At 52.9% G+C, this 60,948-nt stretch overlaps 4 protein-coding genes and 1 pseudogene across 4 annotated transcripts; 1 reads left to right on the top strand and 4 right to left on the bottom strand.

Moving 5' to 3' along the window:
* Positions 1-6,712: 6,712 nt before the first annotated feature.
* LOC114694386 lies at positions 6,713-10,253 on the bottom strand (annotated as a pseudogene).
* Ankrd54 (ankyrin repeat domain 54) lies at positions 10,146-21,357 on the top strand. The gene is made up of 9 exons (XM_028871118.2): positions 10,146-10,576; positions 12,294-12,341; positions 17,569-17,667; positions 18,899-18,970; positions 19,438-19,485; positions 19,562-19,686; positions 19,855-19,962; positions 20,339-20,409; positions 20,514-21,357. Exons 1-9 carry the CDS (start codon positions 10,252-10,254, stop codon positions 20,518-20,520), a joined length of 903 nt encoding a protein of 300 aa, XP_028726951.1. The 5' UTR covers positions 10,146-10,251; the 3' UTR covers positions 20,521-21,357.
* An 8,790-nt stretch (positions 21,358-30,147) lies between these two features.
* On the bottom strand, positions 30,148-33,453 carry Galr3 (galanin receptor 3). Its single transcript, XM_028871116.2, is given in 5 exon segments — positions 30,148-30,872; positions 30,875-31,082; positions 31,084-31,258; positions 32,127-32,489; positions 33,375-33,453. Coding segments are annotated over 4 exon segments (1,113 nt in total). The 5' UTR covers positions 32,486-32,489; positions 33,375-33,453; the 3' UTR covers positions 30,148-30,501.
* Positions 33,454-36,744: 3,291 nt separating this feature from the next.
* Gcat (glycine C-acetyltransferase) lies at positions 36,745-44,987 on the bottom strand. Its single transcript, XM_028871115.2, has 9 exons — positions 44,749-44,987; positions 42,784-42,914; positions 39,235-39,336; positions 38,868-39,014; positions 38,303-38,457; positions 38,132-38,214; positions 37,786-37,957; positions 37,339-37,460; positions 36,745-37,065 (listed from the first exon to the last, which is right to left on the bottom strand). Exons 1-9 carry the CDS (start codon positions 44,933-44,935, stop codon positions 36,914-36,916), a joined length of 1,251 nt encoding a protein of 416 aa, XP_028726948.1. The 5' UTR covers positions 44,936-44,987; the 3' UTR covers positions 36,745-36,913.
* A 407-nt stretch (positions 44,988-45,394) lies between these two features.
* On the bottom strand, positions 45,395-47,440 carry LOC114694248 (histone H1.0). Its single transcript, XM_028871117.2, has one exon. The coding sequence runs from the start codon at positions 47,144-47,146 to the stop codon at positions 46,562-46,564; it is 585 nt and encodes a 194-aa protein (XP_028726950.1). The 5' UTR covers positions 47,147-47,440; the 3' UTR covers positions 45,395-46,561.
* Between the last annotated feature and the right edge of the window lie 13,508 nt (positions 47,441-60,948).

Genomic DNA, 60,948 nt, shown 5'->3' with positions numbered 1-60,948 from the left:
TATAGGCTTCATCAAACAAAATCTAAACTGAGGCACACTATATAATAAAAAGGCCAGTGAAGGGGCAGGCTGTCTCCTTATTGCTTCCTACATTCTATCTTTTCCTTTCACCATAGACTTTGAAGACTATATTGTTCTTGGCCACAAATAAACAATCTACTTATTTGTCTGGTTGTTGTTTTGTTTTTCTTTGCTCCATTTCTTTTTTAGATTTATTCATCTTATTTTATGTGTATAAGGGTTTTGCCTGTGTGTGTGTGTGTGTGCACCACATGCCTGCAGTGCCATTGGAGGTCAGAAGAGGGCGTCAGATCCCCGGAACTGGAAGAGTAGCAAGTGCTCTTAAGTTTTAAGCCATCTCTCCAGCCCAGAGCTTTGCTTTAAAAAAAAAAAAAAAAATCCAGGTGATGGTGGCAGAAACCCTTAAGCTCAGCATTCAGGAGGCAGAGGCAGGCAGATCTTGAGTTTGGGGCCAGCCTTGTCTACAAAATGAGTTGCGGGATGGTTAGGGCTCTTACACAGAGAAACCCTGTCTCAAAAAACCAAAAAAGAAAAAAGAAAGGAAGGAAGGAAGGAAAAGAAAAGAAGAAAAAATGTAATATAGTTGAAGCACAAGATAAGGACTTCAAAGCAGTGAATATAAATGTGTTCAAGGACTTTAAAGATGATATCAATGAATCCCTTCGTGAAGACAATGAAAACACAAAGAAACAATTGAACAAAATAATGAAAACAACTAAAGACATGAAAGTAGAAATAGAATCACTAAAGAAAACCCAAACTGCAATGAAACTAGAAATGAGAATTTGAGGATGTCAAACAAAACCCTCAGAGATCAGTGCCTCATTCAGTCATCATCAGAGAAGCTTCTTCTTGCAGCAGATGGGGACTAACACAAAGGCCCACGAGAGGACAATGTGCGGAAAGTGAGAGACTTTGGAGCACTCACTGCTAAAGGAGATGTCTTCATCAGACCCCTCCCCTCAGGGCTTAGGGATCTAGTTAAAGAAGAGGCAGAAAGTAAGAGACAGAGAAAACTTGTCTAGAGAAACATGTGTGTGTGTGTGTGTGTGTGTGTGTGTGTGTGTGTGTGTGTGTGTGTGTTAAGATTTATTTTATTGAGACAGGATCTCACTTTCTAGCTCTGGTTGGCAGGGAGTTCGCAATATAGACCAGGCTGGCCTCAAACTCACAAAGATCTACCTTCTTCTGCCTCCTGAATGCTGGGATTAAAGGTGTGTGCCACCGTGTCCTGCCTCATTATGCCACTTTTGAGAAAGAAAAGCAATATTTTTCACTTCCTGCTAACTCATTTTAAGAATAGGCTTTCTGCCCGTCAAATGGTGGTGAAAGCCTTTAATCCCACCACTTGAGGGTGTAGAGGCAGGGGGATCTCTGAGTTCATGGCCAACCTAACCTGGTCTACAGAGCATGATCAAGGACAGCCAGGGTTTCACATAGAAACCCTGGGGGGGGGGGCGGAGTCTTCCCTACACATGACAGGAAGTGGCAATTCTCTTTCAACCTCCATTGGAAGGTAACGAGGGTGGTGAGACTATGGAATCCTACGTATAGAAGGGGAAAGAAGGGGCCTGGAGAGATGGCTCAGCAGTTAAGAGCACTGGCTGCTCTTCCAGAGGTCCTGAGTTCAATTCCCAGCAACCACATGGTGGCTCACAACCATCTGTCATGAGGTCTGGTGCCCTCTTATGACATGCAGGTATACATGAAGGCAGAACACTGTATAAGAAATAAATAAATAATTCTTTGAAGAGGAGGAGGAGGAGGAGGAGAAAAAGATGAAGGGGAAAGGAGAGCAGGAGCTGAGTTGTATGTAACTCAGCAGGCAGGGTGCTTGGCTACCGTGCACAAAGCACTGGGTTTGCTGCCCAGCAACACACAAACATGTCAGGGTGGATCTTTGTGAGTTCGAGGCCAGCCTGGTCTACAGAGCGAGATCCAGGACAGGCGCAAAGCTACACAGAGAAACCCTGTCTCGAAAAAAAAAAAACAAACAAAAAAATAAAAAAAAAAGTAAACAAAGAAAAACAAAACACATCAGGGGGATGTGTGCTTGTCATCTTAGTTCTAGTCAAGAAGCAAAGTTCAAGGTCATCCCAGGCTGCATAATAAGCCTGAAATAACGACGTATAATAGTAATAGTGGGGAAATCATGTCATGTATTGAAATATCTTCCCATTTTTAGGAGAAGGTGAATAAAACTGTTATTTGAAAGCTGCTAAGTGTTATTTTAAAAGTTTGTTAATATTTGTGTGTGAGCGAGAAGGGGTGAGGGAGGGGGGGAGAGGAGGAGGGAGGGGAAGAGAGAGAGGGAGACAGACCGTGGGTGCACCCATGCCGTGGAGTGAGTGTGGAAGCTAAGGGAGAAGAACTTCCCCCAAGATCTGGAATCAAACTCGGGTAGTCAGTCTATGGCAACAAGAGTTCTCACCTCCTCCACCGGTGGTCCTCAGCCTTCCTAAGGCTGTGACCCTTTAACCCAGTTCCTCATGTGTGGGGACCCCAGCCATGAAATGATTTTTGTTGCTGCTTCATAACTGTAATTCTGCTACTGTTATGAATCATAATGTAAATATCTGATATGCAGATGGTCTTAGGCTACTTCTGTGAAAGGGTTGTTCAAGATCCCCCCGGGTTGAGAACCACGGTCCATCTTGCTGGCTCAGCTGCCAATTTTTTTTTTATTTGTTTTTTTAAGGTTTCCTTGTTTTTATGTGCATTGGTGTTTTGCCTGCAAGTATGTCTGTGTGAAGGTACCAGATTCTCTGGAACTGGGGTTACAGACAGTTGTAAGCTGCAACATGGGTGCTGGGAATCAAATCCAGGTCCTCTGGAAGAGCAGCCAGTGCTCTTACCTGCTGAGCCATCTCTCCAGCCCCACCAGCTGTCAATTTTTAAAATTTTATTTATTTCCATTTTTTTGTACATTGGCGTTTTGACATGGGTGTCAGGTCCCCTGAAACTGGAGCTATAGACAGTTGTGAGCTGCCATGTGGGTGCTGGGAATTGAACCCATGTCCTCTGGAAGATTAGTCTGTCCTCGCTCTTAAACACTGAGACATCTCTCCAGCCCCCAGCTCTCAAAGTTTAAATGTTGACAACCAGTTCACATTTCTCTAATATCCTGTAAAGGCCAACCGGTCGAGGCAAAGAAAGATGGAAAAGAATGTCAACTTGTTGGATCTGGCCTGAGCTGGTATTCACATTCTACCTAGAAAAACTCCTGGCGGAAAGACCGGCTCCACGAAGTTGCCCCCAAATTACAAACCTAGGGTAGATTGGAACTAGAACCCAAGTCCTTGGAGTCCCACAAGGCAAGACTACAGGTAGTTATTTACTTGGTCTTACAAGTGTTTTTTATTTTATTTACGAATTGTCCAAATGCAAATGACGTGTGTGCATGCGTGTGAACGCGTGTGTACTAGCAGCTCCCTTGGGTCAGGTTCAGGCCAGTGTTAGATAGGATTTTCTTTTCCTTTTCTTTTCTTCCTTTTTTTTTTTTTTTAAATTAAGTATCAACATTTATTTGGCACCTGATGGCAATACAAAATCTTGGCAGTGGGAAGTGTGAAGATTCTACTACACAAATATATGCACCCTATACTGACCCAAAGGCAGAATTTGGCAGCAAGCCTTCAAACCACTTGGTTCATACAACAAATAATAATCGAGCACCTCAACTACCATAGGCCTCATATATGCTGGGCACCATGGAGATGTGAAGGAAGTTGTCTCACACGTGATATGTCTTCAAATGGTTTAAAAACAAACAATAAATCAGTGATAAAAATAGAACACCTGGGGCTGGAGAGATGGCTCAGAGATTAAGAGCACTGACTGTTCTTCCAGAGGTCCTGAGTTCAATTCCCTTCAACCACATGGTGACTCACAACCATCTAGAATGAGATCTGGTGCCCTCTTCTGGCCTATAATCATATGTGCAGGCAGAATACTGTATACATAATAAATAAATAAGTAAATAAATAAATAGATAGATAGATAGATAAATAAATAGATAAATAAATAGATAAATAAATAAATAAATAAAATAGAACACCTGAAAAAAACAGAAGAGTACAAATACTAATTAAACTGCATACTATAATAGCAATTTAGAAATTGTTAAAGGCAGGATTTAACTAGAGTTAGCTGCTTGCCTCCTTCCTTTATTCAAGAAACATTCATTGAAGACCTAGTAAGTTCCAGGTACTGGGTATACAGCAAGTAAGGAACATGGTTTCTTCTCTCTGGGAGCTTTCAGCTTAGTAGGGGAGGTATCTGTAAGGATTCTGTCCTTAATTACGTCATCAGCCTGCGACGGCATCCCAGCCTAAAAAGTGGGTGGGCCCTCTCACTCTCCTCTGCCAGCCATGAGCAGTGCGCTGTTTAACCAACATTGGTGCCGTGACTCGGATACACCACCGCACACCGAGGACCTGCTGTGACCGCTGTCACCTGCCGCCTCCTCCCCCACCCAGAGAGACTGCTAGATCGCAAGCAGGTGCTCATCCCTCGCTGCCTCCGCTGGACCCCCACACAGCTACCGCTGCCGTCACCACAGTGAGTCCGCCATTCTCGCGGCTGTAGTCTGAGCTATATTCTTTGCGATGGACACCCTGGGGGTTGTCCTCAGGCTGTACTGGCAATGTCAGGTGTCTAGGGTTCAAGGGTGGACCAGCTGCAGTGCAGCCGCAGCCCTCACCTTCCCTTGACGAGGAACGGTGACTTGAGCTGATTCATGGATCTCTCTCCACTCTCGGAGACGCCCGAGATTGTAGTCTGATCCCGGTTTGTTATTTTAATTTTTTATTTTTCTCTTGGCTACAGCCATGGGACAAAGGAGCGGATACCTTGGTGGATGGGAGGGTCACTGGTAAACCTGGCCGCATAACAGCGTCGTGGGAACTTCTGCCAGCCAATGAGCAAATAAGAGTTACTTTATCCCCAAGCTTTCTGCTAAAGTTCTAAACCCTTCTCCCTCCCCACTTCTGCATCTGCCATGTGCAACCTTTTCTGACTTCCACCAGCAGGGGGCGGGCTCAAATGGGCGGGCTTGGGCGGTTTCTAGGACTCACCCTAACTCACCTTAACTTAACGCCACCCACTCATTCTCGAACTGCCTTGAGAAACACAGACGGGTCTGGAAGTGGCTAAGATCCATACAAGTAAGTTTACAGTACTCAGGATGGCTCTTGAGCCAAAAATCAGCTTATAGCCTCAGACAAGTCTTCCAAAAAGGATCGGTTTATAGTCTGCCTCCTGGCAGATCTTCCAAAAGCTGTCCTTAAGCCACCAATCATCAGGGGAAAAAAAAAATTCAGGACACAGAGTAAAATCCATCTCTTGTTCCCCACACCTCCCTGACTAAAACTTAAGCATCTGGAGAGCAAGGCTCCCAACCCCACAGGCAAGGGAGTCATTTGTGGCATTTAAGGTGTGCCAGGGAAGAGATAAAAGCCCGAAAACGGGGCTGGAGAGATGGCTCAGAGGTTAAGAGCACTGACTGCTCTTCCAGAGGTCCTGAGTTCAATTCCCAGCACCCACATGGTGGCTCACAACCATATGTAATGAGATCTGGCACCCTCTCCTGTCTACATAATAAATAAATAAATCTTAAAAAAAAAAAAAGCCCGAAAACAAAATTGCCAAGTGCTGGCACTCGCTAACTCCCAAAAGCTGTTGGGTCCCTGTTTTAAGTGAAGAAAAGACCACGGGCTAGCGAATGCCCTGCCAGGCCATCAACAGCCTTGTTAAAAGTGCCACCTAGAAAGACAACCAGTCAGCTGACTGCCCCCAGGCGCTAAGATGCATGGGTACATCAAGCTAAGACTTCCAGCAGACCTAGGCTTGGCTACAGACATGGCAGGGAACCCAGAACGCAGCAGGGAAGCGATCTGTTTCTTTCCTTCTGGACACCAGAGCCACTGACTTGGTCCTGGGAGTTTTGGGATGTCACCTCTCCTTTATTGTCAGGTACAGAGGACAGCCTTACCACCTCACCAGATTTAATTGCACTTTCAGAGTTACTTAATGAAAAAAGATTTCCACCTAAAATAAGAGCTCATTGTTTCACTCCAGATCCACTGCCTGTGTTTCTCACGTGCATACAGACAGAGCCCTGATCTTTGCCTTGTCCCTAATTCCAAAAAAAAAAAAAAAAAAAAAAAAAAAAAAATCTCATGTACCACAAGCTTTTCTCTTCCCAGTTCCCTGTTCTAACTCACTGTTCAGCCAATGATACAGGACCACCACAGAACCAGAGTTCAGAGATCATCAAGTAAGAAACTGTAACAGCTAAAGGTATTTACACCCCCAGACCCAAAAGCGTCTGGGCACTACAAAAAGACTTTAATATAATATAAACCTCTATTACTGTGAGATGCTTTTAACAATTGATCACCTGTCTCCTGGATGCCAAACTAATAAAGAAAACAGGTGCTTTAAAATAATCTGTCTCTGATAAAGCTTAACATGTTTCAAAATCCATAGGGACAGGCTGGATCTAACTCAGATAAATGTCAACATAAAATAATAATGATTCTGTTCTCTAAGTTTTTTTTCTGTGTCACCAGCATCTTGTCAAACAGAAAGTTCCCAGCCACAGCCAAGAAGGATACATGTCTCCAGAGCAAACGGATGACAGACAGCATCCCACAATGCCTGTCTACCTCAGAAGACTCCCCCAAGAGCCAACTGACGTCCAGTTGTCAGCTGGAAGCAGTTTTTGAGAGGAACAATGCCCCTATTCCCATCTACCTGCTCTTTTATAATAAGTGAAAATCTGGGGTGTAAGGATTTTGTGCTTAATTATGCCATCAGCCTGTGACGGCATCCCAGTCTAAAAAGGGGTGGACCCTCTCACTCTCCTCTGTCAGCATGGCCGCCAGAGCACGGCCAGCCACGAGCAGTGTGCCATTTAACCAACAGTATCAGCAAGCAAAACACGCAAGTGTGCCTCTACAAACTGCAGCAAGCACAATGAAGGGCCACCAGGATGCAGTCAGAAGAGGTACAGAAGACTGATCGTGGACAGCACGGACCAGAAGCCTCCACTAGACTCGAGAATCAGACACGATCCTAAAGAAGCGCTCAAAAACACCTGAGGCAGTGAAGGAGGAACTGAGAGGGGCTGGAGCCTAGTGGGAAATCACCATTTACTGAGATCCAAAGGGAAGGTGAGAGCCAGATCCCGTAAAGTGGGGTAAGGATTTGAATTTTAGATGAGGTCTAACAGGAAGCTAGTGTTCTAAGCAGGGCAGTGACATCATCAGGTATTTTAAAAACAGAAACTACTGTTATGTGGAGAATAAACTGGGAGAGAAGCAAAAATGGAAATGCAAAAGGTTTTAAAGAATAAATAAGTTTCATAAAAGCAGAGACAAGTGCTTCTGGGTTAATGGTCTATCATGCATGTTGCTATCCTCACTAACACACGGACAGGGACAAGGGGGTAATGCCTCAGAACACTGAAGGAAGCGCATGCTCAAGCAGATGGCAGGAACAAGATACAGCACACCTTCAGTGGCCAGAAGAGCCTGCAAAGGAGGACTTCACAGACTTTGCATAGACAGTGAGTGGGAGGAAAATGAAGAGGGGAATCAGTGCAAAGCAAGAAATTTCCTGGAGGCCGGCCGTGAAGTTCAGTTTAACTACACATCAGAAATCACAGTAAGGAGGGAGACACCCTGGGGACAGGTGAGACACGGTACGTTTACCTGTCACCGCGTGCTTATGATGAAAGGCCTACAAGGTTCATTTCAGTGACAATTCAAAGAAAGCATGACCAGGGAGCTGTCTACAACTTCCAGGGTCACAGCATGCAGACCCGAGGCTCTGGCCAAAGGAGCCCAGGGGAAAGCTGAGGAGACAGTCCTTCACCTCAGGCCTACGCTCGAAAGTATGCAAAGGAACTTCTGCTCACAGTAGCAGGGTCTAAGTCTCTCTGCCTCATCAAGATAGATGAACACACCCACATTAACTTGGGACACCTTCCAAATCTTCACTGTGGGAAAAATGAGGTTGTAGATATGAAAAAAGGATAGGAGATGATCTCTGAGATACCTTAAATGATGTAAAAAAAAAAAAAAAAAAAAAAAAAAAAAAAAAAAAGCAATGACCAAAGTATCCCTAAGAGCCCTGGAACAGAAATATCAAACATAAAGAGAAATCCACATGCATTCTCCCCACAACAATACTGTGTTCATAATGTCATTTTCCAGGCTCTTTGGCTGTAGCCAAAAATGCTTCTGGCAACAAATCCATTCAGAGCTGGCTCTACAGGGGGAGAGCGCCACACTGGAAGAGCTGTCCTTACGTCTCATACCCAAAGATGGAGATGGCTGACCGGAAACAAGCCTCGTAGAGTCTCTCCACTCTGAGAGGGTAGACAGAACAAAAACCATCCTGAAGAGAAGGTTCCATTGTGCCCCCAGCGGTCCAGTGGCCTCCAACAGCATGAACAGCAGGTGGCATCATGTGGGTGGGTGACCTGGGAACAGGCAGAGCTGCCGACACAGAGTAGTCCAGTACTCAGTCATCTCTTTGCATCAGTGGAATTCTGTGCCAGGGGCGTAGCCTTCACGCTCCTGGATAAGGCCATTCACCTTAAGCAGCATGTCAGCCACGTGCATGTCATGAGCTCTTTCCGAGAAAACCCGAGTGAGTGCTTCAATGTACCAGGAACCCCGTTTGGTGTTCCGCATGGCAGCAGTGCCTTTTAGGCAAGCATAGCCACATATCATGTCCGAGAGAGTAGGTCGTCTCATCTTTATTCATTCCTCTTTGCCAGCATCACTCTCCTCACATCCAGGGGATTATTGTGGGTGGTTCTTTCCATATTGCTGGTCGACCCCTCCATCCGTCTCCTCTACACGGCATGCTTGGATGAAGAACATTTTTGGCTTGTTCTGTAGGCTTGGACATTTAGCATTGTCAAAAAGTCGAAAAACCTCTTGAAGCTGAAGCAGTTTGCCATCCACACCGTAGATGCCACCTTCCACACCTTGTGAGAGGAGAGTGTGACCTGGTGTGTCACTGTGCAAAATTCTGAAGTTTCTCTTGCATTTTCTGTGCAGTCTGATCATGCAGAACATGGACATTATAGCCCAAAAGCTTGAAGAGGGTGACTAGAGTATTGTGGTCCATGTCCCCTCCAGAGCGAAAGTCCAGGTCTTTCTCTCCAGTGAAGTGTACATTACTCAACACCAGTGCCAGGCCAAGAGGCTGAGACTGCAACTGTAGGCCAGTTGGTAATGTGCCCGATAAAACTCAGGAGTGCATGGCTTCACCTGAAGGCAGGGAGGACCATCACCATTATCTAGGGAGTGTTCCGTAGTACCTGTGGAGAGGCGTGGCTGCTTGTGAGGGCGGGCAGGTGTCACACACCGGGAAAGGGAGACTTGTGTCCTAGTCACAGCTCAGCGGTGGAAGTGCATGCCGAATATCAGAGAGGGTTGTGAGCAGTTAAGTCTTCCCAGTGACTTTGCCTGGTCTCTCGCAGGGCCTCACGAAAAGCATCAAAAGCCTGTAGATAGGATTTTTAAGACTGAGCAATAGCGCTGGGCTAATCTGCCTACTGAGGGGTTGCCCCGAATTAAAGGTAACATTGAATTAAAATTCTTTGAGAACCCTGACGAAGCGAAATCTATTACGTTAGAAGAGATTACTGCCTGCTTCGTGGTGATATCTACAAATCAGTGTGCGTTTTGTGGGCAATCTCTCTTTTCGTGTGTATGTTCATTGATTCAAAACACACCTACACCAGAGTAGTTTGGTTTCTTCACTTTCCTTTCCGATTGGCTGAAGAGCATTTGCCGTGATTGGCTAAAGCCTTTGCCAGTCGTCTTTCCGGAGCTACGACAGGAAGAACTGGAAGAAGAGGATGGGGGGGAAAGTGGCCTGAACTCTTCTGTTTTATTGGCTCCGGTAGCAACCGCTAAGCGCGTAGCCACTCTAATTTGTGATTGGCTTATGCGCCCGTCAGTCACACTACCGGAAACCAGTGTTCGTCTTGTACTCTGCTTTCCTTGCCTGATTGGCTGTGTTGCGCAGGGTCGGCGGTCTCTGATTGGTCCGACGCTCTACGCGACCCGGCCTACCCGCACTCTGTTGCCGTGGTTGCAGGCCCCGCCCTCCCGCTCGCTGACAGCGAGGCTCCTCCAGGAGGGAAGCGGGTCCGTTGGTCCGTCTGGAACGAGGCTGGCGCGGCTTGGCCCGCGCCTCGCCGTTGCCATGGCAGCCACCGGCGGGGGCGCGGATGACGAGTCCCGATCCGGCCGCTCGAGCTCCGACGGCGAGTGCGCTGTGGCGCCGGAGCCGCTGGCGGAAGCCGGAGGCCTGTTCTCCTTCGCAGACCTAGGCGCTGCGCTGGGCGGCGGCGCAGGCCTCCCGGGCCGGGCAGCCGGCCGGGCCCCGTCCCCGCTGCGCTACCTCCAGGTCCTGTGGCAGCAGGACGCCGAGCCCCGCGACGAACTGCGCTGCAAGATCCCCACCGGGCGGCTGAGGCGCGCCGCCAGGCCCCACCGCCGGCTCGGGCCCACCGGCAAGGAGGTGCACGGTGAGCTCAGCTGGGGATCCCTGGGGTCGCTTGTGAGTGATCGCAGAAGTTAGAGCTGCCGAGGACCGTGGCTTTGGCCACTTGGACATCACCGAATAAAAACTTTCCACTCTCGGGGGTGGTTGTTAGTAGACAATACTGTGGGACAGCCGGAGAATAATTTTCATTATTAGAGAAGGGAGCCCAGAGCCCGTGGCCACGCTATACCAACTTGTGTGGATGCACAGGTCTGAATCAGACTGCCCCACACGTGGCCCTTGCACAACCTACAGACACTTGTGGCCTCGGTTTTCTATTTGTAGAATGGGTACACTACCAACTTTACTGGGGTGTTATCAGTTAGGGAAGGTTCTGAACGTGTAGTCTACCTTTGTGATGGGCCAAACACTTGTTTGAAATACAACCTTTTATAATCCTTTCAGAGATAGATTGTGACCCATGGGAAATGACCTGTGCAGAATACACTGTAAACAAGAAAATCAGTCAGGTGCGGTAGTGCACACCTGTAATCCTCAGGAGGCAGAGGCAGGAAGATCTCTGTGAGTTCAAGGCTAGCTTGGTCGAAGTAGCAGGTTCTAGGTCCACAGTGTGAATCCTGGCGATTGCACTCTGGTCGGGTTTGGAAGCAAGCATCTTTTCCCACTAATCCATTTCAGCATCCCCAAATCCTACATATTATCGATATCAAGTCCAGTTATTACCACTTGGACATTCTGATTTCAAGTCACATAGAAAAAGACTGTACCAGTATTCGAACCCAGGTCAGCCAGACTGCCCTGGTATATCTGCTATATTGTTTTCTGCCGTTTATGGGTGAAAAGGAAAATGGGGTGCAGGAGGGTTAAGAATGAAAGTTTTAAGGTCCCTTTTCAGACTAGCACCATTTGACCTGGTGTGTTAGTGTTATAAAGGTCAAAAGAGGGCCGGGCAATGGTAGCGCACGCCTTTAGTCCCAGCACTCGGGAGGCAAAGGCAGGCAGATCTCTGAATTTGAGGCCAGCCTGGTCTACAGAGTGAGTTCGAGGACAGCCAGGGCTACATAGAGAAAAGTTGTCTCAGAGAAGATTAAAAGAGAATTTCAAAGTGCTATAGAAACAAAAAGTGGCATATGATGTATACAATTGATACAGCTAGTCTGCAGTTTTGTTTTGGTTTTGTTTTGTTTTTGACCATTCTCTGACAGCAAAGGTAATTCCTGTTAGTTCTAAAGCAGAGGCAATGTCCGTGGACGTTTCTGCTTAGGAATTAGCAAGGTTGGTAATCCATTTAGGGAGGACTAGAATAATGAAAGGTGGAGTGCAGTTAGCTCACAAAGGACTAAATGAACCCTCTGACTCTTTCTCTTTAAAAAAGGATTATCTCGGTTTTCTTTGTAACAACTTAAGGGCTGGCAGAACAGCTCAGCCTTGCTTTACAGATGATGGGCCAAGGCCCAGGGTAAGAAACTGGCGTGCTCAAGGTTGCCAGCTACCACAAGGGGCAGAAATTAGATCTGGCTCCAGGAGTCAGCTTTGTTACAGAAATTGGTCTCTCCTCCAGCTGTGGCCCGGTTCCAGGTTCTCCTTGTCCCCAGACTAGTGGTTTCTACCCCAAAACCTTTGCCTTTCTGTTCTGCTGTGACTGAAGGGCGGACTACCAGGGGGAGCCGGGAAGCGTGCGCCTTCTGGTCTGGTCTGGTCCTTTTTTTTTTAGTTAACTGTCTCTTCTCTCTTTGTAGCTCTGAAGAGGCTGAGGGACTCGGCCAATGCCAATGATGTAGAAACAGGTGAGTGTGCACCTAAGGACTCCATACCCGGGCAGTCTGCCAGCTCACCCTCATTCCTTGGAGCATGCTCGCTGTGTTCACTCCCTGACTCTGAAGTCACTGTGCAAAACAGAAGTAAGGTGTGGGTACTCCCTCACCAGGCTCCTCTGGTACCCAGCGTCTCTGGTGTCCCAGTGCTCATCACCCTGTGTGTGCTTCCTGATGCTAGGGACCATGCCTGTTTTGTTTGTTTTTACCCTCCCTGGATTCAGCAAAGAGCACGTGCTTACTTTGGAACTTTTGGTTCCCAGGAGTGAACACTCCGCCTTGACTGCCGGGTGATTGTCTGGCCCCCCTGGCTGTCCAGTACCTGGTCCTCAGACCTGTCACTGACAGGGCGTCTGACAAGCATGGGTGGGGCTCCATGTAGGACGCTGCAGCTGTCTTTCTGTTGCTGCTTCTGAGCATTCCCTAACTGAGGTAGAGCATCAGGGTACGAGCACAGCTTCTAGGACCAATAGTACTACTACTACCATTACCGCTACTGCTGCTGCTACCTGCCATGTGTCGGGGGAAGGGTGTGTCGGTTCATTACGGCTGCTGTATTGTCAGAGTGTCACGGTGACAAGGAAGGAGATTGCTTTTGGTTCGTAATTTCAGATCTTTAAGTTCTCAGATCATTTACTCCATTCACATCTCAGTGTGGTGGGGTATGCCCTTAATCCCAGCCCTCAGGAGGCAGAGGTAGGTGGATGACAAATTGAGGCCAGTCTGGTCTACACAGTAAGTTTTAAAACAGCCTGGGGTACAGAGCGAGAGGAAAATAATAGGCTTGGCTCCGTGGGAGAGAGCATTTGCTGTACAAACAAGAGGACCTGAGTTCAAATCCCTAGGACCCGTGTGAGAAAATCAGGTATGGCTCCATGTGCCTGTAACCCCAGCATCGGAGTTGGAGACAGGTGGATTCTAGGAGCTTGGTGGCCATCCATCCAAAGTGAAGCAGGAAGCTTCAGGTTCAGTAAGAGACCTTATGTCATAAAATAAGGTGGCGAGTGACAGAAGGTCCTTAATGCCCTCCTCCGGTCCCTGCATGCAGACACATAGGCACATGCACTTACACATACTTTGAACATATACCATACATACACAACAAACAAAAAAGATAAATAAATGGAAAAAGAAAAGAAAAGCACGTCTGCATTGGCCATTGCTGTAGGGTGGGCGTGACAGAAGGGAGGTCATTGTCACTGCGTCAGGAAGCAGAGAGAGAGCATGCATGTGCTCTCAGGCTCCCTCCTTTTCCCTGTCCTGTCCTTCTAGGCCCGCAGCATATGGGATGGTGCTGCCCACGCTCAGGGCGGGAATTCCCTCCTTCCTGAATCTTCTCTGAGAATGCCCTCGTAGGTTCACACTGACATGTGATCTCCTGGTTACTTCTCTGATCAAGTTAGGATTCACCATCCGAGCGGCCTCAACAAATGACCCACGGTCAGTGCTCAACAACACATGTAGCATGGGCAGTTCTGTAGGTCACACGTCCAACCCAGGCTGTGTTCCTGGCCAGGCTAACTGCAGGAGTCTTCCAGGCTGCATTTCTTTCTGGAGGGTCCTGGGAAGAATCTGTTTCTCTTTGTTTGGCAGTTTCTAAGTTGCTGTGTTTCTCACCTACAAAGCCGGCACAGTGGGCCGAGTCCTATCTTGCCATCTCTAGTTTTTGAAGTAAGAAAAGGTCCTCTGGCTGTGTGGTGGTGGCACACACCTTTAATCCCAGCACTTGGGAGGCAGAGGCAGGCGGATCTCTGTGAGTTTGAGGCCAGCCTGGTCTACAGTGTGAGTTCCAAGACAGGCACCAAAACTACAAAGAGAAACCAAAAAAAGAAAAAAAGAAAAGGTCCTTTGGTTTTAAGGATTCATTTAGTCCCATTGGGCCTGGATAATTCAGCATTGTCTTCTTAGAGTTTTTAGCCTTAGGCAGATCTATAAAAATTACTTTTGCCTTGAAGGTAACATAGTCACAAAATTTGAGGGCCATTGTTCTGCCTACTTCCAGGGTACAGCATTCTGCTTTGGTGGTGGGATGCTGTGAGAAACACGTAAGATGTGAACACTGATGAAGGGCCATGGTTATAGGGCCCCTTACAGCAGGCATCGGGTAGGGACAGTTACCTCAGGGACCTGCTTCCAAATGGTTCCCTTGCCTTTGGCTCAGCAATAGTCGGTAAGCTCTGTCCACTTCTCACTTTGGTCTGTTTTCCATGAAATTAAATGTTTGAGGATATTTGAGCATCAACTTAGAAAGTTTTGCAATGAAAGATAATAGACATTATTTTTTAATGCTATTATTTGGGGGAGCAAGTGTGTGCTTGTAGATGTCAGAGTACAACTTAGGGATACTTGTTCCCTCCTTCCACCTTGTGTGTTTCCGTGATTGAACTCAGGGCGTCAGGGTTAGTGCCTTGACCTACTGATCCTTCCTGCACACCCAGGCACTTTTTAAAAAACTCTCTAGGGTGTGGCAAGAGATATACATCCAGATATAGATGTAACTAACTGTCTTATTAAATAAGAAACACAGAAACAATGTAAAAGAGAAAGCCGAGAGGTCAGAGCTCAGAGCTAAAATCTCACCCTTCCTCCTGCTGTCCCAGCTTCGCAAAAAGAGGGCTACTTCCTGTCTGTACGCCTTTTTTATAGTATTATTGTTCTGCCTTCTCATTGGTTGTAAACCCAAACATGTGACGGCCTCATCACTGTCTGAATGTACAGCCCCCTAGGTCTTAAAGGCATATGTCTCCAATGCTGGCTATATCCCTGAACACACAGAGATCTATGGGATTAAAGGCGTGTGCCACCACCGCCACACTCTTGCTATGGCTCTAATAGCTCTGACCCCCGGACAACTTTATTTATTAACATACAATCAAAATCACATTTCAGTACAATTAGATTACCACCACATTTCCCCTTTTCTATTTTAATAAAAAGAAAAAAAGCAAAAGGTTATAACTAACAAAAACTATATACAAAAGTACAATAACTATATACAATATATACAAGTAATAAATACCTAAACAGGTATTTGACAAATCAGAGAAAATAATTCCATTATCTATCCTATTTGGTAATTCCAAGATATATCTAATGTACTTTCTATCCTAATTAATTTTCAACTATAGCTAACTAATCTTCAACCATAACTAACTAATCTTCAACTCCCTCAGAGACCCAAGAAGGGAATAATATTAGCTAACAAAAATAAAAACAGGAAGTGCATGCAAGCAACTTCCAAAAAATTTGTGAGTTGACAGAAACAGCCAGCTGCCTGGTCAGTCACCTGAGGTTTCTCCGCAGTGTTGGGGCATCATCTTCAGCCTATAGGCTTAGTGTATCTGACAGACTCTTTTGTGATGTAGGATGTACACAAGGTCAACAGTTCAACCTCACATTGGGTGAGAGCAGTCCACGTACCAGAAACACCTGAATTCCACTAGTGTCCTGTCATGATTCAGGATTTTAAATTCTGGAAATTGTTGACAGTTTTTAAATTCAGCTGTCCATTCTTCTTGGCTGTGTGTGTATATATGGCTTCATCTCAGCATCCCCTTCTTCTCCACATCCCTCTATTAAATGCCAGTCTACTTTCGAGAGGCATGAGCTTTCAGCTGCTGTTCCATTGTACAACAGAATCCATCGGCCCTCTGCCTGTTAAGCTGCCTTCGAAGAAAAGGGCACCGTACCTTTTCCGGATGCGAAGGCCACTTCAGGGATGGGTTAGGGCTGGTGTCTTTCAGTTTGGTCTTGAATTTGTGAATCTCCTGTCTCTAGAGTGCTATGGTTACAGGAGTGTGACATGACAGCCAGACAGCCAGTCAGAAACACTAACTGAGCACTTAAGGGACACTATGCCTCATACCAAAGCCTTAAACTTGTAATATAGCTGAGGAGGAAGACTATAAAGTGACGCCAGTTCAAAACCCAGATGGAGCTGGGCAGCAGTGGCACACGGCTTTAATCCCAGCACTCAGGAGGCAGAGGCAGGCAGATCTTGGTGAGTTCGAGGCTAGCCTGGTCTACAGAGTGAGTTCCTGGACAGCCAGGGCTACAACAGGCTACAGGAAACCCCGTCTCCAAGAACTGAAAACCAAAACAAATCCAGGCAGGAATTGGAAACACAGCAGTGCTGTGCTGAGCTGGCACAGAGAAAGAAGCCAGGTTTGCGGCCTGCTTTGCCTCTTGTCACCTGGGTCACTGTGGCCTCTGAACCTTATGTCTCACTGGGCCGAAGTGTCCTGGTCTGGCAAGTGTTTGTGACACCTTGCATGGCTATTGTCAGGCTGACTCCTGGCCAGAATCCCGAGTATACTGTCCAGTGAGCACTGGTCTAGAATGGACAGTCCCCTGCTGCTAAAGAACAGGATGAACAGGAAATGGAGAATTGTGGGAGAGGAGAGGCTGACTCAGCTGGGGAGAGCTACATGGACAGGGAGCAGTTTGGCTGGAAGGACTCAGATCCTTGAGGGTGCTGCTGGGGAAAAAAGACTAAAATGTCAGACTCTAAAATGACTGGCAGCAATTTCCCCCACTTCTGCTGGACATGGTCATTAGTACATAATGTCTCCCCCTTTTCAGGGCCCTGCACTGTCAGGGAAGCAATAGCACATCCATTATCGCCCTCACAGCGGCTCTGCAGATGTCAGGGCAGAGATGAAGCCCATTTCTGATGATGCTGTGAAGACCAGGCCTCCAGGCCTGTGCTCATCCCAGCTCCTGCCACCGCCTCATGATGGTGGCTGTGCACTCCTTTCTTGCTTCTTAGCCTGGGACTCTGTGTGTCCCTGGGGCTTGTGCTCTGGTCCCTTCCAAGTGCTACCTCTTGAGAACCAAGTACCAGCCAGTAGCTTGGGCAGCTGTGTCCAGCTGGAACGGATATGTATCCTAGCAGAGACAGAGGATGGGGCCACGGCCTACGCCAGAATTACTGTGACTCTGCAGTTCCTACCGTAAAGATCAGGAGCCTCTTCTGATGTTCTAGCCGATGCCTAGGCACATCGGTTAAACACAGTAAGATGACAGATGCCCCCGGGGCCAGTAGTCCCCGTGGGGCCGGCATCTAGGAGGGACCACCTTTCCTGTGAATTGTGAACGGTTCATCTGGAGGGGCCTTGAGCATCACTGGCCATCCTTAGGGACTATGGCACAGCTAACATTACTTCTTTCTCCGCTTCTCCTCCGCCATCGCGGTGGTCAGTGCAGCAGCTGCTGGAGGACGGGGCAGACCCCTGCGCCGCTGACGACAAGGGCCGCACGGCCCTTCATTTTGCCTCCTGCAATGGCAATGACCAGATTGGTGAGTCCCGGGGGACGCGACAGGAACGGGTCCAGGCCGGTGAATGGAATGGGGGAGGAACTGCTGTCTGCATGCCTCAGGGGGACCCGGGCTGTGGGACATGAAGACTCGGGACAGGAGCCCTCAAGTGCTGGGATGACAGATGTGTGCCAGTGTGCCTTGGGGAATGGTCATTTAATAAACAGAAGTGCTTGTTAATGCTTGTTAGTGTGTGTGTGTGTGTGTGTGTGTGTGTGTGTAACAGGGTCTCATGTAGCCCAGGCTGGCCTTATACTTGCTGTGTGTTGCTGAGAAATGACCACCGACCTCCTTCTGTCTCCAGGTGCTCACATTACAGGTGTACACTGCCACACCTGGGCCGGCTTTTTTTTTTTTTTTTTTTTTTTTTTTTTTTTCCTTTTGTGGTCCTGGGCTCAAACCCAAGGTCTTTACATGTGTTGGCAAGTGGTCCACCACTAAGTTATAGTCCAGCCCTCTTTTTACTTTTTGGTTTGAGACAGGGTCCTAGTAAGTTGTCTAGGTTGGTCTTAAGCTCATGCTACAAACCAGGTAGGCCTTGAACCTGAGACCCTCCAGCCCCAGACCCCTGGATAGCTAGAATCACAGACCTAAGCCACCAGGCCCAGCGTGGACAGTTCGCTCATTGCTCCTTTCCTGTGGTTAGTGGGTTTTTCTGGGTGTAACTTCACGAAATCTTCGCTTTTCCCACGAAGATAGTCTCCTGTTTTCTTCTAGAGATGTGACAGTGTTACTGTTCCCATTTCATCTCTGACCAATCCCTCTGGAATTAGCTTGTGCTCTTTTGTGAGACTCAGCCTGGCCCTCCAGTGATTCCAGCTGGATGATTGGCAAGGCCTGGCAACTTGAGGTGGCCCAGGACTGCTGAAGAGGAGAGACTGTTCATGGAGCGCAGCGTCATCTATGGCCTCACTCAGTGCGGCCAGCGTGCTGCTATAGGGGGTGTAGGAAATACCTTCAGGAGTCTTCCCGGGTACTTCCCTCTGTCGGATAGGACCGAGAGGCCAAGAGATTCTCCCTGAGTCCCTGGTTCCGGACCCTTGGGGTCCTACGCATAAACCCTGCAGATCACATAAGTAATTGAGTGCATGCAGCAGCATGGGGAACCATGTCTGGATCCCGCACTCTGCACTCCAGGGCGCCTCTCCTGGCTGGAGGGCGGGGTTTAGTTGCTGGACCTCTAACAGTACGCCGTGGCTGGTTCTGTCTTCAGTACAGCTTCTCCTGGACCATGGGGCTGACCCCAACCAACAGGATGGCCTGGGCAACACACCACTGCACCTGGGTAAGTCCTCGAAGGCCACTGCAAGGTGGACTTCAAAGACATAAAGCCTAGGGTTCTGTAGGCTCCCGGAAGTATCTCCTAGCATCCTGGCAAGGCCTGAAGCACAAGTGTGCGTTCCCCACAGCCTGGGTCCCCCAGACCAGCCATTCACAGTAGGCTGTGCACTGGGCAGAGGCGTTTGTGTGCCCTGGACTGGCTGCAGCACCTCTGCTAGGAAGTGGGTTGTGAGCTTGGGCTGACCCAGCCTTGCTGTTGACTCACACCATCGATCATAGTGAGTCCTATCTCCGGGCCTCAGTTTCCCCAACTGTACAGGGAGAAAATGGGACTTGACCTGAATCCTGCCCAATAGGGCACACTGCCTTGGTGATCCTGTCTCAGGAGTAATGTAGCACAGGCACACCCAGACACAGCTTCTCTTCCCTGTTCTCCACAGTCGTGATTCTTAAGTCTCTCTTGTTTTGCAGCGGCGTGTACCAACCATGTGCCTGTCATCACCACACTGCTTCGAGGAGGTATGTGGCCCCGTCCCCTCTTCCCGCCCTTCTCTTAGTCTCATCCCAGCATGCTTCCATCTGCCTGTTACCACAGGGGCCCGTGTGGATGCCCTGGACAGAGCTGGCCGCACGCCCCTACACCTGGCCAAGTCAAAGCTGAACATCCTACAGGAAGGTCATTCCCAGTGCCTGGAGGCCGTCCGGCTGGAGGTGAAGCAGGTGAGCGATTTCTACCTGGATGGGTACCACGCTTACCAGGCCTCCTGCCTCTGGCTTAGGGCTCCTGATCTCACTGACCCCAACATCCCCGCTCCATTATGCTAATGGTGGCAAGTTGGGCCTGTGCCTGCCTCCTAGCCAGCAGCTCAACCCGCCATCTCCTTCCAGATCATCCACATGCTACGGGAGTACCTGGAGCGCCTGGGGCGGCATGAACAGCGGGAACGGCTGGATGACCTCTGTACCCGTCTCCAGATGACAAGTACCAAAGAGCAGGTGAGCTGTAGCCACAGGACTGGGGTGTCGCCACCACCGTGGCCCTGACAGCTTCTGTCCACTCCCGGGAAGCTGTGGAGGCTGGTGTGTGCTCATGTCCCTGCTCTCGGTGGGGGAGCGGGGGGGGGGGGGGGGGGGGTTGGCCCGCAGTCTCAGACTACCTGATGCCCAGGATGAACCCATAGTCAGAAGGGTTGGTGACACCTAGGCCTTCACTGGTCAAGGACAGACCCTGCTGAGCCCAACACAAAAGTCAAAAGTCTCCAAACCCCATCCCAGTCACTGAAACACCAAGACGGGGCAAGCATTTGTCCTGAAGAGGGGCACTGCCTGTATTCCATGGCGATCCCCGGTTCCGCCTGGGTTTCTCCTGCAGGTGGATGAAGTGACAGACCTCTTGGCCAGCTTCACCTCCCTCAGTCTGCAGATGCAGAGCATGGAGAAGAGGTAGCAAGGAAGGCCCCATGCTTTGCCACCACCCTCCTGCCCTCCGCTCTCGGGGCAGGGAACGCTCAGGGGACTCCGGAGTTCCACCTTGCCCTTGCCCTTAGATGCTGAGGGCAGAGCTGCTTCCAGACAGTCTGCATCATCTCTCTGGGCCAGGACCACAGCCCCAGCTCCTGCTGCATCATGCCAGCCTCTGTAGCCATACTCCAGGCCCACGTGTGCTGTCCTGGCCCACAGCAGTCCTCCTCTTGTGGCCTCCCTACGTCCCCAGCAAGCCCCAGAGCCCTGTTTCTTCCTAGCCATGGACTTATTGCCATCATCTGGCTTTGGGTAGGCATGCCGAGGCCCCCTGGCTGCTGTGGGTCTCTAAGCTGGCCCTGCCCCTCACACCAGCACTGAAGTTTAGCCCTGCACCTGACTTTGAAGGACACACTGCACTGCATGGGTGTCTCTGAGCAGAGGAGGGACATTGCTGATGCCTAGGCCTTCATAAGGTTAGGGGCCCTGTTTAGCCCAAAGAAAGGTCTCCAGTTCCTTCTCCCCCCAGTCACTGAAACACTACGGATCAATGGGGATCTATTCTGTGCCCAGTTGTCAGAGACAGATCATGTGCCCAGGTCCTCATCCCAGGAACCTCGAGGCCTTGGGTGGTGTGGCAGGCGTCTGCACAGACATATAACTAGAGGTCTCTAGAGGAGAGAGGATCCTGGGTCATCTAGGTGGCCGGGGTACCAGCCGGGTACCCTGCAGGAGGGAGGGGGGAGGTGACTGCTGCCACATGGGTGTGAGAAGTGGAGGAGGAGCCAGGAGCTGGGGAAGGACTGCAGATGGATCGCCCTCTGAACCCCCGCAGGGCCTGGCTCTGCTGACGATGGATTGAGCTCAGTGGGACACAGTTTAGTTTCTAGCCTCCAGAACTGTGAGAATAAACCTGCTGTTTAAGCTGGGGTTTTTTAGTGGTGGCTTCTTGTCGTGACAACAGGACTCACTTATTGCAGAGGTCTCTTAGGTCCGCTGAACAGTGCCCTATCCTGTCCTGAGGGAGATGACTCTGGGGTGGGGGGAACCCTTACAGAGTAGGTGCCCCCTCCAGATAGGGATTGGCCACTGGCTTCTGAGCTCAGTCCGTGTCTGGCCTGGCATTGCCCCATTTTCTCTCGCCAAGCTGGAAGCCCTGGCTACTGGCAGAAGAGAGCCCGTCTTCAGATCCCAGCTCCGTACTGAGTGGAAACTCAGCCATCCCCAGACCCTGGAGGAGGAACTGGATGGGATTTCATCCCCCAGCCCCCTGTGGAGGGGGAAGGAAATCCAGAGTCCCCCACGTTGGCAGGGTGGGGAGGGCAAAGTGCTGCAGCCGCCCCAAGACTGAGGAGGAGCAGCTGCCGTCCCTGCTGAGGGGCAGGAGGAACAAGGAGCTGTGGGGGGGCCGGGCTTTCTCCTCTGCCTGGGTGACCTTCACTTCTTGGGGCTCAGGGGTTCACCTGATCTTGCTCTCTTCTTTGGGCTTCACTGGGGCAGGCTGGAGACCAAGACAGACAAGAGGCAGGACGGGAAGGACCCCGCCCCCCTCAGGCCTTGCATCCTTGGGCCTCCTCACCCTAGACCACCTGGAAAGAGTTAAGGCATGGTTACCGGCCCTCTGCCTGTTAGGGAAGGGACAAGAACGTCAGAACGGAGTAAGGTTTGTGTGGCGTGTGCCCTGGCATCCTGAAGAAAAATCTACAGTAAGCAAAATTGGAATGCCAGCTTTGGTGCCCTGGGAACAGATGCGTGAAAGCCGCCAGGGTCTTCTGGGGCTGCCTGGGCATGCCAAGGACACCTTGCCCCAAGCTGCTGCTTTGAATTTGAAGAGTGGGGTGTGCTGGAATTTCAAATTGCCCTGAGGTGACCCAGAATTTCTAAGACAGTAGGATACAGGGACTAATATTCCCGAAGCCTCGGCCTCCAGGAAGGACGGCATCCTGCACCCCGTTACTGCAAGTGAGGCCCCCAAGAGCACTCTTGGCCTTAGCACAGTGTCTGTTACTAACTCCCTCTGTGGCCATGCAGACAGAAGGGAGGGCTTGGTGCAGGAAGGTGGCTTCTAGGTTAATCATCAAACACTGGCCTGGCGGCCAGGCAATCTGCTTTGTCCCATTTCCAGCCAGGATATTTCCTATAACCCTGAATCAGTCGAGAAGAACCAACCAGAGGGAGTCGGCCCAGACACTGGAGTGAGTCAGGGAACACCCAAGTGGGCCCTGGGCGATGGACTGGGCAGCGGCAGGAAAGAACTCAGCGGAAGTAGTCCTCGGGGTTGGCTCTGGAGCCGGCTGCCTGGAAGCCACTGACTTGGGGAGGGTGCAGTGGGCAGGGCGAGGAAGGGGGAAGGGGGAGGGAAGGATCTTGGGTTCACCTGGTCCTGACTGCTTCCTCCCCAGCATGAACACTCCATACTGAGCACTCTCTCGGACCACACATGTTCACCTGATTGGGGGGGGGGGCCTGACCAAACAGATTTGCCAGGGCCCCACCGGGCAGCGAGATCCACCCCAAACTCCTGCTGATTCTACCACACCCGAACCCAGAGCCTCCTCACAATCCATTTCCTCACACAGGGTGATGGTATGTGTTGAGTGCCCCTGTGTGTCTGTCAGCAGGCGTGTCTATGAGAAAGCGTTACCGTGTGTGTGTGTGTGTGTGTGTGTGTGTGTGTGTGTGTGTGTGTGTGTGTGTGTGTGTACATATATTCCCTTATTCTACTGACGTGGGAAACTGAGGCTTAGACAGAAGGAGACAGAAGGAGACTTGCTTGAAATCAGCAAAGTGTCAGCGTGTAGTCTAGCATTCTGCCCACCCATCTGGCTTCCAAAAGCCGGATGTCTGTAGTACTCCTGGGATGGGGTTGGTAGGATGGGCCATTTTGAGTGAACGCCGCCTTCTGTGAGTAGTCAATGTTCTCAGAAGCAGGGGGTCTGACTCTTTCCTTGCCAAGCTCACAGCAGAGTGTACTCGGTGGATAAGACACGCACCTGATACTAAACAATGGTCAGAGGTGATGGGGCTGGTCAGGAGCCTAGGTAGTCCTGGCTGATCTTTGGGGAGGGGACCCCAAAGGGTGAGAGGTTGGCTAGTCAGGAAAGTGGATTTGGCTAGGGGGGGGCCCTAGGAGGTGCTTCTGGATAAGACCTTCGTGCCTTGGAGGGAGGCCAGCTCAAACGGCCCAGCTTTCCCCAGAGGCCTCACAGCTGTGAAGTATAACAGCTGGAATTCAAACCCAGGAGCGTCTAAAGCCCGTCCCTTCCCCCCCTGCGCTACCCTGGTTCTCCAGGTTGTCCCAGCAGCTGAGGCCAGTGCCTGCCCCAGCTCCACAACCGTTACACAGAACCACAGATGCGGAGGGAGCCTCTGCGCCCACAGGTACCCCATGCCCCGGGTCCTGGAACCATCCTTCCAATTCCAGCCTCCCCCCTACACAGGCCACTTAGCTTGTTGCCAAGCAGATGTCTCCGCAATCAGTCTAAACCTCTTAAACAGCCCTCAGCCTGGCCTCCTGGCCTCGCATCATCTTGCAGCCAGCAATCCACAAATGAGCCCAGCGTCAGGAAGCGATGTTCATTAATAGGGAAGCTGGGGTGGTTAATTGGTGTTTATTTCCCTTGGTCCACACCTCGAGGTTGATAGATGATGCTGTTCCTGCCAGCCCAAAGCAGGGCGGGGGAGGGGGGGCTGGTGAATAGGGCTGTGCCAAAGCTCTCACCTAGCCAGGGTCAGGCTGCCCTGTTGTGGGAGTGGCATGGGGTTGAGCACAGCGAGGCCACCTTCTAGTTCACCCACCCCATCACTCCCTCTCGCTACTTCTATGACTACATGAAACCAAACAAACCTGAGCTCTGTGGTCTAGAGCAAGTTACTCAGCCTCTCTGGTCTCATCCTCTTCGCCTTCCAACTAAAGCAGATGAGGCGTAAGTTCCAGAGCCAAGCCCAAGAACTAAATAAAACGTGGCAGGCGTATACTCATATTTCCCTGAGGACACGAAGCCCACCCCACCTAGATCCCTCCCTTTAATATGTCTCCACCCACTCATCACCTTCCCCTGAATCTGTCCCTTTAGATGCCCCCACTGCCACCCCAGGGTTCAAGCTAGAAGCCTGGGTGTCATCTGAGGTACCTCTTTCTTCTTCCTCAACAGTCATCAATCCTGACAATTGTACTTCCCACGTGACTCGCTGTTTGAGTCTGCCGCCCCCGCCCCCAGCCCTGGCCCTGGCCCAATGTCTTTGTCCTGAACATCTTCTGCTCTCTGGATTTTCGCCAGCCTGACGGGTGTCCCTGCCCCTGTCTCTCTTGGTTCTCCCACCACACAAAACAGAAACAGGAGCAACAGAAAGCTCCTGACACCTCATCAAATCACTCTGGTTTCAGAACCAGAGCAAGAGCCCCTCATTGTCCTCAGGAGGGGTCCAGTCTCCAGTTCAGATGCAACCTAGAGCCTTCTTCACAATGTCCCCACCACCTTGGCGTCCTGCACCATCACAGGCCCCTGACTTCAGTAGCCCCTGCAAAGGGTCTGTCAGGCCCTCCTCTTTGGGCCACAGTGAATGCACATTTAATGAGTGGCCTTGGGCACAGCTCCTCCAGGAAGTCTTTTCTGGGGGTCCACACTGTGATGGGCCCTTCTCTGGGCTCTGCAGTCCCAGCTATCTTCCCTGCTGTGCCTGACAGGTACTCAAATGTGAATACACACTGCTCCTTAGGAGTTTTGCACCAGCTGGCCATGGTGGTATAGACCTTTCATCCCAGCACTCAGGAGACAGAAGCAAGTGGGTCTCTGTAAGTTCAAGGCCAGCCTGGTCTACACAGTGAAGCCATGTCTAAAAAAAAAGAAAAGAAAAGAAAGAAGGAAAAGATTTTTCATCAATTAGAAAGCAAGGGTTGCAGAATCTAAACCTTGCTCCAGCTAGGAAGACCTTCTTCCCACTGAGACCACCCCAGCCTTGGCCTAAGTGTTGCTGGGGCCTTGGGTCAGGTGCCTTCTCCTGGGCTCTGAGGGCAGTGTCCTGATTTCACTCAGCCTCCACTCCAGCCCCCACTGCCTGCCTTGGGCTCCACAGGACACACAGTTCTCTCCTAACCAAATCATTGCAAGCACCTGCTCTTCCGAGTACATCATTATTCCCTGAGACAAACCCATGAGTCCTGGAAGCCAAGCCCAAACCTAGCAGCAGGCCATCAATCTTCCTGTCCTGTTTGTGCAGAAACCATTTTCCAGCTCTGGTCCAGGCCTTGAGGCCTTACCCCCACTGGGCTCGCAGGCTGTCAACACAACCCTGGGGCTTTCTGAGAATACCTCAGAGGGAGCCCAACTTCTCCACCTCTTCCCTCCTGGAAACCATGGTTTGCCCAACCTGGTCTGCCCAAGAGATGAATTTACTGCTGTTCCACTAAGCTTACCCACCCCTCCCATGTGAGCTGTGTAAGCTTGTTTTTGGCTCCTCACCCCTACCTCTTGTGGGTTGCCTTCCTTCAGAAAAAAAGCACATCTTTACGTGTCACCTCAGGAGTCAGGTACCGTGATGCATGCCTGCAACCTAATACTCAGGAGGCTGAGGCAGGGGAATTGCTGTGACTTTGGGGCCAACCTGGGCTACATAGTAAGTACACCAGGTAATCCAGGCTACACAGTAGGGCCAGGAGATAGCTCCGGTTTGCAAGCCAGGGGACCTGAGTTTGGTCTCCAGCTACCCAGGCAAAAAGCCACAGCTGGCCCGCACACGCATATATCCCCAGCATTCTAGAGGCAGAGGCAGAGGCCAGATCTCTGTGAATCCAGGCTGGTCAGGGCTACATGGTGAGACCCCACCTCAACAAAAGCCATGTCTGTAATCCTAGTGCTGAGGAAGCTGGGACAGGAGAGCTCAAGGATTTTCTGGCCAAATTAGAGAGCTTCAGATTCAGTGAGAGAAAATAAGGTAGAGATCAGTTCAGGAAGACACCCAATTTGGACCTCGGGCTTACACACCACGCACACACAAATGGACATGTACAGACACACTCACAGAGGTTCTCTCTGGAATTCTCGTTTGCATTGTTCAGGGATTGTTCAACTTTCCTCTCTGGGTCATTTCAGGTCAGTGTGTTCTTCTGTTAGGGCCTCTTTCTCTTTCTGACAGTACTGGGGATTGAACTCAGGACTTTGTGCATACTAAGCAAGCACTCTACCACCGAGCTATATCCCTAGCTCTCTCTTTACTTGTTGAGGCAGGTCTTACTAAGTTGCCCAGGCTGGCCTTGAACTCACTCTATAGCCTAGGTAGGCATTGAACTTGTGATCCTGCTTCTGATTCCCCAGCAATGGGCTACTGGTCTATCCCACTAGACTCAGCTGGGCTGACCCTTCATGTCACTGTGCTTTTCCTTTTCTTGGAGTTAGCTCTCTAGCCAGGCTCCCAGCGAACAGAGCCAGGATGTACTCAGGCCACCTCTGGCTTCTCTTAAAGCCGGGCTTGCGGCTGATGTTTTGTGGCTAAAGAAAAGAAGGAAGGGGGGGGGACCAACCTTCTCTTCCCTGGCACCTTGTCCTGCATCACATACAAGCATCCACCCAGGGCCTGCCTACACCGTGCCGAGCTTCTGGGGCTCCCCTTCATCAGCCCACAGGCCCCTGGGTGGCTGCACTGAGCCAGAGTCCTGCTTCAAAAGCAGGAGGTCTCTGCAAGCCCCCGAGGGGTCTGGCTGTCCAGTGGTCCTCCACCAGCTGAGCGGAGTCTCAGGCCACTGTGAAGGGTCTCAGAGACCATCATCTTCTCTGGTTCACAAAGGTCTAGTTGGGTCACCTGCCTGGACCTACAGAGGACTACTGGGAGGCTAGACTCACTTCCTCTAGGCCAGCCTGGGGGTTTCCCTCCAGCTTTCTCAGCCGCCCTTCCTGTATTTACTCAAAGTTGCTAGATTGCTCTGAAAATGGCCCCCGGGTCTAGTTGGGTCCCAGACCAACCTTAGTTTTGTATTTCAAATGTACTGATTGAAATATGACTTACATGTCGATTACACCCACTTTATCTGCACTCTTCAATGGTGCCGGCGCGTCTCATGGTTGCCCAGTATTATGATGATCTACTTGTATTTTACTTTTTGCCTTTCGAGGCAGGATCTCTCTGTGTAGCCCAGGCTAGCCTGGTACTTGCTACGTAGACCACGCCAGCTTCAAGCTCACATTGGATCTGCTCACCTCTGTCTCCTGAGTGATGGCATTAAAGTTGTGCACCATAACATCCCACTTATTTTTGCTTTAACAGTGCTGTCTATCTGTGTGAGTATATGCGCAGGGAGAATGTGTTCATGTTTAAACATGCCACCACACACGTGAAGGTCAGGACAACTGGTAGGAATGGATTCTCTCTTTCCACAACGTGGGTTGTTCTGGGAAATCAAACTCAGGTTGTCAGGCTTGGCAGCGGGCTCCTTTATCTGATGAGTCTTCTCTGCCCCAACCTCCCACTTTTTTTTTGAGATGGGGGTCTCATGCTGGCTTTGAACTTGATACATAGTCAAGGGCAATCCTTATTTTCTTTTCTTTCCTTTTTTTTTTTTTTTTTTTTTTTTTGGTTTTTTGAGACAGGGTTTCTCTGTGTAGCTTTGCGCCTTTCCTGGAGCTCACTTGGTAGCCCAGGCTGGCCTCGAACTCACAGAGATCTGCCTGGCTCCGCCTCCTGAGTGCTGGGATTAAAGGCATGAATTTTTTTTTTTTGTTTGTTTGTTTGTTTGTTTTTCGAGACAGGGTTTCTCTGTGAGTTTTGGTGCCTGTCCTGGATCTTGCTCTGTAGACCAGGCTGGCCTCGAACTCACAGAGATCCTCCTGGCTCTGCCTCCCGCGTGCTGGGATTAAAGGCCTGTGCCACCACCGCCTGGCTTTTTTTTTTTTTTTTTTTTTTTTTTTGAGACAGGTTGTTACTACACTACACCCTAGTTGGCCTGTAACTCACCATGTAGATCAATCACAAAGATCTGCCTGCCTCTGCCTCCCCTTTGCTAGGATTAAAGGCGTGCGCCACCACATCTGGCCCACTGATTGCAAACTTCTGCTTAGATTGCAGTCCCGTGTAGGCTACCACCTTCTGGGGAGTGAACTCAAAGCCTGATTGCACCCAGAGCTTTCTGCACACTGAGCAAGCAAGCTCTTTACCACCTGAGCCCTACCGATCTAGTTTTAGGGCCTCCAACCCCAGAAGAAGAAACTCAGCACCTATGAGCATTCTCGTCCCATTCTCCCCGCCACCCCCGGACCTAAGCCAACAGCAAGTTGGGTTTTGTCTTAATAAATTTGCCGATTCCAGGAACTTCATGGAAGCAGAGGTATACAATCTATGTCTCATTGCCTATTTTCAAGGCCTGTCTTCTGTGGCTTATATTTCTATTTATATATGGAATGATATACCAGTGTATGGGTTCCATATTCCATTCAGGGGCTGATACTTAGGGTACTTCCACATTTACTTAAATGATGCTACTCATTTATGCTTGTGTCTGGTCAGGTTATCTGCCGCCCCGTTCCCCAAAAAATGGAGCACTGCCCCTTGCCTTCCAGCGACAGCCACCATGGATGCCACACAGAGGCAACAACACTCTCCCTGCTTTCTGGGAACCTCCTCACTGAGCCTGGAACCTTGGCAGAATCTCTGGGGGAAAAAAACACTAGGTCCAGCGTGGAGGCCTGACTGAGTCCTGGAGCAGCCACTACCTCCCTGGCTGATCTCAGCCCCCTCCTGCTCCTCTGACTTCTCTGTCTGTCGTCGTCGGCAGCAGGTGGCAGGTCGTAATGACCACCAAGCAGCGAGCTGCCAGCTGACAGACAGGGAGAGCCCTTCCCAGGGTGCTCCGCGCAGCAGCAGACAGGAGGTGTGTCAGGGCTCGAAACTAATCAACGGTATTGACATGTGGAAAGGCAGGGCAGACGCAGGCAGCTTGGGACCCAGCAAGACTGATTTATTGGTTAATTAGTCTTTTCCACAGCTACAGGCTTCCTCAGCTGTGTGTGTGGGGAGGGGAGAAAGGAGGAGGGAAGGGGGAGCCCCTAAGAGGCCAGCTGGGGCCCAAGCGAGGAGGAGGTTCAGTGTCTCTTTTGAGCCAGGAACACCGAAGAGCTCAGTGAACAATGCAAGGTGTCTGGGCCAGGGAGCTGACCCCAAGACGGCAGGGCTGTGGGGAGCCCACCTCGGCACCCCCTCAGCAGCCAAGCAGACCTCTGAAGGAAGGTGCCTGGGAGCTCTGAAGCTTCTAGAACATGGAGTCAGATGTGTGGAGCAGAAGAGATGCAAGTCAGAAGTAAACCAAGAGCAAAACCCAGGCTGGGAACACAGCTCAGCGGTGGAGCCCCTGCCTACCATTCACAAAGGCTTCAAAAACAAACAAGAGATAAAATAAACCAACCGAAGAGAAGAAAGGCCGCTGAGTGAAAACCTTTAGACAGCCGTGGAGTTGGATCTAGCCTCTACCAAGCACTCTCTGATCCTTGAGTTGCACGTCTGTAAAATAAGGTTAATCCTATCTGCCCCACCTTAAGCTGTCTCGATCATTAAAGATAGCGTTCTGTGAGGCACACAGTAAGAGCTAAGGAAACACTTGCTATTCCCTGCTTGAACAAGCCAGGGGTCTGGGCTGCCCATCATTCCAGCACTTGGGACACAGAAGCAGGAAGATGTAGAGTTCAAGGTCATCCTTGGCTACAGTCGGCAGTTCCAGGCCAGCCTAGACGACTTGAATCGGTCTCCACCTCTGTCTCCCTCTCTCAAAACAACGAAACGAACCAAACCAAACAAAAACACTTAGGTCGGGACTTGGGATCAAAAAGGGCCAGTCAGAGGTAGAAGAAAACAGGGCGTGGAAGGTGCGAGCTGGGTGAATGAATGAACTGTTCTCCGGCTAGACTGGCTTTGGACAGGGTCTGAGGCTGCCTGCTTTGGGGGACACTGTGTCTGGTTGGGTGGATCAGTTTTAACCACGCGGCTGTCCCTTGGCCTAGAGCTGCCACGCTCTCTCTAGGCGCTCTTCGGTGGCACCGTGCCACCCAGGGAGGAGGACAGACCGACAGCCGGAATCCCAGCAGCCAGGGTTTATTGCGGTCCCCGGGCACTCAGGGCTAGTCCGGTCTCGCCGCCGCGCAGGGCATCCCCTCTGGGTTCCATGCTCCAACCGCGAGGCCTGGCGTCGCCGGGATAAGCCGCGGGACCCGAAGACGCCGGCCGGACCCGACGGAGGGCGCGCTGGGCGCGGGGGTGGCGGGGGCGGTGGCGGTGGCGGCGGCCGCAGGGCCACAGGCGGCGGAAGCGCGCGCGGAAGTGGCGCGAGGCGAGCGAGTAGACGAGCGGGTTGAGGCAGGAGTTGGCGTAGGCGAGGCAGTGCGAGGCCAGGCGGCAGGCGTAGGTGGCCGGGCTGAAGGCGAAGCGGCCGTACCAGAAGCAGAGGATGAGCGCGTGGTGCGGGCCCAGCAGAGCGCGTAGAGCGCCGCCACCGCCAGCATGGCGCGCCCCGCGCGGCCCGTGGCCCGTCGGCGCGCCTCGGCCGCCGCCGCGCCCGCGGGGCCCACGGCGGCCCACAGGAAGCGCAGCGTGCGCCCGTAGGCCAGGCTGACCACGGCCACGGGCAGCAGGTAGCCCGCGGCGAAGGTGGCCACGTCGAGCGCGCGCGCCGCCGCGCGTCCTCCAGGCGGGCACGCAGAGCTCGAGCGCGCCGTAGCGCACCGTGCCGTAGTAGCTGAGGTAGGGCGCCGAGAAGAGCGCCGCCAGCAGCCACACCAGCCCCACGGCGGCGCGCGCGTTGCGCGGGGTGCGCAGGGCCCGCGAGCGCAGCGGGTGCCGCACCGCCAGGTACCTGCGGGGGGGGGGGGGCGGAGGGCGCGCGGTCAGGGGGCGGGGCCGGGGCGGGGCGCGGTCAGGGGGCGGGCGGGGCCTCCGCGCGCCCCCGCCGCCCCGGACCTGCCTTCATTGCCCAAACATCCCACCCCCCTGGCCTGGCCTCTAGCAAGGGTCCATCCCCCCCCCCCAAAGAGAAGTGACTCACCCACGGTCATGGTCATCGGTTAGGGAGTTTCGGGCCCCCGAAGCAGATGTGAGGGCAATGTGGGCCAGGTGTGGGGACTTAGCCTCTGAAGAATGCATTGGGAGTTTCTTGTTTCTTTTTGTTTTTGTTTTTCGAGACAGGGTTTCTCTGTGTAGCTTTGCGCCTTTTCTGGAACTCGCTTTGGAGACCAGGCTGGCCTCGAACTCACAGAGATCCGCCTGCCTCTGCCTCCCGAGTGCTGGGATTAAAGGCGTGCGCCACCACCGCCCGGCTCGTTTCTTGTTTCTTTTTTTCGTTCTTGCTTTCTTTTTGGGTTTTGGAGACAGGGTTTCTCTGTGTAGCCCTGGCTACCCTGGAACTCGCTCTGTAGACCAGGCTGGCCTAGAACTCACAGAGATCCTCCTGCCTCTGCCCCTGGAGTGCTGGGATCAAAGGTGCGCGCCGGCACACCAGGCCCTGGAGTTTCTTTTGCTGCTGTCCATTTCACCCTTACACCAGGCCTGTGCCGACACTCAGGACACAGGAATGTCCCCTGGAGGTTCATAGCGGAGGTGGAAAGGGCGGATACCGCCGAGGCTTCCCTTTTATGCCCACCCACCTTGGGTCCCGCGTGTCTCCTCCACTAGCCAGTGAGAATCTGTCTCGGCCCCTGTCCCGCCTGCCCCGGGGTCCAGCTCACCTGTCCACGGAGACGGCGGCCAGAGTGAAGCTGCTGGCGTACATGGTGAGGTAGATGAGCAGGTGCACGGCCTTGCACACAAAAGCCCCGAAGAGCCAGGCATCCAGCGTGTAGATGGCCGCCTGGAAGGGCACGCAGCACAGGAGGAAGCAGAGGTCGGCCACCGCCAGGTTGAGGATGAAGAGATCTGTGGTACTGCCCGGCTCCTGCCAGGCGCTTGGGCCAGGCTGCAGCAGCACAGCCAAGACCAGCCCGTTGCCCACCATGCCCAACAGGAAGATGAGGGCAAAGACCACAGGCACCGCCACAGCCCCTATGTTCCCCGGGCTGTCCAGCGAAATGTTCTGGATGTCAGACATCTTCCTATCAGATGAGCAAGAGAAAACGGGTCCTCAGACGGGGAGGCCAGGGTCCCGGGCCCTTGACCCAGGGGCCTGGTTCCTCCAGCCTGGATCTGACGAGGTGCCCTGGGCTAGAAGTTCATGAGAGATGGAAGAGGGTAGAGCAAAGCGGGGGGGGGGGGGGGGGGGTGGGAATCACTGCGTGAGCAAGAACCGGACACAGTCACATTGGGGTGTGTGTGCACGCGCGCGTGCACACGTGCGTGTATGCTCTCACGTGAGCGCTACCCCTTGGTTTCCTAGGGAACACCTCTGTAACCTAGAGTCTGGAAGGCCATTTGGGTTACCCTGGACGTAGGCATGTGAAGACACGGGCAGAATAAGATGAAGACGTGGGTGGGGGCCAGCACAAACTCTGGATGTGGGCGTATTTTCCTTTTCAAACAGCTCTGAGTTCAGGAGAGACCCTTGTATTTAGGGACATGTGTGTGGCCACAGGCTGCCCTGGTGACATCCCCGAGCCATTGGAGAGTCCATTCTCACACAAGCCCCACAGTGGAAGACCATGGAAGTCACTGCCTCTGCTCTGTGCAGAGGGAAACTGAGTCCTAGGGAGGTGACGGGAGTGGCTGATGTCACACCCCGAGTGACAGACCTGGGGCTGGAGTGCCTGTCTTTCAAGACTGTAACAGGTGGTGCCCCTCGCGCACACACGTCCCAGAGCACGTGTCTGCGTGCACACTGCCCGTTGTCATCCCTGCCCCACCCCACAGTTCCCAACCTGTGGATCCAGGACCCCTGGAGCGGTGGGGTCAGGAGGAAGGGAGGAGGGAAGGAAGACGATATCTGCCCCTGCGTAGCACCCATCATGCCGCAGGCCCCCAAGCCCGGGATGGGCAACACCCACCTCAGCCTTAGGCACCGGGCCCCTGCATGCTTCCTGGTGGAGCTTCTCGGCTCAGCCGCTGCCCTTGGTGCCTCCCTGCAGGGACGGCTCTGCTTCCTATTTCTCGTCTTTTCCTTCGTCTTCACGGCCCCTCCTCTCCTCTCAGCTGCCCTCGGCTCTCTGCTGAGTTGGATGTGGGCACTTGCTACTGCTCCGGAGTGGACTGGCCAGCCTCCTGCTCAGACTCTGATTTCCCCGGGGCGGCATGCTCTTCTTTCCCTGCCCGTCTGCGCTGTTTGCTGCCTCACTCTCTCTTTCACGGGCAGTAACCCATTGATCTCGCTCTATGAGATTGGCTTGGTGGTTAACCCCTCCGTGGCCAGGGCTCAGCCCACTTCCTGGCCCCTCCCACCTCCTGTGGCCCTGCCTGTGACTCCTCCCCCTATCTCCTAGCTCCCCTGGCTCCAGGTAGAACTCTGATCTAAGCTCAGAAAGGATTTCTAGTTTGAAATGGAGTTTCCAAGGCGAGGAAACCTGAACTAAAGTGCCTTTGCTGTGGGTTTCAGGTAGGAACCCGTGCTTTGCGTTCTGTGAATCCCCAGAGAGCCATTTCCTTCCCTTAGCTGGTTTCAGGGGCTTCATTCACTGTAAACCAAGTCTTGGTTTAGCCTGAAAGTCATGGGGGAAGCTAGACAAGGTTCTAGAGGTAGAACATGGTCTGCGCCTTTCATTCTGTAAGGACTTTGCTATGGCTGAGGTTAAAAGAACAGAGGAGATGTCCGCTCTTAGTTCTTCTGGCAGCCTCTTGCCCGGGCAGGAACCAGAGGTTAGGAGATGTTGGTGAATGGCTATCTTGAGCCCTTAGGGTTGTGTTCTGTGGCCAAATGCTTCTAGCAGCAGAGCAGCTGCTACTTTTGGAGCAAGGGGCACTAGACTTGGCACCCCGGATTGGATCTCGGACAAGTGTATCCAGGCCTGAAGACAGTCTGCTGTGAGTTAGGAAGGGACAAGAGTCTAGAACCTGGAGGTGGAGGGGACACCAGAGAAGAGTGTGTGGGCTCCATGGAGCCAGGCCTGGGAGAGCTGGGGGAACTCTTTGAGACCAGTTCCTGTGGGAAGTCTTCAGCCGGCTACCAGGATTTAGGGGGCCTCTCGACGGTCACCAACCCCATATGCAGAGACTCACTGGATTGAAGCTATTAAGGGATCAGCTCTAGAAACTGCAAAGCTGAATTTTGGAACCACTGGAGCCGATGATCTGAAAAGCAGGACCTTGGGGATCCCTGGCCAGGGCACTGGTAGGACTCTAGATGGGGTGTGAGGACAATGATGTGGGCGACAATGCAGTAAGACGTCCACAAGTGTGGACCCACATATCCACACCCAAGTCCCAGACCCAGATGAATTCCATGACCAGGAAGCCTCCGCTGGCCTGGCGTCCAGACCCCCCTCCTTCCCTGCTGGGGTTGGGCTCCAAAGTACCAGGGTAAAGGGTTCTGAGCAGCAGCAGGGCTGAGCTGATACAGTGGGGGGCAGGAGAGGTCACTGAGAGCCTGGGTGTGGGGCAGGAAGGACGGACCATCATGGCTGGAGCCCCAGGGTGTCCCTGCCAGCACCTCCTCTCCCCTGGCTGCTGCCCGCCTCCATCCTGAACCCCCTGGGGCCAGATGCAGAGGACAAGGACCATGTGGCCTAGGAGCGGGCCCTGGAGCCCTGGGCTCAGCAAGATGAGGACGTATGGCTGGCCTGCAGCTGGTTCTCCAGTCTTCCAATGCCTTACAGCTTGTCACAGGAGCTCGAAGACCCTCGGTATGGGCCCACGCTGGGACATGTGCACTCTAAGGGGCTGCTGTGTGTACTGGGCACCTCCTAGGACCCCTTCTGAAGGGCAGAGTAGCTGCAAGGCGGGGGACCCAAGCCTGGATCGGGGCGCCGGGCCCCCTGAGCTCCATCCTGGTTGACAGCATAGAGTGACACCATGGCCAGGTGGCCCAGGGGGTCAGTGCAGCTGCCACAGGGACTGCCTCCCGGAAAACAATGCCAGCAGCGTGCCCGGGCACCGCAGGAGGGGGCTCTTGTGCTGTGCCACTGGCTGGCAGATCACACTTCTTCCCACAGCCTCACTTAGATGTGCGTGGGCCTGGGCCTAGTGTTCTGGCCCTGGCTGGCTGTGCCACACACACACATCACCCAGTGGCTGCTCTCGGCCCCCCCGGCGTGACCTGCCAGCCTGCACAGAACAGACACACCAAGCTGCTGGCCCGGCGCTGCACGTTGAATCGACATTCATCAGGAATACCTGGTGGTCTGCGGGCATTCCTGCCCCCGACGCGAGCGCAGCTGCCTCCTGCCAGGCTGCAACTGAGAATTCCCAGAACCCCAACTTTAAGAATCTGCAAGGTTAGGTTGGAGCTCTCTCTCTGGACAGGCACCAGGAAGGACATCGCTCCCAAGAGGTCCTGGTGCCTGACAGGTGAGCTGGAGCAGGTACGAGGCCTTGTTTCCTGTTCCTAGTGAAAAAGCAGGCGCCTTTGGTCCTCAGTTCTACTTCAAGCAAATTAAGGAGCTTCCCAAGGCCACCACACTGAGTCCTGCAGCGGCCCTCGGAAGCCTGGGAGGCTGGGCCTGAGAGAGGAGACCTCCCCTAACCTCCCCCAGTGCCAGATCAGCCGCGTGGGAAGGGAGGCTGACACCTACGGTAATGGAGTAGGTGGTGTTTGTGAGTGGGGAAGACAAAGGACAAGGCCTTGGCCGCAGCAAACCAACCCTTCTGGCCTTGCCTGAGGACTGCCCAACGGCCTGGTCCAAGGCCCCCAGCTCGAGGAGGCGGGGCAGGCAGCGGCTGGAGCCCGAGTTCGCTGCGCCCTCTGGCGGCCGACCATCAGACTACATAGGTTTTGGAACCAGAGTCAGAGAGGTGTGGCTCCGGCTGGAACAGCAGCTCTGTAAAAAGGGGGAGACTGGGACACGCACAGGGGCCTAAGGCCATGGAATTGGGGACGAAGGACTCTAGAAAACAAAGGTAGATGTCCTTCAGTGGTGACCCGCTTTCTTCTCTTTGGGGCCTGAGTCCTCTGCCCTCTCCCAAACCCAGGTCCAGGAAACCTTCTCAACTGGCAGCTGTGTTTTGTCCCTCAGATGGGCACAGGGGACAGGCCCACCACGGTTGGACTGAGGAAAGGGTCCACAGGGCCGGTTCTCAGCTGCCCTCCACAGCAGCACAGACCCCCGGCTGTACCAACTGATAACTCCCAGGCACAGGATTTCAAAAGTCAATTTGGGGGAAGGAGTCACCTCACGCAGGGGACTGCCCTCAGGGACCCAGTCCCTGCCTGATTACCAGTTAGCCACAGGACTGGGCCTACTCAGAATAAAGCAGACCAAAGTGTCATAAAGCCAATTTTCACACTGTTGTTTCTCCGACCACAAGTACAGGCCCATTTTCAGCCAGGCTCTAGAAGTCTGGGTTGGGTCAGGGCCTCTAGTCTGGACCGACCAGAGGACCCCTTTGTCACTACGGCGGTAGAGGGACACTGGCTCTGCCGGTCCCTACCCGGAGCTTAGGGCAGAGCTCCATGCAGCCGCCCCACCTCCACGAAGGCCTCCACACAGCGGTCAATGTCCTCCTCACTGTGTACAGCTGAGATCTGGACCCGGATCCGAGCCTTGCCCTGAGGGACCACAGGGTAGCTGAATCCGATGACGAAGATGCCTGAGGAAACAGGGAAGGCACAGAGGCAGACGGGCTTAGGGACCGTGACCTATAAGGGCCTGCTGTCCCAAAGTCCACCCACAGCGAGCACAGACACGGGGCTGCCGAGCCCACAGACACGGGGCTGCCTCATAGTCTAGAGTTTGTTGAGTGTGGACAGATGGCTGACCTAAGAGGTGGTGTGGGCAGGAGGAGCAGGACCTGGGTCTGGGGAGGCTCTGCAGTCTACAGGTGTTCTTTTCTCCGAGGACACGCTGTCCCCAGGTCTCTTACCTTTCTTTAACATGTCATCCGCCATTTGGGAGGACAACCGGGCATCACCCAACATCACGGGGCAGATGGGGTGGTCGGCTCCTGAGACAGTGAAGCCAGCGGCTGCCATCTTACTGCGGAACCTGGGGACACAGCTGAGCGTCACGGGGAGCGGGAGGCCCTGGGGCCAGGAGAAGAGGCCCAGGATCTATGCCACCTAAGAGAGGAAGTAATGAGGACAGAAGTACAGACCCCAGGAGCAGGTGAGGCACAGGCAGGGGGCAGACGGAGGACGGACGGAGATGGGAAAGCAGGAATGACAAGAAGGGCACGGGAGATGGAAGGAGGTGACAGAGGGGGTGACAGATGCTGTGACAGAGGGAGATGGGAGGAACAGAGGAAGGCAGGCGAGAGGAGATGCACGACTACCATGTCTCCCATTCTGCTCCGCCCCTGTGGGCACCATACCTCCGGGTCTTGGCAGCCATAGACTGGACGATGGCGTTACTCCCCATGAGCAGGTCCAGGGCCTTAGATGCACAGCCAACGACGGCAGGGGGCAGGCTGTTGGAGAAGAGGTAGGGCCGAGACCGCTGCCGTAGCAGGGATACCAGAGGCTCGGGCCCTGTGGTATAGCCCCCTAAAGACAGAAAATGATGCAAGAGGAGCCAGTCAGGGGCCAGGAACTGCCCCAGGCCCCTCCTGTCGTCCATACTGCCCTCCCCTCCATTTGCCCTCCCTGCCTTCTCTACCCCATACAAGGCAGGCCCTGCATGTAGGGAAGGAGACCCCACAGACAGGATTCTGTAGGCACCTGATGCTCCGCCGAGCGCCTTCCCCAGAGTGGAGTTGATGATGGTGACTTGGTCCATCACACCTAGCAGCTCATCTGTGCCTCTGCAAAGGAAGCAACCGCTCTTGCCCCTGGCCTTCCGACTTCCCATCCACCTTCAGAAGCCCCCACCCAGGCCGCAAATGTTCCCACCGTCCAGTGGGCCCAAGAAAGCCGGTGGCGTGGCATTCATCCACAAAGACCAGGGCCCCATATCGAGCAGCGAGACGGCAGATCTCCTGCAGAGGAGCGATGTCGCCATCCATGGAGAAGGCTCCGTCTGTGGCCACCAGGCGCAGCCGGTGCTTCTGTGGGACAGACGAGAGCATGTGATAAGGGGCAGGACCAAACGACCTGCTCTTTAACGGCCTTGAGGCTGTAGCCTGAGCCTTGTCCAACTCTTCCGAGCTCAGCCGCCTTAGTCCCTGGCACTGGGAAAGGGCTTAGACCTCCTGGTCCTGACTCAGACCTCAAGAGGGCATGCGGGAGTAGGGACAGGTCCTAGTCACACGTCATCCACCCACCTGCTGCTCAAAGGTGCTTGCCGATCTCAGGCCATGTGCAACTATAGAATACCGTCTTGGACACAAGGGATGAGGAAGTTGAAATGGCTCCCTCGGCCCTTCAGCCTGTCTGTGAAGGGGGAGCCCCCCCCCAGCCTATTTCCTTGAGTAGGGGAATACAGGCCTTTCTCTGGAGCCCCAGGGCCTCATCTCACCTGAGCCTCTTGTAGCTTAGCTTCTAGGTCAGCCATGTCCAGGTGGCGGTAACGGTATTTATGGGCCTTGCACAGCCGGATGCCGTCGATGATGGAGGCATGGTTCAGCTCATCCGACAGGACCGCGTCCTCGGGGGTCAGCAGAGCCTGTGGGGAAGCGTTTGTTTACAGTCACCCAGGAGTTCCCCTTCCCTGTTAACTTCCCCCCAGGCAAAACCCTGGGTGCCTCGGGCCAGGTGAAAACCGCAGGTCGGTACCAGGCCCCCTCACCCCTGCCTTCCGGCTTCCACAAGTTGCTCTGTGGCACTGACACTCTGCCAAGCTCTCCCGGCTGCCCACCTCCAAGTCATCCATAGCCTCCACACACCTCAAATAGGCCGGCGTTGGCATCAAAACAGCTGGGGTAGAGGATGGCATCCTCACGCTGGTGGAAATGGGCTATCTTGGCTTCTAGATTCTTATGGATGCTCTAAAGGATACAGGCAGGGGATGGTTAGTGTCTGCAGGCTTGGAGGGACAAGTCCTGGAGGAGAGGCTTGGATGACCACCAACAGACCCAGTGCAGAAGGCCCTGGAGCCTCAGCCACACCCTTCCTTTGCTCTGGGACTGGAGCAGCTGCTCCCACCGTGGAGGATGAGGCCCGGCAGGTCTCGATTCCTGAGTGGACCTTTGTTTGCAGTGGGGGACTGTCTGGTGTTTGGATTCTGAGTGACGCTGGGGACAGAAGCTACGTCTTCACCTCAGACGGCAAAGAAGAGGGTCACATTAAGTAAGCCTGTGCTTATTAGGGCTCTACTTCCTAGCTGTTTGGTCTGACTCCAGAGTTTTGTTGGAAAATAAATGCAGGGGGCTGGAGAGATGGCTCAGTGGTTAGAGCACTGGCTGTTCTTCCAGAGGATCCAGGTTCAATCCCAGCACCCACATGGCGGCTCACAACTGTCTGTAACTCCAGTTCCAGGGGATCTAGCATCCTCACAGACAGACATGCAGGCAGAACACCAATGTACATAAAATAAAAATAAATAAATTGTTACACAAAGTAACCCTGTGTCCAAAAAAAAAAAAAAAGAAAAAAGAAAAGAAAAGAAAATTGAGTGTTTTGATCCCAGGACTGGGGAGGCAGAGGCAGGCATATCTCTGAGTTCCAGGCCAGCCTGGTATAGAGTTTCAGGACAGCCAGAGCTACACAGAGAAATCTGTCTCAAAACAAACCAAAAGAAACAAAAACAGAGAGAGAGAGAGAGAGAGAGAGAGAGAGAGAGAGAGAGAGAGGAGAGAGAGAGAGAGAGGAGAGAGAGAGAGGAGAGAGAGAGAGAGGAGAGAGAGAGAGGAGAGAGAGAGGAGAGAGAGAGGGGGGGGGAGGAGAAGGAGGAGGAGGAGGAGGAGAGGAGAGACAGGGGTTCTTGCCTGGGTTCACTTCCCCCTCGCTTTCACCAAGGACAGTTAGAAACACGGACTCTTTTTTTCAAATGTTGACTGAGACCAGACCTCCCAGCCCTGGGTAGCCGGAAACTCTATCTCAGAGAGATCCGCCTGCCCCTGCCTTCAGTAGGTGCCACCATGCTTGGCCTAGGAGCATGGATGGACCCTTACCTCAGGTACCTGGGTTCAAGTCCCACCATGAGAAGCTTTGTGCTTGTGGGTAAGTCATTGGTCTCTTTGGGCTTTGGTGGCCGAGTGTCGGTGTCCTGGGTAAGAACAGCACCCATGGCTGGGGACCGCTGAGGAATGAATGGATTAGCTGTGGTGTCACTGGGTGACACCCGGAACACAGCAGGCACTATGTAAGTTTTGTTTTTGAAGCAAAGTTGTTTTATTAAGAGAGAAAAAAAAAGGTTACTATTTTTAAAATGAACGCTTTGCTCTTCGTTTGTTTTTGCTTTTTGAGACAGGGTTTCTCATAGCCCTGGCCATCCTGGGCCTCACTCTGTAGACCTGGCTGGCCTGCAAACTCAGAAATTTGCCTGCCTCTGCATTCTGCAGGCTGGGATTAAAGATACCTCTGCTCAGACCCACGGCTGGGCGCCAGGCTGAGCTCTGGGAATCCAATCGATGAGAGAGAGGAGGGATTCTGTGGGCAGGGAACGCTGAGATCATGACGGGAAAACATGCAGAGATGACCAGCCACACTAGTGGAAACCCAAGACCTGTAGACTAATATCTATGGAGCCTCCATAGGACTAGACTAGGCCCTCTGGATACAGGAGACAGTTGTTTAGCTTGAACTGTTTGGGGGGCCCCCAGGCAGGGGGATCAGGATCCTGGTGCATGGGTGGGCTTTTTGGAGTCCAGTGCCTAGGGTGTGACACCTTGCACAGCCTTGGTGCAGGGGAAGGGGCTTGGACCTGTTTCAGCTGAGTGTGCCAGGCTCTGCTGGCTCCCCATGGGAGGCCTTGACTTGGAAAATGTGGGGATGGGGGCTGATTGGGGAGGGGAAGCTGAGGGGTGGGGAGAGGGAGGGGGGAAATCTGTGGTTGGTATATAAAGTGAACAGAAGATTTCTTAATAATAATAAAAAAGATACCTCTGCTCAGCTAGCTTTTTACTCTTAAAAAAAAATTATGTGTCTGTGTGTGCACGTGTGTGGAGGTCACGGGGCAGCTTCCGGGTGTCAGTTCTCTCTTCTAGTGTGGCTTCTGGGGATGGAACTCAGGTTGGCAGGCTCACACAGCTGGTGCCTTTACCTGGGGTCATCTTGCTGGCCCGAGGATGGGTTTAGTGTTGGTTTAGGAGTGGGCATTAGGGAAGAAGGGCGCTCTGGGGAACGGCAGTACATCCCCAGTGATGGGCACGGACTTCATGAGATGGTCATCAGCCTCATGTCTACATGAACTTATTTTAATATTGTGTCTAATATTATTATAAATACTAATGTTTATACTGTGGACCACAGGTCATCCTGAAGCAGTGTTACATGTATTAACTGCCACCTGTAGCAAGCCTATCAAGTATTGCGATCCTCATTGGGTCGATGAAGAGACGGTGAGGCAGGTCAGGCTTGGTGGTGCATGCTTTTAATCTAAGAGCAATGGCGAGGCAGAGGCGGGTGGATCCCTGTGATTTTTGAGGCCGGCCTGGTCTACATAGGAAGTTCCAGGCCAGCTAGAGCTATATACTGAGACCCTATCTTAAAACAAAACAAACAGTAAAACGGGGAGGTTAAGATACCACCTGCAGCGGCACGGCATGTGTGTGGCATCCTGCAGACCATGCCGAGACAGACACCTCAAAGCCTCCATGTCTCCAGCTCTGCCCTCTGCCCCTGTCCTGCAGCATGGCAGGTGTTCTGTCCCACAGGTGAGAAATGGAAGCCCGGGGGTCAGGTTTCTGTCCCAGGCTTCTCAGCAGAGGCCTGCCCAGCCTTGCAGCACCACAGCTCTGAGGCTGACGGGGGGGGGGGGGGGCTGTATCCTGGGATCAGCTGAGCTGGCTGAACCAGCCCTGTTGACTGGAAGCAGAGATAGCTGGACAGTGCCCCCAACACCTGCTGCGTACCTGGGTCCCACAGATGATGCTCCTACAGCTGGACAGTGCCCCCAACACCTGCTGCATACCTGGGTCCCACAGATGATGCTCCTACAGCTGGACAGTGCCCCCCAACACCTGCTGAGTACCTGGGTCCCACAGATGATGCTCCTGCAGCTGGGACAGTGCCCCCAACACCTGCTGCGTACCTGGGTCCCACAGATGATGCTCCTACAGCTGGACAGTGCCCCCAACACCTGCTGCATACCTGGGTCCCACAGATGATGCTCCTACAGCTGGACAGTGCCCCCCAACACCTGCTGAGTACCTGGGCCCCACAGATGATGCTCCCACAGCTGGACAGTGCCCCCCAACACCTGCTGAGTACCTGGGTCCCACAGATGATGTTCCCACAGTTGGGGCCAGTGCCCCCCAACACCTGCTGCGTACCTGGGTCCCACAGATGAAGCGCGTTGAACTGAGGCCAGCTCCAAACTCTTCCAGAGCCTGCACACCTGCCTGGATTACCTCAGGGTGGCTGCTCAGGCCCAGGTAGTTATTGGCACAGAAGTTGAGGATTTCTGAGGTGGAGAAGACCAACGACACGGTTCAGAAAACAAGGAAGGGCCTGCAAGGACCATGGTGTCAGGCCCCGTGACGGGGACCGGAGGAAGTCAGCTTGGGTTTGCCCTTGAGTGGCAAACAGCTGCACAGATGATGCCGTCTGGGGAGAGGCCAGGGGCTTTGAATCCACTGCCACAGTGCAGGAGGGTTAGGAGAGGTTTGTCCCTCTCTGCCTTGAAGGGTGAGAAGTTTAAACCTGGCTATGAATAACATCCCATCTGAGAGGACCCCAGACCTTCCTCACGGGTTCTGAGGCCCAAACCATCGCCATCTGGGTTTTACTTTTCTTGATTGTGAAGCGGCTCAGCTCCTCCAGCTCCAGAGCTCGCTCATCCGCTGCCCACAGAGTTCTATCTCCAGAGGGATGTCTCAGAGACCTCAGTTATCAGTCTCAAAAAGTTACTATAGTTGGCCCAAGGAAACTGAGGCCTGAGGAAGGGATGGCTCATGACCTGGGACCAACACCAAGCGTCTTAAGAACTTGGTTCTCTAAATATCCCATCGTGTGTGTGTGTGTGTGTGTGTGTGTGTGTGTGTGTGTGTTGGGAATTGAATCCACAGCCTAAGGTGTGCTGGGCAAGCACTCTGCCACTGAGTCACGCCCTAGCCTGTTGATTAGATCTCTCGGAAATCACTTGGGGAGAGAGAGCAGTTTGGTCTGGCTGCAGGTTTTGTTAGGAGACAGGAAGTTCATTCTCCGGTCTTCTTTAGAAGACCTGCAGGGACACAGGTGCTTCTACAGACCTAATCCCCTTGTTTGTTTAAACTTTAGCCTCTCTGGTGGAAGCTGGTCTTCTACCTCACACCCTGTGACACTGGAGCTGGCCAGTGGGAGGTCTGGGGACATCTAGTTCCATTTCAGCTTCTTCTGGTCCCCCCCCCCTTTTTTTTTTTTTTGGTTTTCTGAGACAGGGTTTCTCTGTGTAGCCCTGGATGTCCTGGAGCCCTAGGTCTGTAGACTAGGCTGGCCTTGAACTCACAGAGATCCACCTGCCTCTGCCTCCTGAGTGCTGGGATTAAAGGCATGCTTCCTTTCAATGAGAGTTGGTCTCTCTAGCCTGCTGGTGGTGGCACATGCCTTTAATTCCAGCACTTGGGAGACAGAGGCAGACAGAACTCTGAGTTCCAGGACAGCCTGGTCTACAGAATGAGTTCCAGGACAGCCAGGGCTACACAAGTGAAACCCTGTCTCGGGAGTGGGGAGGGGGGGATCGGGAGTGGGGGTGGGTGGGTGGGTGGGAACCTGGTGGCATATGCCTTTAATCCCAGTACTGGGGAGGAAAAGGCCAGCCTTGTCTACAGAGCGGATCCCAGGACAGCCAAGGCTCTACAGAGAAACCCTGTTCGAAAATCCAAGAAAGAAAAAAAAGAATTGGTCTGTCTTGCAGATGTCATAAGGAATAAAGGTATAGCAACTGGTAACTTTTACAGACTGGGCTCAATGGATGAATGAGGGTTTTCGTCCACTCCTTCTGGAAGCAGGGTGTAAGAGCCAGTGCAGCTGGATACCGCTCTCTTTTTCTCACAGGGTTGGGTCTCCTTGCAGTACAACCCTCGGCGCCCCAAAGGTGCTGACGGGTAAATCACCTCCCTCCGTCGAAACAGGTTTAAACAGGTAGAGTTAACACTAGGAAGCCATTGTGTACTCAAGATAGCTGCTGGACGGAGACCAGCATCTACCTACGAATGTATCTCCCCCACACCCACCCTAGGGCCTCCGTCCACACGCAAGCCCAGGAAGGGCTCTTGGCCACCTGGCCAGATACACCGACTCCCAGGAGGGGAAGTTACCTCCGGAGATACCGTCCACGCGGATGCACGGTCCCTGGCGGGACGTGATCACCCGCTCACTCTTCCAGGTGCCAGCCCCGCGGATCCCTTCCAGCTCGCCCTCCACGATGCCGCGCAGCTGCGCCAGCGCTGAGTGCGCGCGGCGGCCGGGTGACAGCGTCGCGCGCCACACGCTGCTGACCCACATCGCGCCCACCGGGTGAAGTGCGCCTGCCAGCCGGCTGCCTAGCGCTCCCTGTCACGTGGCGTGGGCAGGGCCCCGGCGGCCAATCAGAGCAACAGGAGCTCACTTGAAGGGGGTGCCGAGTCGGTCCCGCCCGCAGGCGGGGCCTGACGCGGTCGGCAGGCGACAAAAGTGGATCGATTTGTAAGTCGAGACCCGGGAGGGCCGCGCGGGGGAAGCGGCTTCAGGGCCTTCCCTGCCCAGGCCCTGATCCTGCCTCTACACCCACCTCGGGAGACCGAGGACCCGCCACTGGGTGGAGCCGACCCGCATCCTGCCCTTCCAGCCTGAGGGTTCCCGGCTCTCTCCAAAGCTTCGCTTTTTTCCGGCGCTAACGTGGCCCATCCGATTGCTCCTCTCCTCCAGTTGAGGAAAAACGCACCCGTTTTTTTTTTTCCTTTTCCAGTTTTATTATTTTAAAGTTTAAAATTACAACCACAGCAAATTTTTCCCGGCACGGATAACACTTGTTTAAAAAGGGGGAGGGGCGCGAGTGCGCGAGTTTCCTATTTTATTAAAATAAGAGAAAGACAAACTGTACAGGTTTTTTTCTCCCAGCTCCCGAAGTGAGACTAACACTAGTCTTAGATACGGATATATACATATACACACATGCACACAATCCTGGCTCTCTAAAGCTACCTAGCAAATTCAAATCAATTGTACTATGTCTTACAGTCCACTCCCTGCCTTTCCCCCTCCTCGGCTACTTAGAAAAGATTCAAGAAGTAAAAGAGGTTGGAGGGGTTTTAAGTGGCAGCTGGTAGAACTGAAGCGGCACCAAGCAAAGCGACATCTTATACAGGAAGGAAAAGAAAGGGGGGCGCAGGGGGGGGGAACAAAGTCCTCCTAGGACACACTCCATCCATCGTGTGGAAAAAACCCAAGTTTCCATAGGCACACTGAGGCACTTGGCTGACTCCCCGGCCCTCCCCCAAGTCCACTCCCATTTAACAAGAGACTGCAGAAAGGACCCCTCCTTCCCCAATGGCTAGATCCTGACGGTGAGAAGCTGGACCCCTTTCCCCTTCCAGACAATGGGGAGGCATCGGGCAGAGATGAAGAGGAATCCCAGGTCCCCAACTGCTCACCACGCACAGGGAGCTCTTCCTCACTCCCTGGCCAGCTAGGCCGGCTGTCACCCTCTGCTCCCCACCAAAGGTTTTGAAGCTCTCACAAGGGGTGGACCAGCAACTTAAGAAAGCCTTAAAAAGACAAATTTTAGTTCCTGGGTCCCCTCCTCTAGCCAGAACGTCGCCAGGTCCATTTGCCTTCACAGTAAACAAACCACCCAAGGAAACACACCGCCCCCCCCCCCACATCCCTAACCCCGTAAGAAGGTTCAGAATATCAAATCAAGAAACGAGTACATCTTCAGGACAAAGATGAGGTCTCTGCCTGTCCTCGCACAGTGGGCTAAGGAAAAGGGAATCATTCCACGAGGTCTGTCCGAGGAATCCCAACTCTGGCCTTCTTGTAAAAAGTCAGATTAGGACGGGCAAGGGGTTGCAGGTGAGACCAAGAGAGAAAGGTATTTACAGAACACAGGAGGGAGGGAGGAGTGTCCACAAGCAGAGTCTTCTTCGCCCGTCACTTCTTCTTGCTGGCCCTCTTGGCGCTGGACTTGGCTTTGGGCTTCACGGGTTTGGCCTTCTTGGGTTTGGATGTCTTGACTGGCTTGGCTTTGACCACCTTGGGCTTTTTGGCTTTCTTGGGCGTGGCAGCCGGCTTCTTCTTGGCCTTCTTGACAGGGGTGGCTTTGGGCTTCTTGCTGGGGGCTTTGGCGGCTGCCTTCTTGGGCTTGGCTGCCTTCTTTGGAGCGGCCACTTTCTTGACTTCCTTCTTGGCCTTCTTGAAAGCCACCGACCTCTTGGGCTCATCGCCCTTGGCCAGCCTGAAGGACCCCGAGGCACCCACCCCTTTGGTTTGCTTGAGGACGCCGGTGGTCACCAGGCGCCGGATGGACAACTTGATCTGGGAGTCGGCGTTCTCACCCACCTTGTAGTGGCTCTTGATGTACTTTTGGATGGACTGGCGCGAGGAGCCGGCGCGGTTCTTCTCCGCCTGGATGGCAGCCACGATCATGTCCGAATACTTGGGGTGGTCCGTGGACTTCTTGGAGGCCTTGGCCCGCTTGGGCTTCGCCGCGGGGGCGGCCGTGGAGTTCTCGGTCATGGTGGCCGGCCTGCTCCTGCCGGGGACGGAGCCTTCGGAAGGGAGAAGGGCCAGCCCTCGCCGGAGGCTGGGCGCACAGCCGGACTCGGGATCGGCTCTCCGGCTCGAGATCTGCAGGCCGGGCCGAAGTGCGGCTGCGGGGCTCCGATCCTCCCCGGCGCGGGGCGCGGGGCTCGGGTCCTCCCCGGCGCGGCTCGCGGGCTGCCCTGCGCGGCCCAGCCCCCACGGCTTGGTCTCCGGTCCGGCGCCTGGCGCTGCCGCTGCCTCCTCCGCCTCCGCCTCCCCGGCCTCCCTTTTCCCTGCTCTGCGTCTGGCGCTCGGGCGGCGCATCCGGGTATTTAGCGGCGGCGGGCGGACCGCGGTGAGGACTGGGCTGCTGGCTGCCTGCTCCCGGCCCGGAATGGCGCCGCGCCGCCGCCATCTGTGTTTCTTCCGCCGAGCAAACCCGACCTTTGCCGGCGGCCCGGGGCCTCCCGCCGCCCGCTGTCTCTCGGGGTCCCTGCCCGGCTCCCTAGGCTTCCCCGCTGGGGAACCCAGCGCCCCGGCCGCCGTCCCTCGCGCCCGCCACGAGCCCCAAACTGCGTCGAGGAGCACTGGGGCGCCGGCACATTTCCCCTTTGCGGGGGGCTGGCGCTGCGGGGCCCGGGAGCCCCGGGGCTTGAGACCCCTCGTTGGAAAGCTCCCCCCTGGGACTACCAGGGCTCCCACTCCCGGCCGGCTGCGGGGTCCCCCAACCTGGCGGAGCGGCTCAGAAGCGGCCCCAACTAACACACGCGGCCCCGAGCCGGGCGACTCCCAGCCGGGCCGCGTCGGGACAAGGGGGGAGGGGTCGTCTCCCCGGGGTCCGATCACCTCTTGGGGGTCACCCGGCCGCAGGCCCCCCAGCACCCCTAACCCCTTCCTGCCCCCGGGGCCCTCAGGGAAACTTTCCTTGGAAGAGTTGGAAGGGCACTTTCAAACTTTGTCCCTTCCCCCTCTTGAGTCGCCTCTCCCCTCGAAGCTCTGCACGGAGCCCCCAGATCCCTGCATGGAGATTCCTGCCTGAGCCCGAGCCCCCCCCCAAATATCCTGGGACCCCCCTGTGAGATGGGAACTGGTTTCCTGGGTGGCCGGCTCTCCTCAAAGACACCCCCACGCCTCCCATATATCCGAACCTAAGAGTTCATGTATATGCCTTTCTAGCTTGGGAGTTTTGGGGGTGTGCAAAGCAGGACCCCGAGGGCCACCCTGGGGGTGAAGCTCCCCTCTCCCGCTGGCCTCTTGAAAGTGGGGTGTGCCTGGTGGGGGTGTTCAGTACCCATCATTGGTGCTGTCCCACAGGCACTGACCAGAGACCGTCCTGGGGACCCCTGGGATGAGCAGAGGCTCTGTGTGCTTTAGAGATTTAGAAAGATGGGGCGAGGAGGGAGCCCTGATTTCTCTGGTCGTGACTTAGGTTCAGGAGGTATGCATGCAGTCGAGCAGGGAGCCGGGGTCCCCACCACCGCCATTTTGCTGGGAAGATGCCATGCCTTTGTTATAAAAGGTATCCATCTTTTTCCGCCCTGCTTGGCACAAATCCACGAAGTGAGCAAGGGGCGCCACCAGTCTGCAGTGCAACCTGGGGCTGTTGGGAGTCCTAGGGTCCGAGTTAGAGACTCCCAGAGAGTCCGGGACCTCTGTCTGCAGCCTACCTCCTATTCAAAATGCCAGGTCCTCTTGGCATCAGTAGGTTCTGGTGGTCTCGCCTACCTCCCTGGGCTCGGCCCCCGGATCCCCGTGGTTTTATTAGCCAAAAGGCATGTAGCTGTTTAATTAAATAGTAACCTGGGAGTGAGTGATGGTTGCTGATGAAGATGAAGGAACCTCTGCTAAGGCCTGGGGCTGTTTGTCACGCAGGAAGGAGGCTAAGCTGATGGAGCTTTGAACGTGGGGGAAGTGTGGGGTGAGCTACGGGGCTTGGGAGTCCCAGAGTCGAGGGCAAATTAGTGATCCTCCCCCCCCCCACCTCAACACCATAGGTTAACCCAAATGATTGGAGGACTGGAGGGGAGGGGAGGAACCTGTGCCTTCCCCGCAGGCCAGGCGTATCTAGGTGAAGGCCAGATCAAAAGGTCGTCTTTAATTCTGATGGTGTCAGTGACCTGAGGTTTCCTAATTTGAAAATATATTCTGCTAGGTTTGTTTGGGTTATAATCGATCCTCTGGGTTTCCACTAAGATCTTTACCCAAATGCACTTACCTCTGAGCTACTGTACCAAATACAATACTGTACCAATACAAACCAAATGGATCAGATGGCCCGGTGTTGAAGTGTTTTATTCTCATAGCCTGTTACAGTTGCAAGGTGCTCCCCACCAGTTCCTTGGTCCTTCCTGGGAGGGTGACCCATACCCACATTTACCTGGAGGCCTTGGAGCTTGGAAGGAGGGGCAAGAGGCACTGTGATATGAGGCTCAGCTTCCACAGACCCCAGACCTTCATTTAGTCCTGCAGTTCTAACGCCTTAACCTCCACTCCCATCCCAGAACACTGGGACCGGGTGGGGGCACCTCCCGCTGAGACACAAGATTAACAGCTCCACCCCGCCGTCGTTCTGGGGAGTTAAGGGAACAAAGAGAATTTTCTGGGAGATGCCGAGGGGGGGGGTCACGATGAGAGGGGCTGCCCCCAGGCTGGCATTGCCTAGCCTCACCTCCGGGACACTGCAGGACCAGGATGCCGTGCCACCCTCCAGGCCCACACAGTCTCCTCCCTGGTGGCTCTCCGGTGCGGGCTTCTGTCCAGCAGACATTCCTACCCACTTCCCCACCCCACCCCCACCCCCTCACCCCCTACGCCTACCAGCGCTGGATTTAGCAGGAGGCCCTTTAAAAACCCCAGAGCTGCGGCGCTGTGGGCAACCTTCCTGGGAAATGTAGTCTCTGGGTGCAGTCTGCCTGCTACCCGGGCAGCTTCTCCGCGGGCCAGAAAAAGGGGGGCTCTGCTGCCTCTGGGGTTTGTGTGGCAGAGAAATGAAACCCTGAGTGGGAAATCCTGTCCATCGAGGCAGAGTGGGAATCACGTTCTTTGGGGGAGGGGGGTTAGTGAGACTGTAACATCTACAAGTTACACACAGGAGCCCTGAAAGGCTTGGCGATTCTACATGGATGGTGGGCTGTCCGGGCACAGTCCTTTCCTTCCACCTTCCGGTAAGACCCCTGGCTCATCCTGAGCTCAAGATTCCTAATGTGCTGAGCACGTGCCGGGCCCTGGGAATAAAGCCATGAGCAGAAAAGACAAGCCTGCCTGTGTGGGGCTGAAATGGTAGTGGAAAACAGCACCAGGAAGAAAATGAACAGTTACGATTAAATCCCTGGTGGGCATAGTGGTGTCCGCCTGTAATCCCGGCACAGGGGAGACTGAGGCAGGAGGATTGTGGAGAGACTGAGGTCAGCCTGGGCTACATAGATCCTGTTCTCCCCACCACCACCAAAAAGAAAATGTTATACATGTTGGGAATTGATGATTATGGACAAGTTGAGGTTCTCAGCGACCTGGCCGGCGTTCGCCACCAGTGCCCAGCAAGTGTGATTTTTTTTTTTTTAAAGCAGCCAACATCTAGGCAAATATTTGAAGGAGGCAAGGAAAGAAGCTGTTCCTGTTACAAGAGGAGGAGTCTTCCCTTCAGAAGAAACAGCTGGCGCCAGGGACGTGTGGCCGCCATGTGCAGAGTGGCTGAAACAAGGACGTGAGTGAGTTTAAAGGACGCGAGGAGGGGCTGAGGAAGGAGGAACACCTAGTGTAGGGTTTTGTGTGCGCAGCTAGGGACTTCGGTTTTCACCCGGTGAAGTGGGAGCCGCCGCAGAGAGGTGAGAGGCAGGACAGGGCGGCAGGCATCCAGGTGGACGGAGGGAGTGGACAGCAGCAGGGTTGGGGGCTGTGAGAAGGTGGAAGCTGACACAAGATACCATCAAAGAGACCCAGGAAGGGCCAAGATGAGCAGGAGGAACATGGGCGGTGTTGGGGGGGGGGAGGCAATGAGAAAGGAGAGTGTCACAGAGGAAAAGAGGCCAGTCATATCAGATGCCACCAACCAGGGTAGCGAGGACATAGTCCACCCTGTTGGGTGGCTGCTGCCCTCCAGGAGATGGAAGTTGTGGCCAAGGGTCCCTAGAGTCTCGGAACCTGTGTGGGGTCAAAGTTCAGTCTCTAACATCCACCTAGCTGTCCTTCCTAGATAAGAAGCAGGGCCTTGGTGAGGGTAACGTAGGGACAGGAGGGCCTGAGGAAAAGACAGCTCAGAGGAAGAAGAGACCTGGTCTTTGAGGACCAGAGTGAGGCTTTCGTAGAACCATGGGGCCGCTCTACTTCGAGGGACAGCTTGGGCAGAGCCTGGTGGTGGGAAAGTGGGGGACTGTGGGAAGCAGGGGCCCTGAAAAGGCAGGAGACCCAGCAGAAGAGGGAGCAGGATACAAGGAGAGGAGTGTGGGTGCCATGGTGGCGGTGTTTGGTTGGGATCTCTGGCTGCTGTGAGGGACAGAGCTGCCGCAATGTCCCGGCAAGCAGGGGGTGGGGTGGGGAAGAGGAGTCATGTCAGAGACCAAAGTGGTAAGTTTATGAGGGGAGGGAGGGAAGCCTGGCAGGTTCCCAGGGGTTACACAGTATCAGGATGTGGACTGTGGGGGAGGGGCGTGCTGGAGGGGAGGGAGGGAAGCCTGGCAGGTTCCCAGGGGTTACACAGTATCAGGATGTGGACTGTGGGGGAGGGGCGTGCTGGAGAGCTCCTAAAGGAGGAATCCCCTTAGACCCCAAGGCAAGGCTCCTCAGGGAAGCCCGGAGTGGCTAAAACTGCAAAGGTCTGCAGCAAAGTGAGCCCTCCCCAGAAGTGTGGACCCAGCAAGGACACCAGGGGACACAGCTCCAATCTCAGGAGAGGAGTCCATCCAGAAGGACAGGATTGCCCCTTGCCGCCTAGGCTGGACCCCCTCTTTGGAAAAGCCCACCCTCAGCCTGGCCCGTCCAGTCCAGCACTTCATCTAGCCTCTCTCTGCCTTGCGGTGGGTATCTTCACCGGTTCTCACTGGGGTTGGTTTTGCATCCCCAAGGAGTACTTGACAGTGCTTGAAACAGAGGCGAAGTAATTGCCCTCAAACCACACAGCTACACTCCCAGGCCAGGCTGGCCGGACAGCTGACCGTTCATCTGTCTTGTCACCCCCCCCCAGGGTATTATGCTCTGGTAGGTATTGCTATTGTGGCTCTGTGACAGTGCTCAGAACGCACAGAACAGGACCACGGGAGGGCGTGACAGATGCCAGGGAAGGCCGTGTCCCTGGTTTGAGAACGTGAAAAGAGGATGTGGGTCGAAAGGTGAGCTTGCTGGGGCATATGGGGCTGGCTTTAAATCATGGTAAATGACTTAGAATTTGTTCACAGTGCACTGAGAACATGGTGCAGGAAGAATTTAAAACAGAGTCGTTAAGCTTCATAAAATAATACAATTATTTCGAGGTAAAAATGTTAAAGTATGACATACAAAATTACCACATACACTGTCCACAAAGTAGATCACATTTGTACAATTCTTTTTTTTTTTTTTTTTTGCGTTTCGAGATAGGGTTTCTCTGTGTAGTTTTGCGCCTTTCCTGGAGCTCACTTGGTAGCCCAGGCTGGCCTCTAACTCACAGCGATCCGCCTGGCTCTGCCTCCTGAGTGCTGGGATTAAAAGCGTGTGCCACCACCGCCCAGCACATTTGTACAATTCTTAAACTAACATGAAGCCAGACAGCCGTGTCCTGTCTGTAGTTAAAATAAGAAACATGGCGGTGGAGGAGAGAATACACAGCAAGTCCAGGACAGTGAGGCTACATAGAGAGACTATGTTTCAATTGCCGCCCCCCCCCACTCCCCGCCCCCATGTAAGCCCAAGGACCTGAGTTCAAGCCCTAGAACCCACTGTGGGAGGAGAGAACCAATTCCAAAAAGTTGCTTTCTAAAAGCGGTCCTCTGACATCCGCACACACATGCCTCAGCACCAACACCTCCCTGTGGGTATATTACACACAATAATGAAAAAAGAAACATGGCAGGTCTCTCCCCACAGGCCCCTGCCTGTGCTCACCACCAGGGATATAAATAGCTTTTTGGTTTTTCCTTCTGACTTAACCACATCCCACGAGCTAATCCTATGCAATAATTACCTTTTCTTCTTTTTTTTGGTTTTTCGAGACAGGGTTTCTCTGTGTAGCTTTTTGCGCCTTTCCTGGGACTCACTTGGTAGCCCAGGCTGGCCTCGAACTCACAGAGATCCGCCTGCCTCTGCCTCCCGAGTGCTGGGATTAAAGGCGTGCGCCACCACCGCCCGGCTACTTTTTCTTCTTTACTTTGGGGCCAAACAAAAACAATCTGACCATTTGTTTTTTGATTTGTTTTGTTTTTTTGAGACTGGGACTTGTTTTTGGGGACAAGGTTTCTCTGTGTAGCCCTAGCTGTCCTGGAACCCTCTCTGTAGACCAGGCTGGCCTCGAACTCACAGAGATCTGCCTGCCTCTGCCTCCCGAGTGCTGGGATTAAAGGTGTGCACCACCACCCCCAGGTGAGACTGGGACTGATGCTTGAAACTTAGATTGGCCCTGAGTTTTCAATGTAGCCTAAAATGACCTTGGCCTTCTGACCTTCAAGCTTCCGCATCCTGGGATTACAGGTCTGCACCATCACACCTGCTTCATGCAATGCTAGGGCTCGACCTCGGGACTTCATGCACAGTAGGCAAGCACAAAGCCCTCTTTTTATGATGAATTTCTTAGCGGGGCTTCTTTTAGTCAATGTTATTGTTCTTACCATTAATGTTCTTTTTCGTTTGTTGGTTGGTTGGTTGGTTTTTTGAGTCAGGGTTTCTCTGTGTAATAGCTCTGACTATCCTGGAACTGGCTTTGTAGACCAGGCTGCCCTTGAACTCACAGAGATCCACATGCTTCTGCCTGGGATCCAAGGTATATGCCACCAAGCCCAGCTCATTAATGTTCTCTTGTGTCTTTGTTGAACTGGAATTAGAGGCTGTTGTGAGTCTCCCTGGGAGGCCGGAAACTAAACTGGGGTTCTTCTCAAGAGCAGTGAGTGGGCTCTCTCCTGCCTCAAATCAAGAGAGAAGAGAGTGGGAAAGAGATAAAGAAAGAGAAACAGGGGCTCAGGAGGTGACGTCAAGCTCTTACATTCAAGCATGAGGATCTGAGTTCGAATCCCCAAACCCACGTAAAGCTACATGAAATAGTGTGTCTGTAACCCCAGCGCGTCTATGATGAGATTGGAAACAGACAGGAGAACCCTCAGATGCTCCAGGGTCGGCCAGCCGGGCATAGGAAGTGATGAGGTGATGAGCAGCCAGAGACTCTGACTCAAACCAGATAGAAGGTGAGAACCAACGCCCATAGTGTCTAACCTTACACACTCCTATACACACACACACACACACACACACACACACACACACACACACACACGAACACACGACTCTCTCTCTCATACACACACACACACACACACACACACGAACACACGACTCTCTCTCTCTCATACACACACACACACACACACACACACACACACACAAAACAAAACAAAACAGAGAGAGAATGGACCCGTGAGGTGGCTCAGCAGGTAAAGATATTTGCCTGATGACCAGAGTTCAAGCCCTGGACTCCACATGAATGACAACGACGACAATGACTACCACAAGCTTTCCTCAGACTGTCACGTCAGACTATGGAACGTGTGTGTGTGTGTGTGTGTGTGTGTGTGTGTGTGTGTCCCGCTACACACACAATAAATAAATAAATGAAAATTTTTGTTTTGTTTTTTGAGACAGGGTTTCTCTGTGTAACTGTCCTAGCTGTCCTGGAACTCGATTTGTAGACCAGGCTGGCTTTGAACTCACAGAAATTCACTGGCCTTTGCCTCCCAAGTGCTGTGCCAACCCGCCCCCCCAAAAAAAATAAATAAATAAAATTTTTAAAAAGAAAGAAGCTGAAACATACAATAAACACCACAAAATATAGACTAGTCACGCTCTCATTCACTAACTGCCATGCCAGGGTCCTTTGGACCTTGCAAGCGAGGGCTCCTGAGGCTTCAGTCTGGACAATCTCCCAGTGACTCAAATCCAGAATGTGCTGTAACTACTCCAAGAAGAGCCCTCCATGTATGTTCATGCTGCTGACGGTGGAATGGACCCCCCACATGTCCTGTAACTGTCTTTTTCTTTGGGGGAGGCAAAGTTAAAGATGGAAGCAAGTCCCTTAACACTGTCACCCAGGTAGGTTCCGTGTCCCCCCCAAGGATCCTCAAACAGGAGAGCAGAGAGGTTTATCTCAAGAGAGACCTTCCACCTGAGTGGGAATAGGAGGCAGGCAGCTGGGGGAGCTGGGCAAGGTGACAGAAACAGAAAGTCTCCGCTGGAGCCTCTAGAAGGGACAGGTCCCAGTCGGCCCGGTAATCTTAGACCATTTCAGATTCTGACATCCAGACAGATCGAGCGATGCATTTGTGTATGTGTATGTGAGATTATGACGGGGGTCCGAAGAGAAGGAAAAGAAAAAAAAAAGCTGGGCGTGGTGGCGCAGGCCTTTGATCCCAGCACTCCAGAGGCAGCAGGTGGGTCTCAAACAATCAAGTAATCAAAACAACAACAAAGAAGACAAGTGGTATGTACTCCAAGCTGGCCTCAAAATTGCTGTGTAGCCACAGATGACCTTTCATTTCTGCGGTGTTCCAGAGTGAGGCAGTTTATTTGGGAGGACAAATCCACACTCAGGCTGGCTGGGGTGGAGAGGGAAAATGGGGAGGACTCCCTGCTTTCAGGAGCAGGAGATGGGATGCCTGGCGGGGGAGTCCGACTCCAGAGCCTTCCTTTGGCAAGCGTTCCCTTTCGGAGCCCACTGGGGTGGTGGAATTCCTGGACCCCTCTCAGCTTTCAGCCTCACTCTGGGGAAGCTAATCTTTCACCCACTTCTCCTCAGTTAGGACATCAGTTGTCATTCCATGTGGGTTAAGAGTCAACGGACAGAAAGACAGACAGACAGACAGACAGACACTCTTGAAGTCATGACAGTGCCGGCGACAGTTCCGTGGCTTGATTTCAACTGATCTAATTGGACCAGGCCAGAACTCATTTCCTCGGTTCACCTTGGAAAGCATCCCCGAGGCCAAGGCTGAGGTCCTGACCCGTCAGGGTCATCCTTCCATCTTGCACACCTTCCTTTCGAGGATCCAGGCTCTGCCTAGGAAGGAAAGGAGGTTGCCATGCAGATGAAAACACAGCCTCGGGCGCAGGCGGAGACGCCTCATTTTATACAATAGTGATAGTTCACGGCCGGCCGCAGTCACCAAGTTCCAGCACTCCCAGCACCTCGCTGTGATTCTACAGCCAGATGGGGACTGAGGTAAGCAGGCCCATGCTGACACCAGCTCTCAGAACTGCTCCCCCTCCCCCATAACTGGGAAGGAGGGGAACACATTTGCAGATGACTAGGGAGCCCCACTAGGAAAGAGCTCCAGGCCCCTTGTCCTGTTAAGGGTCCATGGGATTAGCTGTCCTCTGGTCCATCAGCATAGTCCTGTCCCAGGTCAGCTGGCAGGACACCCAGACTTCAAAGGAGATGCCTCACTCTGTGGGCAAGGTGTGGACTGGTGACCTATATACTGAAAGCCTGAGGCCAGGCACAGGGGCGTGGTGCAGATGATGCATGTGTTCTGGGCTAGGAGCCACACTGGACCCACAAGCTGCAACTATCCCATTCCAGGGGCCCAGGCTGAGCCCAGGTAGGAAGTGGGAAGGTTATGACCGTGGGGCCTACAAGAGGCCCCTGGCCCTTGTGAAGTAAGTAGCCCTGCCTGCTTTCCACCTGGCTGAATTCCCAGACTATTCTGTAAGAGGCCTCAAGAGGGAGATGCTGGGCTTTTAACTAATTAATGCAGGAGAATCCCGGAGGGATGGGGAGGCCTGGAGCAGGAGTACCATGAGTTCCGGGCCAGCCTGAGAAGTATGAGACCCCCATCTCAAACAAACAAACAAACACTCTACCAACCTCAATGCTGTGGCCACATTGCACGATGCTTTGGAACCACAAGGGTGTGGACACTCTGTGTTATTGGTGATATTTCTTGAGAAATGGGATTGGCTCATAACTGGCTTTTATTTTTCACTTTTTACACTCCTATATTGTAATTTTCTATAAAGAGCCAGCATGCCAGGTGTGGTGGCCCACGCTTTTAATCCCAGCACTCTGGAGGCAGAGGCAGGCAGTTCGAGGCCAGCCTTGTCTACAAAGTGAGTTCCAGGACAGCCAGGGCTGTTACACAGAGAAACCCTGTCTTAAAAAGAGAGAGAGAGAGAGAGAGAGAGAGAGAGAGAGAGAGAGAGAGAGAAAAGAAAAGAAAAAAAAGAGCCAGCATGTATTATTTTTCCCCTTTATTGTATATTTTAATTTAATCTTTGACAATTCCATACGTGTATCTGTCTCCTGTGTGTGATCCATTGAACTGAATCGGGGTGGCTGACATGCACTTGAGTCGGATTATTTTGGAGCATAGGGCAATTTATCAGTGACTACACCATTGAAGAAAAGTGACGTCCCCTTCCCAGTGGCTATTCATTACCAAGAGCTCCTCAGCGACGGGCAGGCTCTCATGAACCCCTCCCCTATCCACAACGGAAGGTGATAGCCTCCATCTCGTGCAGGTTCTGTTACCGTACCCACAGCTGTTGTGAGGTCATGAGCGCCATGGCCATGCCACATCCAGAGGACAGTGCCTCACAGCACTTCCTCTCCTGGGCTACTTTTGAAAGAAAGAGAGAAAAGAATAAAGGTTGGTGAAAGTGAATCAGTGGAAGAGTATTTGCCTAGCATAGGCAAGTTTCTGGGTCCCATCCTAAGCCATTGCTGCCACACCACACACACACACACACACACACACACACACACACACACCACACACACCACACACACACACACCACACACACACACACACACCACACACACACACACACCACACACACCACACACACACACACCACACACACACACACACACACACACCACACACCACACACACACACACACACACACACACACCACACACCACACACCACACACACACACACACACACAGACACACCACACACACACACACACACACACCACACACACCACACACACACACACCACACACACACACACACACACCACACACACACACACACCACACACCACACACACACACACACACCACACCACACACACACACACCACACACACACACCACACACACACACACACACACACACACACACAGACACACACACACACACACACACACAGACACACACACACACACACCAAAAAGAAAAACCTTAGCATGAATGTGATAGAAAAGCCAAATATAATTAGAAAAAACAATAGCCCTGGAATAAGTATGATGAGCGACAGCTGTCTTTAACATGTCAAAGACTAAAACAAATCCCTAAACAAAAAATATTAGTGGCTGGAGAGATGGTTCCGCAGTAGGGCCATGTTCCACTACCATGAAGATTGGGGTTTAATCCCCAGCACCCATGTAACAAGCCGAGGATCACCACAAACACTTGTAACCTCAGCCCCGACAGAGGTGGAGACAGGAAAATGGCCAGGGCTCGCTGGCTTCCAACCAGGCAGAGAAAATGCAAGCTCCATGGTTCAGGGAGAGAGACTGTACCTCAAAGGAACAGGTGGAGAGAGAGAGAGGAGAACGCCGGAGGGTCTCTTCTGGTCTCTGTGATCATGAACAAGTGCGTACCCCTGCAAACAGGTATCAGTTTAACAAAAGAAAAATGTTATCGCCTCAGTCCAGATTGTGATAAACACCATGACCAAGAACTGACTTGGGGAGGAAAGGGTTTATTTCCTTACAGCCTGCTACTGTGGGAACTAAGGTAGGAACTCAAGGCAGAAGCAGAGGCCATTAAGGAATGCTGCTTGCTGGCCTGCTTCCCCCGGCCTGCTCAGCCGGTTTTCTTATATAACCCAGGACCACCTGCCCAGGGGTGGCCCTGCCCCCGACATCAGCCATTAATCAAGGAAATGCCCCCACAGACATGCCCTACGAGCCCACAGGCCAAGCAGATGGAAGCATTTTTCTCAGTGCAGGTTCCCTCTTCCCAGGTGACTGGTTTGTGTGACGCTGACTGGAACCCACAGCGAGGTAGGAAAACACACATCAGCAGCTCCGTCATAGCCTGGTTGGCGGCGGCCGCCAGTGGTGGCGTGTTTAATCTCAGGAAGCAGAGAAACTGTGCTTCCAATGGCAGCTACGCTTTCTCCCCCTCGGAACCAACTCCTCTCTCTCTCCTCCCCCCCCCCCACCGTCCACTTTCTGCTAACCTATGCAGATGTTGTCTGCTGGACCCGGGATCTGAGGACCTGAAAGAAGGGGGCAGACGACAGTGTAATGCCATAGACAACCTACTTACGTATCAGGGTACTTTTATCCGTGAATGTAACAAAGAAACAATGATCCAAGGAAGGTTGTTTGAGTTCAGAAAAACATGATGAGAAAAACACATAAATAAACATCAGGAAGCACATACTGAATAGTAACAGAGCAACCCATTCCCAGAACTTTCTCAGGACAGACCAATTTAAACACATGTACTGTAGACTATATCTGGGACAGCGTGGACACAAGGCAGAGCCGTATCCAGATTCAGTGTGCACTGACCAGATTGGGTTCTAGAGCTGTTCTGACATCCAACAAGGATAAACATGTCCTTTTGTTGGTTTGTTTGTTTGTTTCAAGACAGAGTTTCTCTGTGTAGTTTTGGTGCCTGTCCTGGATCTTGCTCTGTAGACCAGGCTGGCCTCGAACTCACAGAGATCCTCCTGGCTCTGCCTCTCAAATGCTGGGATCAAAGGTGTGCGCCACCACTGCCTGGCTGAATAAACATGTTTTATAAGTTGAATGTAAATGTTTAACACAGGAGGCATGAAATCATATCCAAGAACAATCCAGGGGACAAAATGTACCTGAGGTAAAGGGCCCTCTGTCTTTTTTCCTGGAACCTTTCTCACAGTTCCCCAAGGGATTGTTTACCATGGGTCATTCTTTTTTTTTTTTTTTTTTTTTTTTTTTTTTGGTTTGTTTTATTTTTTATTTTTTTTCGAGACAGTCATTCTTTTGACCATGTTCTAATGCCTCCCTCCCTTCTCTTTCTGAGATACAGTCTCACTCTGTAGCCCTGACTGGACTGGAACTTGCTATGTGGAACAGGCTGGCCTTGAACTCACAGAGATCTTCCTGCCTCTGCCTCTGGAGGGCTGGGATCATTTGGAGGTCAGAAGACAACTTTTAGGAGTTGGTTCTCTCCTTCCACCAAGGGTTCTGGGGATCAAACCTGGGTTGTCAGGCTTATACTGCAGGCTCTTTAATCTCACCACATACCCCAAATGATGCCCTGGACCACCTGTGCCTGCACACACACACACATGCATACACACGCACACACACACATACACACACACACACACATACACACATACACACACACACACATGCACACACACAATAATAATAATAATAATAATAAATACATAATTAAACAAAAATGGTGAAAGGGCTGGGGGTGTGGCTCAGGGGTGGAGCACCCAGCATTAGCAAGGCCCTGGGTTCCATCCCCAGGTTTTAGCCATGCTGGACAAGCCGGAGCCTCTCTAGATTTGATCAGAGACAGTGTAACAGCTGTGTATACAGTATTTACATTGCATCAGCCACTGGTTAGAATCATAGAGAGATGACTCAAGGTGTTCCCGAGG

This window comes from Peromyscus leucopus, chromosome 20, assembly GCF_004664715.2.
Source record: "Peromyscus leucopus breed LL Stock chromosome 20, UCI_PerLeu_2.1, whole genome shotgun sequence".
Classification (NCBI taxonomy): Eukaryota; Metazoa; Chordata; class Mammalia; order Rodentia; family Cricetidae; genus Peromyscus; species Peromyscus leucopus.
This window is presented reverse-complemented; position numbering and strand designations above follow the sequence as displayed.

What these genes read in the sequence shown, in the direction of transcription:
- Ankrd54 (XM_028871118.2), top strand. Translation starts at nt 10,252, where the DNA reads ATGGCAGCCACCGGCGGGGGCGCGGATGACGAGTCCCGATCCGGCCGC. An exon ending in TCCGGCTGGAGGTGAAGCAG is followed by an intron (nt 19,687 to 19,854) that starts GTGAGCGATTTC and finishes ATCTCCTTCCAG; the next exon opens with ATCATCCACATGCTACGGGA. An exon ending in TGACAAGTACCAAAGAGCAG is followed by an intron (nt 19,963 to 20,338) that starts GTGAGCTGTAGC and finishes TTTCTCCTGCAG; the next exon opens with GTGGATGAAGTGACAGACCT.
- Gcat (XM_028871115.2), bottom strand. Translation starts at nt 44,935, where the DNA reads ATGTGGGTCAGCAGCGTGTGGCGCGCGACGCTGTCACCCGGCCGCCGC. An exon ending in CCAACGCCGGCCTATTTGAG is followed by an intron (nt 39,015 to 39,234) that starts GTGTGTGGAGGC and finishes GCTTCCCCACAG; the next exon opens with GCTCTGCTGACCCCCGAGGA. An exon ending in ATGGCTGCCAAGACCCGGAG is followed by an intron (nt 37,461 to 37,785) that starts GTATGGTGCCCA and finishes CTGTGTCCCCAG; the next exon opens with GTTCCGCAGTAAGATGGCAG.
- LOC114694248 (XM_028871117.2), bottom strand. Translation starts at nt 47,146, where the DNA reads ATGACCGAGAACTCCACGGCCGCCCCCGCGGCGAAGCCCAAGCGGGCC.